Source organism: Mytilus trossulus, chromosome 10 (genome assembly GCF_036588685.1).
Source record: "Mytilus trossulus isolate FHL-02 chromosome 10, PNRI_Mtr1.1.1.hap1, whole genome shotgun sequence".
Taxonomy (NCBI): Eukaryota; Metazoa; Mollusca; class Bivalvia; order Mytilida; family Mytilidae; genus Mytilus; species Mytilus trossulus.
The window spans coordinates 46,515,641-46,587,729 of NC_086382.1; the positions used below are offsets into that span (position 1 = coordinate 46,515,641).

At 32.2% G+C, this 72,089-nt stretch overlaps 1 protein-coding gene and 1 long non-coding RNA gene across 2 annotated transcripts; both read right to left on the reverse strand.

The window, feature by feature from the left end:
• Window positions 1-37,967: 37,967 nt before the first annotated feature.
• Window positions 37,968-52,592, reverse strand: LOC134687476 (organic cation transporter protein-like). The gene is made up of 9 exons (XM_063547807.1): window positions 52,105-52,592; window positions 48,768-48,871; window positions 47,462-47,616; window positions 45,276-45,444; window positions 43,058-43,285; window positions 41,733-41,941; window positions 40,790-40,898; window positions 39,515-39,727; window positions 37,968-39,004 (listed from the first exon to the last, which is right to left on the reverse strand). Exons 1-9 carry the CDS (start codon window positions 52,492-52,494, stop codon window positions 38,923-38,925), a joined length of 1,659 nt encoding a protein of 552 aa, XP_063403877.1. The 5' UTR covers window positions 52,495-52,592; the 3' UTR covers window positions 37,968-38,922.
• Window positions 52,593-55,002: 2,410 nt separating this feature from the next.
• Window positions 55,003-56,176, reverse strand: LOC134686285 (uncharacterized). The gene is made up of 3 exons (XR_010101587.1): window positions 56,021-56,176; window positions 55,437-55,529; window positions 55,003-55,205 (listed from the first exon to the last, which is right to left on the reverse strand). It is a non-coding gene; the product is annotated as an uncharacterized LOC134686285 (long non-coding RNA).
• Between the last annotated feature and the right edge of the window lie 15,913 nt (window positions 56,177-72,089).

Sequence of the window (72,089 nt, forward strand, 5' to 3'; positions counted from 1 at the left end):
ATTGGTACGCGTCGTAAATACAATGAGGTTGTTATAATAATTTAAAACCGATTAACAAGTGGTGCTTATATAAAGATAATTTCAAACAGTTCCTCTTCTTTTGTTTAACTTTTAGACTCGTGCTGTCATGACGGAAAGTATCATTTTGGCTATTTAACTCTTATAGCGAAAATAAAACTGTATTTAAAAAGTATTAAAATCACAAAAATACTACACTTAGAGGAAAATCATTTCGGTAAGTCCATAATCACATGGCAAAATCAAATAACAAAACGCATCAAAAACGAATGGACAAGAACTGTCATATTTCTGATATTTCTGGTACAGGCAATCCATTTTTACGGTTACCTTTAAAAACCATCATTTGACAGATATAATTTTAAGTACACCGGCCTTGATACTAGTAGCATAGATCAAACATACAGATAGATAAAAATAGAATGAGTTAATACTATTTATAAACATAAATGACTATTTATAAACATAATTGACTATTTATAAACTGTACGAATGGTCAAGGACACATAACTAAAAAAATAGTTTAATGATCATCGTAAAAGATGACATCAATACAATTGCTCTCTGCAAAAGTAAAGACAATATAAAAATACAAAGAGGTGGGTTGATTGTCAATAAAACAACTCTCAACCAGAGTTTGTTTGTTATCAACCATGTACTTAACCATGTTAACAACTTTTACATGTACAAAAAAGCCTTCTAAATGACGGTTAACAATTTTATGGCTATTCATTCGTAATGTCTGATTACATTCGGGAGAATCGAAACGCAGTCCTGACAGACTCGGTCGAATTTTACCAGGCGAAAGATACAAATTGAATTAGAAGCGGATTGAAAACGGGATTATCGGGATAAATTCGCTTGGAAACGGTTGAATATCGACGCTTCCTGAACAATATCGGATTGTTGTCGTGATTAAATTATTCGTTTTACAAATTTTAATAAAAGTTTGAATTTCCATTCAAGATTCACAGGATCTTGATCAGACTTTTGACAAATAATCGGGAATGGTCTTATGTTCTTATGTCGTACTGTTATACCACTGTCCCAGGTTAGGGGGAGGGTTGGGATCCCGCTAACATGTTTAACCCCGCCACATTATTTATGTATGTGCCTGTCCATAGTCAGGGGCATGTAAATTCAGTGGTTGTCGTATGTTTATGTGTTACATATTTGTTTTTCGTTAATTTTTTTTACATAAATAAGGCCGTTAGTTCTCGTTCGAGCCTTCGTCGTGAGCCTCTTCCCACTAAAATTATTCGGTTATGACGTTAAATAAAGACAGTCATTACGCATATAATACAATTCCAGTGGTGCCATAATATTTTCTACTTATCCATTAAAATATGCATAAACACGTTTGTAGATTTTAGATTACTAGTAAAAATCACATATTTTCCTTTACCATTACAGAGAGAATCTAAATCTATTCGGTGTTATTAAACCGATATAAGGTAATAACAATCAAAACCAAGGAGTAATCAAAGACTCGTAAAACAAAAAAACATTTACATTAACAGTTATAACTGATAAATAAGAAATAACACGAACTCCACTAAAAACCGAGAGTGAAATCGGGTGCTCCGGAAGGGTAAGCATTTCTTGCACCGTAAACGGCGCCCGTCGTATTATTTCTTTGCTCAGTTCTGTAATGATGGAACACAGATAGTCGAGTCCCAATTAGAACAAATTTGAATAGTTGATGATGTTCCTCGTTTCAGAAATATAACCTCATTGGTTCAAAACAACAAATACACTTTATAGGGATGAAACATCAAAAAGCTGAATCCTTTTTCTATAAAATATTAGTTGTATGTGGTTGATTACTATTTTAATAGAAAATCGGTATTCTAATTAAACTCAATTGTATAATTTAAGCCCACTTGTGCATGTATTCATATGGATAAAAATCTTTTCAAAGAACAAAACAGCATTTTGAAATATTCTACAACTTCACCTTTAGATATATTGAGGATGGACGTTAACTCAATAACCTGTGTTGTTACTGCTTACATTTCTATCGTGAGATTGACGTTACTACCGAAATATCTACTTCATGTCTTCTTCGTGCCCTCGACATCGACACAGATGAATTATTCATTATGTTATCTATGACAACTTAGATGCTTATTTATTTTATGAAACTATTCTCATATTCTATACTTTCCCCATTTGATAACCGCCTGTGGCTGACCATTGGCTATAAACACTCATAATGAAGAAAGAGTTATACAGTGCGTGGACATTAAATAGTATATAAATGTTAAGAACCATTGCTTGGATCAGTGAAATTTAAACGTCTTTCGTACGACTGATTCCAAGATTATTACCTTTTTATCCATTGTACAAAATAAGTGAATAGCTATTTTTGTGTATAAAATAAATGCAACAATAGAATACCGCTGTTTGAAAAAAAATCGATTGAGAGCAAAACAAATCCGGGTTATAAACTAAAACTGAGGCAAACACATCAACTATTATAAGAAAAAAACAACGAAACAACAGAAACACTGAAGTGCAATAAAAAAAAAACAATAATGCAACACATACAGAAACGAACAATAAAATAACAACTGCCATTTTCCTGACTTGGTAAGGGACATTTTAAGAAAAAAAACATATCTTCTTATAACCTTTTCAAAAGTTAAACAATGCGCCGGCAGATGTTTTTTTTTGTCTAGTTAATCAGGAACGATTAAACTTTAATATTTTAAATTTCTTGTATACTTTAGGAGCAACACTATAAGTAAAAGCTGCAGGGAGATCAAATAACGTGAAATAATGACCTTATCAAATTGGATGTTGATTTCGGTTTTTTTTTTTATTTCTTTAAAAGCGAAATGATTTACTAAAATATTGGGAAACTTATCTTAATACAAACTCCAATACAATAAAACAATAAATATTGCCAAGAAATCTTTCATTTTCAAAGGCATTTATTAATTTCACGCCTAAAAGAAAGCAATATATCCAAAGGTATTAAACATTTTGGAGCTACATATATCTTATACTTAACAAATGTTAAAGCGTTTTTTTTTTAAATATACTTCATATGTTTGAATCTGATCATTTCTAAAGGTTCAACTCCCTCATTTAAATATGACCTTTGATGGATTTAGCTATGCTATTTATGTTCATATATGTCTTACATTTCCCAAATTTCACACGATCTCGTTTCTTGTTGAAATGATAGGATGCCCTAGTTTTGTTTTTATCTTATTATGGTTGTTTTTAGGAAAGCAACACTTGTAAAGTACATTAATCTGGCCATCATTATCATTCACCAATTTACTGAATGCATTGACTCCAATCTAATATATGATTCATTTAATCGGTATTATCTTCATTAGGATTTTTGCCGTAAATATACCGATTATGTTCTTTGTCTCTGACGAATATTTTTTGTATTGGAAACGAGTGGTTTGCTAAAAACTTCCGCAATTTTGTCGTACAACGAATGTTTTCGATCATATATTTTAAATCCCATTCCACGTCGATACAGAGCTTTTGTTTTCATACCTTGAAATGCTTCGTTTTCACTCTTGTCGAAATTAATAACAAGTATTTTGCAAAGTTTCTTGTCTGTAAGCATGTCCCATGCTTGTTTATATTCCATCCGTTTTGTAAATGATTTACTTTTATCTAAATCATACATGTCAGAAGATTGCAGAATAAGGCAGTATTTGCAATTTTGCAAATTATTGATTATGTTTTGCTCCTTTGTTCTACCAGGCAAAGAATCTCTACCAGGTATATAAGTGCTTATTTTCTTCCTCCGAAAGAAGGATTCTAATATTTGTAACACAAACCATCTGACATCATCGTTGTCTTCGTCAAATGAAATATATACATCCGTTTTCCATCTTCTTTGTATATTTTCGTCAATTGGCTGGAACTGACTTCTAATAATTTCAACGTCGTAACGACGATGTCGGAGTTTCCACATCAGAATAAGAGAAAGAATCAGGGGTATTAATGAATACAAAGGCAACAGAGAAACTTGTTTTGAATCACAGTCCGTTTTTAGACTAATAAAATCTTCTATGGAAACATTCTTATCATTCGAGCAATATAGGGGATACCGTGCCTTTTTGAATTTTCTCCAATCACCGATCCATCGATTATCACAATTACAAGGTATACCTTTCTGACCAAACACGAATACATTAGGATCGAGAGATTGAACTGATCTAGGAAGTGAATCAAGTAAGTGGTCTGTAAGTTTTATTTCTACAGCATTTGTAAAATTTCCGATACTTTCGTCAAAACTCTGTACAGGATTTCCGGCTAAATTTAAAATTTTCACAGCATTAAAATAGTATTTTGAACTTACACTCTGTATGTGATTACCTTGCATTGATAAAACAATTTTATGTTCTGTCGCTGGCACAACATGTGGAAGATCTGTGCAATTTTGGTTAGAACACTCTATTATGAGACTATCTGTGCTTGGTTGGGATGTACAAACGCATTTACATCGTCCAATGTTTGGACATCCATCCTGAACATCACATACCATTAGATGATGCAGACTTTCGTTATAAAAAAGTTCTGTAATTGATATTCCTCGTAAAGGCTTTGGATTCTGACAGGTACTTTTAAATAATAAAGCTCCGAACAATCGGTTGAAGTCATTATATTTCAAAGGGAGAAATTCGGCAAATGTACAATCGCAGTCATAAGTCGCTCCATGGTACTCAAGTTTGCCGCATTTTACAAACTTATACAGATCTACCGGGTTGGTAACTATTGTCATAAAAGGATGAATATTTAACCTTACGTTGGAGAAATCAATGTTTCCACATAAATAAGAGTTTGATTCTGCAAGATTAAAATTTTTACTATTGGTAATCTTAATCGGATGTTTGTTATCTTTGTAGCTTAACATGCAAAAAGTATTATTCGGAACAATAATATTTCCAATATCTAGCGTATGTAAATTATTTTGATCAAGATAGATATAAAGAATATTAGTTCTTGGATAATTCAGTATATTAAAGTCAAGTTTTGTAATCTTATTACCAGACAGATCAACATATCTAAGCTTTGGCATTTCTGCAAATGTCTTATTGGAAACAAAAGTGAGTCTATTCTTATTCAATTTCAGTGTATCTAAAATTCGTAAACAGGAAATACTTCCGATTTCTTCAAATAGATTATAACTTACATCAATAAATACAACATGAAACTCGCATATATTCCTGGGTAGTTTTGTAAGGTATCCATGTGCATATTCAAATCTGAAATAAGTTGAATTGTTGAATGCTTGATCAGTCATTAACAGACTTTCTGTTCCAAATACGTTTTCCAATTCAACGTCTAAAGGAAGATATGTGACATTAGGCAGTGGAACTGCCCATTCCGGAGTCGCTTCACATGCTAGACACTGGTTTATAAAGTAAAATCCGAACTTTGAATGGTAATTGGTGTAACAGTTACTAGTGTTTTTACACCACACATTTTTCATTCCATCGGGACTGCAATATGTGTATGATCCGATTACATAAGGGAACAAAACATATAGCACAATTGCGGCATACAAATATATATCCATTTTATTTTTATATAAACATATTTGAAACATTATGAAATGTATTCCACTTTTATATTGGTCAGGATCTACTCTTTTTTTCAATATGTAAAGGGAAAATTCAGTTTGACATATTTGTGATTGTACATTTTTTGTTCACTAGAAACATAGATTGAATTTTAGATAACAGTAAAGGAATATTAAAGTAAACTCTATATTTAAATCTGTATTTTCGTATGATTTATAAGTTCAAATTGGTAATGATACAACACTTCCTTAAGGCGGTTCTAAGTTTGTTTTAAAAGGTTAAGATTAGAAGCAAACTTTGGGTACCTTTAACCAAAACGCCAGACTTAAGAAATAACCAAAAACATTTATTACAATGACATCATTAGTCTCAACATAAGTCAAGTTTCTGTACAATAAAACGACGAAATCGTATAAAATGTACAAATGTTGTGAAGGAATTTTGAAAAAACCAGAAATTAACAATGATACATCTTTCTAAATCTATTATCAACAACCAAATACTCACGATACCTATCATATTGCCGAAACACACAAAACTGTGTTGATATAGTGACGAAACAAAGTCTGTGACCCCCAAATTTTTACTTTTTCCCGAAATTCATGAAATACCTTCAGTCAAAATTTTAAGAAAAAAATCACTGGTAGTATAGACAATAAGAAGCTGTTTGGTTTTTAACAGTTTAGAAATAATTGAATAGTCCGTGATATCATATGTTGTATACATCTTATAAATAAATCATCTCAATTAGACATTACGTTAAGTTATTATTTTACCAGAGATTTTTTTCTACAGCACGTTAGGTTTCTACGGTTGACATAGATTCTTATAATATTATACATGTAAGCCACATACCTTCGCAATCTTAGATCTTTGGATGGAAAAATGTTCGTTTTTACCGATTGTGACATTTTGATTGAGCGTGTATATGTTCTGGACCATATGAGTATATACTCGTTTTGTAAGTAACGTGCCTGACCATATGAGTATTTGGACCATACGCGTATGGTCATGACCATTTGCGTATACTCATAGGGTCCGACCAAATACGTTTGGTCTGACCGTATTGGTATGGTCGGACCATATGAGTATATACTTGTTTGGTTATAAACGGGCCGGACCATATGAGTTTTTGAACCATACAGGTATTTTTTTTAATATGCTTTAGAAACGTTTCAATAATAAAATAAGTTTTATCTTAAAAAAAAAGATGATGGTTACAAAGAAATGTATTAATTTTAATATCTAAAGGTTACTTCAACATTAGATGGAGATGCCACAGTCAGTTGATATAAGCTTTAGTCGCTTCTTTCACTATCATTGCATAGTTACTTTTATTTCCACAGGGTACGATAGCTTTTCTGCATTTGCATTTCTTGGTTGTGCACGATCCTTTTCAGTTACACATTTTGCTTGCGAAAGAAAAACCAGCCTTCTTTTCAGCTGCGTGCAGTGATACCGAGGTCTCGGGCCATTCCGATTTGTCTATGGTGTTTTGAAGAATCTCCAGATCTCCAATATCGTAACATGACTGCATAACACCATATTCACAGGACAACAGAAATAAAACATGGTCCTTGCCGGTGATGTCATCTACTTTACACAACAAACGTGGTAAATCACCAGACGCCCTGTCAACCACCGGTTTACGTTATGTAAGAAAACTTCCTTTTTTCAATATATGTATTTGATTTGACACCTTCCTATTCGTACAAATAGTGATTAAAATTAACTGTGTGAAACTGCTTATTTGTATTCATTTAATCTTTTTTTTTATCAAAATGTAATAAATTACGTTTAATGACGTGACAACTAGAATGGTCATACCTTATGAAGAGTTCAAAAGTATTTATAGTAAACGTGTTATTTATCCCGACCACATCAGTATTTACCCATATTGTCATGACCATACGCGTATGGTCCAAACACTTATATGGCCTGGAATATATATGAGGTGGGTAACAAATGTATAGCAGTAGACACCAAACACTTCCATTTTATCCAATCCGTCAACAGATAAAATTATAAATTCCGGTTTGCCATTTTTAAAAATATTTAACAAAATTATCATGATTGAATTCTTTCAATTTACTTTCAAGTAAGTAGTTTGGCAGGTCAATTACTTGAACTTTTTTTCTCACTAGTTACTTTGGCTTTTTTGTATAAAGTTGCAGTTTTCTGTTTATTTAAAAACAATATGTCTATATAGTTATTAAATCTGTTTCATTTTCAACTTTAAATCTGGAGATGTGTGTTTGGATATCGATTAAATCTTCACAAAAAAAACCTGATACCATTACGATGTTGCCTTACGTGAACTTATTGTTTACATATATATTTATAATATAAATTACACCAGCCTTGACACTTTTATTGGATATCATATAAAGTGTACAGCAGTGTTGTACTTGTATTTAATTTTGGTATTTTTGTGTTTCGCTTTTTTCTAGTTACATTACTTTTATTTGCTTCCTGTTAAATTATTCATTCCTTTTCTCTATCGATTTCAATCCTCAATGTGTGTTCGGATACCAATAAAATCTGCACAAACCTGATACCACTTCGTCGTTACCTTATATGAACTAACTCTTGGCACATATACCGGTATTTGGCACATTAAGTGTACTGGCCTTGACTCTTTTATCGAACATCAAACATAGTGATGTCCTTGTATTAATGTATGGTACGATTTATGTTTATTTTCAAATTGAAAATGTTCAAGTTAAAACATTCACGGTCAGACATAATTTGATATGGTGCTTATTTTAGTTAGTGTATGTGACAGGCTCAATTTGACATGTTCACAAGAGAGAGAAAAAAGACATGAAAGCGACATGTCGGATAACCTTTTTTTTCCTAGTATTGCAGTTAACTTATATGGATAACACATCGAACGAGCAGATATTATTATGATCCCATGTTTACTGTAAAATAAATAAGGAAAAGGCCGCTAATACTAAATAAAGATTTAAGAAATAATTCCTTCGTGTCATGATCTGTGCTCATTTTAACATGGGTAGGCATTATATTTGTCGATATTTTACACTGAGCGTTAGCGAGGTGTAAAATGTGGTCAAATATAATGCCTTTTTTTATTCTAATAGATCATAAATGATAGCGAATAGTTCATTATGTCGTAAATACATTCCAGCTCCCTTTTCCTAAATGTGACCTAGCGCATTAGACGTTTACCGGATTGTACTAAAATTAACAACTCTGCGGGTTTCACATGCAGTAGGATCTGTTCTTTATGGAGCACTTTAATTTTCTATTTTGTGGGTTTTTTTTACTTTTGTTTGTGTTTTGTTTTCTTTTTTAGCCATGCCTTTGTCAAAGTTTTTCTACTTATGAATTTGAATGTCCCCAGTGGCGGATCCAGAAATTTTTGTAAGGAGTGCCCTCTGACTGACCCAAGAGGGGGCCGCTCCAGTCACGCTTCGGTGATTCCCTATACCAACCATTTTTTCCCACGAAAGAGGGGCCCTGGATCCGCCTATAGTCCTTTTGGTATCTTTCGCTCTCTTTTTTTTTTTTTTTTACCTAAGATCATTAAAAAATGGTAACACTATCATTGTCGGGCATTATTTAGTTTTTAATTATTTGTTTTAAATAAAGGCAACAGTAGTATACCGCTGTTCAAAACTCATAAATCCATGGACAAAAAACAAAATCGGGGTAACAAACCAAAACCGAGCGAAATGCTTTAAATATAAGAGGAGAACAACGACACAACACCGAAACGGACCAAGCATCAGACAAAACACCACGAGAATAACAAATATAACATGAAAACCAAATACATGAATTTGGGATAGACAAGTACCGTGCCACGTCTTATCTCAATATCTCCAAAATAAGAGAAAACACAAACGACTCAACGTTAAAATGCAACACACAGAGAAACGAACAATAATATAACAATGACCATCTTCCTGACTTGGTACAGGACACTTTTAAAGGGGAATAAAAGTGGTGGGTTGAACCTGGTTTTATGGCATGCCAAAAATGAAGATAAAATAGTTCGAAAGCTGCATGAATACTTGGTTTTCTAGCATTGACATGCAAAATTGGCTAATACATAGCTCAGATCCCTTTAAGTCTATATTGCCGATGCTTGTTCGTTTGCTTGTAACTAACAGGAAGTGCTAAAAGTATTGATATATTTGTTGATCGTTTTTAAAAATTAATTGTCTTTATTAGATACAGGTAGCTGTTACCTGAATTGTAAAACATCATGGTTCTACATTGACCGTCCCTCTTCGTTTTGTTCTTATTCCTTTGGTTTATAATTTTTTTTATGAGATAAAGTATGTACTTTAAATTTGTTGAAGAGCAACTAAAATTGAGAAAGGCAATGGTGAATGTGTCAAAGCGACAACAACCCGACCATAGAGTAGACAACAGCCGAAGGCCAGCAATGGGTCTTCAATGTAGCGAGAAACTCCCGCACACTTAAGTGTCCTTCAGCTGGCCTACATATATGTATCCTTTATACTTCTAGAAGATCAGTGGATTAAAATGTTGTTAGAAAAGGTAGAATTCAATTGAATGCTAATGAAATTTGATAATGGAGTTTTAATAATGTCTCATTGCAATACATATTTCCACTTTGATGATGTCAAAACTTTACATGGTCACCGACTTTGTCTTGCTGTCTATATTATTAAGGTCTGAGTGATGTATGACAACATGAAAAATAAAATTGGCAGTAGGACGCCAGTCGTCTCGCCGTTATACTTATTCTATTAAGCTGACACTTTTCACAATGCATATAGAGACTAATCTGCTGACCCCATATAAACTCTCTGTAGCTAAACGATTTTTTTCATAGCAATTATAATTGTGGCAGATCAAATATATATGCACCAGCTACGTATTTTGACAGTAAGTGTCTTCTACAATGAAAGTCGATGCAAAATAATAGAATACCAAAAACGTAACAAGATTCATAACCAATTATGACAATAAGTTTAGCCAAAGCCTGACGAGGAATCCGAGATTTGTATGAGGGAGATATATAATTCCTTAATTTAGAAATATTTAAAAAATTATAAAACAGAAAGCTTAAATAATATAATATACGTATTCCCATGCTAGAACGAAGAACTACCGGCTAGTTGGCTGGTGAAACATTCTATCACTTAGCAGTTCACTAGCAGAGGTATAGACCCAGTAAAAACAACCATGGTCCCAATTTGTCTGCACCAGAAACGCATTTTCATGAGTGCAGCTTCGGGTAGAGATTAATTGTAAATAAAAAAATAACTTAAAACATAACGAGCATATCACTTAAAAATTATTAATTGAACTGTTCTTCATTTTTTTTTTTTTTTTTTTTAAACTTTTGATAGGTGCAATAACAGATTTATGTTCGAAATTTATAATTTCAAGAACGATATAGTACAAAGTGCTGCATGTATAAAAAAAAATCTCTATATTTATAGGCATCTCAACGATTTCTAAATAAAATTCCTTACCACTTCATAGAAGTACTAACTTAAATATCGAGAAACCGTCGGAAATAAATTTGTGTCCCCGGATTATTAAAAATGCTCTTTTATACTTTTGTAACAATTGATGTAAACCAGAAAAATCTGACAAAAATTCAATCGATTCCTATTTGAATAATCATTTGAATACTAATGATATTCGAATATCACATTTCGTAAATATTTTATAAATTAATAAAAGAATACATACATTTCTAGGATTTTAAGTGCTATCAAAGTGTTTTGGTTTGAACCGGCAGACAACGAAGCAAACATTGTGGTGGTGATATGAGTATTGCCGTTAATACTACACGGAATTCCTCAAGAATGAAATTATACATTCAACTACTTCCAGGCCATATGCTCTACATATATTCATTTATTAAATAATAAAGTCACAACAACAACCCAGCGTAAGGCCTCCTCGGAATATTTGAAGGTACCCACTATGTGTTTGTTACATAAACTACAAAAAAATAGTAAACAAATTGCCTTACGGCCTTAGGTAAAAAGTAAAAACACAAAAATACTGAACTTAGAGCAAAATTCAAAAAGGAAAGTCCAAAATGTAAATTCTTAATTATTTGTATTTTAGTCCTGTCATTTAATATTGTCATTCATTTTAATGATATATTTAACATTTCCATAAATCAAGGCAACAGTAGTATATCGCTGATCGAAATTCATAAATCGATTGAGAAAAAAAACCAGTTACTACTGTTGCCTTTATTTACTGAAGTCTCGGATTTCGTTACCACAAACAACTTTTAAAAAACATTTACTTAATTCTTCCATAGATGTAACGTTTTGGCATTGAAGTTTGGTCGTACCTGAATAAAACTTATTTCGAACAGGATAGCGTATCTTCATTTTGCGTATATATTGTTAACGATCTTGGTTAACATATCGATTCTTGAAATTAACTTATTTTAAAAGGTTACCAATTCCACACTGTTATTGAGTCTTTGAATATTGTTTTTATTGTTGTAAATATTGATTTTGTTATCAGATAAATTAAAACTATACTATATGTTACTCATATGTACTTTCACAGTAATAAAATATGTCGATACTTGTAGTTTGGCATTGCACACTATCATGTTTTTCTTTGACTATTAATGATGTCTTTCCACTATATCCATTGTATGTTGGGTGTAAACGGATTTATATGTAAGTTTAAGATACATGATTTTTTTCATAAGTTGTAATTGGCTTTGAACAAGCGGTCAGGAATTGCAAGTACTCTTATATCTGTATTTTGCGTCTTTTTGTTTTTGGGATGTACACGTACCAGTCGACATCCACTTTTGGTTTGTGTTAGATGTATTTCTAGTTGCATCAATCTGGTGAGTTGAGCCTTTTCCAACTGATTTTTATAGAGAGTTCTTATGTTGTATCGTTACAGCAATGTCCCAGGTTACGACAATGAGCGCTCACAAACAAGTTAGCCCATCACATTCTTTATATGCCTGTCCCAAGTTAGGAGCCTGTATTTCATCGTTTGTCGTTGGTTCATGTTTGTAATATTGTGTACATTATGTGTTATTGTAAACTGTGTTGTTATAAATTTAGCCGTTAGTTTTCTCAATTGAATTGTTTCATATTTTTCATGTTGGGCCTTAAAACACAGCCAACCACACGGTGTTGTTTTTTTTCTTTCTCATTGTTGAAAGCCGTATGGTTTCCTATAAACGCTAACATCCACTTCAATTAATCTAAGAACTAACCAATAAAGAACACTAAGAGAATCAACTTTCCAAAGAGTAATAATGTGGTATATGTTAAAACCACATATAGTAGCATTATTGCATTGAATTGATCAGCGAACTACTCCCAACTTCATCGACTTAAAAAGGGCGTTTAACACAATCTATCGATAAACTTTTTAACATGTGAAGCATCAAACACCAGGAGTTGGAGTTGGATAGGTCACATCTTGAGTGTGGATCCATAGAATGAGTGTCGAACTGCATTGACGTGGACACCACCGAGACAGTGAAATGTAGAAAGACAAAAGACAACATGGGGATGACTGGTTGACAAAGAATTAACATAATTTTGATGACGGACATGGGGAGAAGCAAAACAACAAGCAGCAGACATACTAAGATGGAAGGCTTCCATTCGCGCCCTATGCGACACATGGCGCTAACGGGAGTTAATGTTAATAATACCTGATTTAAATGATTGCATAAAATGATGTTTTTTTTCCTTAAATATGTAATCACAATTATATAACAAAACAAATATATCAAAATGTGTTTCCATAATGAATACCAGATTCGAGCCTCGTTATTATCGATTATCATACGTGTTGATAGTGAACTCATCATAAATATCAGGACAAAATTGTGTAAGCCAGACTTATCAGTGACTCTTCAATCAAAAATGGTAAAAAGTTATCATCAAAGAATACTTGCAGTTACATGTACAAGACTTGGTGCTTGATCTAAAGTATGTACATTATACTAATTTGTTTTCTAAGAACTGATCAAGCATGTCAATGGATGTATATGTTTGAAAGAAATATCAACTATTTGTTTACTTTTTAGTTAATCTTGACATATATTACTTTGTTGGTTCGCATTCGAAATGGTTTTTTTTCAAATTGTAGTGTCTTTTTCGAGTAAAGGCATTTATGTAGTTAAATTGTTATCGAGCAGGTTTTTAGCACTTGTAAAAAGGTCTACCTTTTTAATTTTAAAATGACGATTCCGAGGACGTTTCGTACATCAAATATACTCTAACAACATACGATTCACTTTGACAGTGATAATGGACAAGAGAGCCGGGGTCATTGACCAGCATTAATACTGGACACATCAAACTAGTGTTAGTGTACCCATTTTATTGAAACAATAATCTATTTATATATATATTTAAATAACACCAGTAACTTGAAAGAGCTTTTGTGCAAAAGAAACAAGCCGCCGACCAACTATGAAAAATGATGCCATTGGACAAAACCGTGATAAGTGTTACAAAATAGAGAAAATGGGTTCACAAATTATAGAACAGGGAATAATTGGTTGTTAAAAATCACCCACACCATAAAGACTAGGAGATTGAGTTGGATGTACCATATCCCGATGATGGAACTATTGTCGAATCGACGTGGACACCACCAGGAAAAAGAAATGTAGGAAGACCAAAGTAAACTTGTAGACAAATGGTAGACACAAAATTCGGATGGAGGAACAACAACAAGCAGCAGACAGACTCAAATGGAAGACTTCCATTTGAAACCTACGCGACACATGGCACAAAAGGGTGTTGTAAGTTGTAAAGTTTATATTAATAATAAATGAAGTGGTTTGTTTGCGTCAACTGATTTTTTTTAATGTGTAATTACAATTATATGACAAAAAACTTCATCAAAATGTATGTCCTTAGTAAATACCTGAGTCCAGGCTCGTAGTTATCGATTATCATACGTTTTGATAGTTAACTCATTAAAATAATCAGGTCTAAAATTGTATGCCAGGCTTATCAGTCACTCTCGAATCAAAAAAATAAAAGTTAAACATAAGAGCAGCAAAAAATACTTGCAGTTTTAGGTACAAGACTTAAGGGCATACGATACAGTTACAGGAAAGGTTATGACGTTGCTAACGTAAATTGTTATTTTCGCGACGTCAAACTATGACTTATCGGGAAAAGATGCAGTTTTTGACTGATTTTTATCATTCAAACTTATAAACATTGAAAACGAGTTCATGGACCCCTATTTTTTAAAATGCCATTTGGTTTGATTACGGGAGAAGATTATGTGTGCCAATTTTCATGGAAACGTAAACAGTGCAATTTTTTTTAAATTTGATAAATATACAGCAAACAATGATTTTTTTTCTATATTCATGAACATTTGATAAATATCAGTTATTTCTGAATAAAAAATGTATAATTTTTTGAGTAAAATAGAGAAATAACAAATTATTTAACAAAAAACAATATGTGTTTATCTTTTAAAAAACAAAAGTTATGCCTTTTTTTTTAAAGGACAATACGACTACAAATCCGAATTTTGAGCAAGTATACCAAATGTCGACTTCATTTTAATCAAAAAGTAGAACATGAAGGTATATTTTTTATTACATATTTGATTTAATCAGGTAAAAAAATAGCCAATATGCAAATTTGCATCGTCTTGTAAATACAGGATCAAAACTGTATCGTATGCCCTTAATGCTTGATCTATCTATCTGAACATTTTACAAGAATTTTTTTCTAAAAACCGATAAATTGCTGTAAATGTTTGAAAGAAATATAAACGATATGTTTTCTTTTTAATGAATCTTGATATATACTCCCTTGTTTGTTTGCATTAGAAGTCTTCTTCTCCAAAGTTGTAGTGTCGTTTTGGAGTAAAGGCATGGTAGAATATAATTATTTTGTGAACGTGCAAGGTTTTTTTTTGTACTAGTAATAGACCTACCTTATCAAATTTTGATGACCACTCTAAGTACGTTTCGTATATCTAATATACTCTAAAATCATACGATACACTTTGACTGTGATAATGGACAAGAGAGGGTCATTGATCAGCATTAATACAGGACAAATAAAACAAGTGTAATTGTCCGTATATTGTCCGTATATTATTGAAACAATAATCTATAAATGTGAAACAATAACTCCGGTTACTGTAAAGAGTTTTCGCGCAAAAGAAACAACCCGACCGACTATGAAACACGATGCCAAAACAATGAGGAAAGGGTCGTGTAAAGGTTACAAAATAAGAGAAAATGGGTCCATAAAATACATAATAGGCAAATTTGGTTGGTAAAATATAAACAATAGCAAAATATAGCCAAAAGGAAAAGGTGGCTTACAAATTAGAGACGAAGACCCCCCTATACAAAAACTAACATACCAATAAAAGACCAGTTGCAAATTACGATTATAAACCTAATCTATAACATGCCTTCAATGACGATGACAGTAGAGTTACCAGTTCCTGTCCCAGTTTATCTCCTTTTCATATCACAAATATATTGAGTATTGTTAATTTGTTAATATTTACCACGAGCGAAGCAGCTTCCTTCAATCAATAAACGGAAATAGAATAAAGGTAGTAAGTTTGACCCCAAAGCATCCGAGTTCACTTTTTTTATGGATATTTCGTGTTCTTCAATTTTCAGTTTTCTGTGTTTTGGTAGTTAGTCATTTTTTAGGGGCGGGGTATAATGATAAGACCAGGAACAAACACAACGGCAGATCCATGGGGTGTTCCGGGTGTTTGAACCCACATTTTTGCAAATTCTTTAAAAAAAATATATGAAGGTTTTATGATGTTTGGGGTAGGAATCTTTCTTTTTAAAATTACTTTATCCGCAACAGTAATAGCCGATACTTTTTCTATAATTAGATGAAAGATCATATGTGAGACAGATTTCTGTAAAGATTCACTTAAAATGATTGCTATTGTAAATGAATGACATAAAATATATTTCGTTAACGTTCGTAATGCTATCTATTTTCACTTTACATATACCATTAGGAACAACATTTCCCTGTTAACAGTGGAAATCCTGATAAGAGCGCACACTCTGAAATATTTATTAATTTATAAAACATTTTTAAGATTCTTAAACTATCCTGGATTTTTACAAAACTTAGACAGAAGCCTCTGACAATCAAGAGATAGTATCGAGAGGAACATTTTTATTGATTTCTTTCATCATTTTTGTTTTGTGATTAACAGCAAAAGTATGCGAGACACTGGGTTCCGCGGAACCCTTACAAAGTTTTACCTATTATGCCTGTCTAAATTGTTCATACATTGCTGGTTGTATAGCTAGCTAAACCTGTCACTTGTATGACAGTCGCATAAAAATAGTTTTCAACAAGGTTTGAACAAAACAAACTGACATAATAAATATAGATATGTAAAAAAAGAGGTACTGACTCAAATAAAAAAAATAAAAAAAGTTGCAAAGATTACTTGCAGTTACACGTACAAGACTTAGTGCTTGCTCTAATAATTTGTATATCGAACTAGTTTGTAAGAACTGTTAAATGGGTGTATATGTTTGAAAGACATATACACGATTTGTTTAAATTTTAGTAATTCTTGATATATGTATATATCCCCTTTTTGGTTTGCATTAGACATGTTCTACAAATTGTAATGCCTTTTTCGATTAAGTCATGATAGCATGTAATTATAAGTAATAGTTTAGTTGGGTTTTTTTTTTGCAAATAGGTGTTCCTTTTCAAATTTTAAATGACCATTCCAAAGACAATTCGTACATCAAGTATACTTTAACATCATACGATATACTTTGTGAAGGTCATTGAACAGCAAAAATACCGGACAAATCAAACAAGTGTTCCCAATTTTATTGAAACAATAATCTATAAATATATAACAAGAACTCTACAAATGACCGAGCTTAAGCACAAAAGAAACCCAACAAAATATACAAAAAGATGCAACAATATGCAAAAAAGGAAATAAGGAAAAGGTGGCCTTAAATATCAACAGAGACAAAGAAACATCTCTCCAGCAGACCAATAGGTGACCAGTTGCAAATTAAAAATTATAATTCCAATCTATAACATGCCTTCTATAAAAAAAAAAGTTCCAATCCATCTCCCTGTTAATCTACTTATCATATCACAAATTCATTGGAATATTGTTAATTATTTTCACTTCTTTTATATATGTATAATATTTACCATAAGAAAATCAGCATCCTTCAATTAATAATCGAAAATAGAGTGAAGGTAGTAAGTTTGACCCGAAAGCATCCGAGTTATACTTTTTTTATGGATATCTCGTGTTCTTCAAATAGTTGTCTGTGTTTTGGCTGTTGATCTTCTTTTTTCTTTGGTAGTGATGGGGGGGGGGCATGTCCTTTTATTTTTTACTTCGACCTATGATGGACAGCAAAAGCAGATCTTTTTCTACAATTTGTAGGGACGAAAGAAAAGAACAGATTATAAAGGATCATCTTTGAGGCAAATTTCCATAAAGATTCGCTTAATAATGATGCTATCGTTAATTAATAAACTGTCATAACTCTATCTTATTTGACTTTACTACTTTCCATTAGAAACAACATTTCCCTAGAAACAGTGACACTTTGGTAAAATCCTGTTAAGAGCTAACTCTTGAATAACTATTTACTGAGACAAATAGACAAGTCAGGAATCTGATGTACAGTAGTTGTCGTTTTTTATGTAATATACACGTGTTTCTCGTTTCTCGTTTTTTTTTATATAGATTAGACCGTTGGTTTTCCCGTTTGAATGTTTTTACACTAGTAATTTTGGGTCCCTTTATAGCTTGTTGTTCGGCGTGAGCCAAGGCTCCCTGTTGAAGATCTATAATGGTTTCCTTTTTTTTTTCGTTTTCAATGGAATGTTATTTGAATGGAGAGTTGTCTCATTGGCACTCACACCACATCTTCCTATATCTAAGTATTTGCATCATAACTGCAATTGTCATTATTTTGGTCGTAAAATTAGACCTAGTCAGTACTTAATTATTTAAACAAATGGACTATTTTTATGGTAAAATTGAAAGACATGCATGAGTTTCTAGTGGAAGTGACTTAAAATTTGATATCTACAAACAAGATCCATATGTATCTCATAGGACTTTTTACTAATGCCAGATTGTTGTCCACAAAATGATTTAAATGTATTTATATAAATAAAGGCAACAATAGTATACCGCTGTTCAAAAGTCATAAGTCGATTGAGAGCAAACAAATTCAACCTAAAACCGAGGGAAACATATCAACAATATTAAGAGGAAACAATGAAACAACAGAAACACTGAAGTGCAACAAAAAACCAAAAAAGCAATACACTACAAACTGAAACAAAAAATAAGATAACAACTGTCTTTTTTCCAAACTAGGTACAAGTGACAATTGCCCTGATATAAGCTATGGATCAGAGCTATGTTTAAGTATTTAGTATAAAGTATGTAGTCGTGAAAATAGTGTGCTTGTTTCGTCCAATTATGTGAAGAAATTCACAAAAAAATAATACTTGTACAAAAGTTCTGTACACATTATCATTTGTTCAACATAACCATTTGTATGATCAAAATGTATATCTTTGACTTTATATTTATAAGCTCGCCTAGATCAACAGTACACATTTCATTATAATAGGAACAACATTAACCACCATAATATTTGAATCGTTTTGAATGATCTTATTAAAGTTGAATAAACTCAATATTTTGTATTTGTTTACGGAAAATTAAGTATTATTATGATATTATAAAGGGCAAGGTTTAATCAATGAGATATGTAACTTTCCTATGAATTTAATATCCTAGAACATTTCCATTTCATTGTTAATACGAACGTCGTTCTTACACTTATATAAGATAATCCAGTAAATACAATATCGCAATACTAAATAAAACTTGATGGCTAATATAAATCAGCTGCATAAGAAAATGTCTGTAAGTGTACCAAGTCAGTAATGTGACAGGTGATATCCATTGGTGTGTTTGAGCTTTTGCGTTTGCTATTTGATTCGGGACTTTCCTTTTTGAAGTTTCCTCGGAGTTCAGTATTTTTGTGATTTTACTTTCTATCACGTTTTATAAATGTGTAATCACAATTATATATCAAAACACTTCATCAAAATGTGCTTCCATAGTGAACACCAGATTCCAGATGACCAATTATCATACGTGTTGATATTAAACTCATTATAATTATTCGGACTAAAATTGTGTACGCAAGACTTATCAGTGACACTCGATTCAAAAAAGATTAAAAGATATACATAAAGCACCAGGGAATGCATGCAATTACATATAAAAGACTTGGTACTTGATCTAATAAATTCCGTACCTTGTACTAATGTTTTTTTTGAAAACAGTATATGGGTGTATATGTTTGAAAGACATATAAACAATTTGTTTACTTTTTAGTAGTGTTGTCAAATCGTACACTATTGCCTTATCGGTTACTCGGATAATCGTTCGACCGATTAACCGGTTAACCGATAGTTTGAGTTGACGCTTGCAATCCTTGTCAATAGTACCCTACACATAGATATAAGATGTGGTATGAGTGTCATTTGACAACCTTTCATCTAAGTCATAAATTTACGATTTTAGAATTGAATTTTGTCCTCTGGCATTACCAGGCTTGTCTGTGAGAATTCATGGCGAAGTTTTACTTTTAATAATCAACTACATCGTATCAACTATAGCATTTGTACCAACTTCAGATTGAAAAATAAAATTAAAAAAAAATTCTTGATCTCGTAAAATTGAATATGTCTGAAACTGATTATTCTTTCCTATTTACTTGTTGTCTCCAAAAATGATGTGGAGTGTTTCATTTTGAGTGATTAATTATAAAAAAAGAAGATGTGGTATGATTGACAATGAGACAATTCTCCACAAGAAATCAAAATGTCACAGAAATTAACGACTATCAGCCACCGTAGGGCCTGTTTCTTTACTTTGTTTGCATGTTACTCGTACTATTACGTATACATTGAGTACATTCTAACTGGTTTGCATTTCACAATTTTTGAATTAGCATTTCGTTTAAAGTAAGACTAAGCCTTGCACGACGGAGGTTGAACATATAGATGTAGGTTTACACTATATTAGGTCAGAAACGAAATAATGAAGTAAATCGTAAAATTTAATCGCATTACTGATTTAGAGTTACTGCTAAATAAACATGCATACTAATTATGTTTCTTTAAGATTTCGAGCTGAGAGACAAGTTCTAATTAATGTTATGTTTATAGGATTAATAATAGCAATCAATTCACTGGACAACTGATTTGTCAAATTTATTACCACGACGACATTTTTTTTAAATGAAACCTACCTTTTTAATGATTTCAATACAAATTTATATCAAATCTATCAAAATTGAAAAAAAGTCCGGTTAACCGATTAGCGTTTTTGGTATTCGATATTCGGTCGTTCGACCGGTTAACCGGTTAACCGTTGACAATACTACTTTTTAGTAAATCTTCATTCATATTTCCTTCTTGGGTCGCGTTAGAAATGTTCTCCAAATTGAAGAGCCTTTTTTAATTAAGGCATAATTTTGTTTATATAGATTAGACCGTTGGTTTTCCCGTTTGAATGGTTTTACACTAGTAATTTTGGGGCCCTTTATAGCTTGTTGTTCGGTGTGAGCCAAGGCTCCGTGTTGAAGGCCGTACTTTAACCTATAATGGTTTAATTTTTAAATTGTTATTTGGATGGAGAGTTGTCTCATTGGCACTCACACCACATCTTCCTATATCTATATAATAATGTTATTATTTTGTTTACGTGCTAGTTTGTTTTTTGCACTTGTACCATGTAAACATGCCTACCTTTTCAAATTTTCAAATGACCATTCCAAGGACGTTTCGTACATCAAATTTACTACATCATACGATACACTTTGACTGTGATAATGGACAAGAGAGGGTCATTGGCCAGCATTAATACCGAACAAATACAACAAGTGAAATTGTCCCCATATTATTGAAACAATAATCTATAAATATATAACAATAACTCCTGTTACAAATGAAAGAGCTTCGAACAGCTGTAAATTACTGTTACCTTTTATTATGTACAAAATAAACAACCGGACAATATAGGAAAACGATGCCATAGGATAGGGTCGTGATAAAAAGTCCAAATTAGCGAAAAATGGGTTCAAAAAATAGAAAAGTTTTTTTTGTTGAAAAAACAAAAGCAAACTATGGAAAAAAAACGGTGGCCTTTAAAAAAAATAGAGATGTATCCCCCCCCCCCCCCACTTACCAAAGCAGACCTATAGGTGACCAGTTTTACTTCAAAGCATACCAGTTCAATCTTTTTTATAGATATTTCGTGTTCTTCTACATGTATCTTCAGTTTTCTGAGTTTTGCCTGTTGGTACTTTTTTGGAGAGGACCAGGGGGCATAGTGTTGTATGTTTTACATCGACCTTGTACATCGTGTTGATACCTTTGCACTTTTACAAAAAAGGGTTAAATGAATGCCCCCCCTTCATCTTTTTTACTTATGATAAGACCAGGAACAAACATGATTCGTTGTTAAAAACCTGATGAGATTAGAGTAGGGCCATTAAGGCTAGTTATTGGCCAAAGAAAATAAAATGTGTGATAGCCATTTCAAATTGGCACATAATGTTAAGAAATGCATAGGGTCAAGAAATATAATTGAAAAAACATAAAGATTTTTTTTCTGATGACGTCACAATTACGTCATTATATGTGCTGTTTTCACCAAAACAATCAAAATACAGAATTTATGCAGTTTTCTATCTTTAATTCCGTTCTGGAAACATCCTGCGCAGCCGAGAAACAACAAAATAATTTAACAGAAGCTTTATTATAACTATTGGCATATTCTGACTAAATATAAAGTTGTTTCTTGGGTGCGCACATACTTTTTCAATCCAAAATATATTTAAATTTGATGAAAAAACAAGGAAAATCACGATATTTAAAAAAATATGCAAATTAGGTTATGATTTGGTGCCATGGTAACTTGTTCGAAGTCAAATTTGTTTTGTTTTTCTTAGTACCTTATACTTATGTCAGGTTTTTAGTAATTTAAGAATATATATGATAACTTTTAAATTTGCAGTAAATTTTGGGCCAAAAAAGGGCCTTATGCCCCTACTCCTTTAGTAATAAAGACAAATAGGCAAGTAATTGTATCATAACTACAATTGTCATTATTTTGGTCGTAAAATCAAACCTAGTCAGTACTTTAGAATCGAATCAAATATATTTTCTTATGGCAAAATAAAAAGACATGAGTTGCTAGTGGAAGTACACTTTAAATATATACATATACATACAAGACCCATATGTATTTCATAGGAATGGTGAGGTTTTTTTCTCATGTCAGATTCTTGTCCACAAAATACTTTAAATGTAATTATCTAAGCTATGGGTCAGTGCTATGTTTCAGACAGATTGTATGTAGTCGAAAAAATATTGAATCAATAAGAGAAACCAAAGACAATGTGCTTGGTTCATTCAATTATGTTAAGAGGTTCACCGAGGATTGATAACATGTACACAAGTTCTGTACAAATTATAATTTGTTCAACATAACAATTTGTATGAACAACATATATATATCAGTGACTTTATAGTTGTTAGCTCGTCTAGATCAACAGTACAAATTCCATTCAGAGAAACAACAGTAAATACTATAATATTTGTAGCATTTTGGATGATCTTATTTCAGTTTAATGAACTTAGTAAGTTGTATTTGTTTACGGAAAATAAAGTATTATTTTTAAAGTATATAAAAATAGGTCAAGGTTTAATCAATAAGATATGTAATTTTCCTCTGAATTTATTGTCCAAGAACATTTCCATTTCATTTTCTATACGTACGTCGTTCTTATACCTATATAGCCACAAAACCAGGTTCAACCCACAATTTTCTTTCTTAAAATGTACCAAGTCAGGAAAATGGCAATTGTTATCTCATAGCTCGTTTCTGTGTGTGCTGTCGTTTGTCTTTTGTTGCACTTCAGTGTTTCTGTTTTTTGTTGTTTCCCCTTATATTTGATGTTTTCCCTCGGTTTTAGTTTGTAACTCGGTTTTTTTTCTTCTCTCAAATGATTTATGACTTTCGAACAGTGGCCTACTACTGTTGCCTTTATTTGCTACTGTGATATAAAGGAGATAAGATATGAAATCAAAAGGATGTCTAAATATCTGAAGATTTTTTTATGAAGAAAAAATATACTTAATATGTGATTTGTCCGTATCAAATTTTTGCGCTTGATTTCTTTGTTGTTTTATTTTCGACAAATCGTCGTTCTTGAGTTTTCTTTACGTCAGTTATTGTATAGGTTGATCAACTATGTGCGATTGATTTATGAGTTGTTTACAACATTTGCATGTTTACCACTCGTCTCAACTCGGCCGATTCCGTACCCTCAGCGGATTCTACCGAGGATTGCCGAATGGCATGTTTACGTGCAATGTTTGATGTTTGTACTTGTACAAATAGACCTACCTTTTTCAAAATTTTAAAGGACCATTCCAATGACGTTTCGTACATAAAGTTTACTCTAACATCACACGATTCACTTTGACTGTGATAATGGATAATAAAGGGTCATTGAACAGCAACAAAACCGGCCAAAAAAACAAAGATTTAGTGTCAACATATTATTAAATTAGCTATCTAAAAAGGATAAAATAAATATTGAGCAACCATTTAACATCGAAGAGTCTTATGGTTTTTGTCAAAGTTAGCCGGAATATTTTATTTCTAGACGCTAACAATAAAATAATATATATCAAAATTTAATATATAAGGTATGTGGAAAATCTGGATTCATAACATCTCCTTGACTTCAATTTATTTATTTGTTTTCATGAACTTGTGGATCAGAATACATTTATTTTAGGAATAAACCATAACCCCTCCCCCTCTTTGGAGTTAAAGGGTTGATCTTGTACTCCGGTTACCAATGTAAAAAAAAATGAATATATGTATTAAACAACCCGACCAACTATGACAAAGGTTATACGGGGCGTATGACATTTGCGCCGATTTTGAAAATTTACATTCTTTCATTTGCGCCGATTTCATTTTTTCATTTGCGCCGATTTTATGTTTTTTCCTAATTGGATTTACAGGTAAGTTACATGTAAGTTCATACTTTTACATTGGCCGAGCACAGAGTATAAAGACAAATCAAGTGACATTGCAATTGGTAAATGGCAATCCCAATGTTTCGAGTTACCATTCCTTTCCCTAAATGAAATCGATGACTGCTTCACGTTTGACATTGTCTGACGCTCCGCTCCTTCTGATGACAAATTTCATACATTCGTAGACAACGTACAAGTACACATTCCATAACGGTCAACCAATTCGTGATGGCGTTCATAAAATTAACGAAGGGATGATTTCAACTTCACCATGTGGAACTCTTGGTTTAATAGCTCCCTTGTGAGAAAATGCGAACTCTAAATGGCCCCCACCAGTACGTATGCCAGACAAAGAAAAGATGGCCTTCTTTATCGACAATTACGCCAAATATAGAAGAGACGAAATCATAAGAAAGGAATATATTAGATGTGTTGCCTACTATACATACTCGGCTAAAACAGATTTATGATTTGAATGTATTTCGTTTTTATGGATTTGAATGCTGTACATATATTTTTAATTCGTCATTATGATTAACAATTCATAACATATGTAAAACTGGCTAACGGAAGAGGTCTTTAATGATAAATGAAAATAACATTACTGGGATAGAGAGTTGTCTCATTGGCACTCATACCACATCTTCTTATATCATTTCACCTGTAATTTACCTGTTTTTTACCTGTAAAAAAATCGGCGCAAATGAAATGCAGATCGGCGCAAATGCAAAACGCCGGTTATACGATCACATAAAGGCGCAAATATTGATGGGGTTATCATGTTTACTAAATGAAACACAAAACAGAAAGTTTAGATGTTAAAATACAATCAAATATAACAAAGAAAAAGATTGGAAAATAAATAATAAAATCGAACACCTGTTCGAAATGGTACCTAGAAGCAAAGTAAAATTATAAACCCATACAATGCCTTCTACAACGATTGTCTATCGACTCCTTCCTAAAACTATTGTATTGCATGGTTCTCTATTTGTATATGTGTAATATTTACCACGAGAGACTAAGTCAACGAAAAAATCTAATTTTCACCTGGAACCATTTAAATTATGCCTGATGAAAGTGCGCAATCAATTTTTATATTTCTAATATGTATCCATTTAATCAAAACGTAAAAGCTGCGGTCAAAGCCAAGTTGTTATTTTTACTGACAGTGCACAACTTTTCAGAAAGGACTGATAAACATGTTGACGTTTAAACCATTATGTCAGCGCATGTTTAGTGTATGTATAGTTCGTGATACCACAAAAACAAAATTTAAGACGTGTTTTAGATAACATAGCATTCAGAAGTATCTCGTTATTGTACGTGCTTTCAGTCAGTTAGAAGTTAACACTCCAATGCAAATAAATTATACTCGGATTCTATTCAAGAGAACATACAGTACAATTTAATACTTCAAACTAAAAATACTCTACATGAACCTCTTATTTTATAAACGTAATACTAGAGGGTTTAAAGCATCATCCTTATATGACGACATGTGTGTGTGTTTTAATATGAAAGCATGCAAGGGAAAATATACTAATAACAATCAAACCGAATATTTCACATGAATATATGTCAACCAACAAATCTAAAACAAAATAAAACTGGCATTACATATTTAATGGGTTTCACTGTGCTTGGCATTGCAATAAACGACCCACCATCTTTAAAACTAAATAGTAATTTTGATACACTTAAAAAAATAAAGAATATATAATTCAAAAGGTAATAGCTTTCCAGTCCAATCTAATCCAGTTTAAACCTCCAGTTCACTCAAGATAAAACTCTTTGCTGGTTTATTCTGGATATTTCACCATATCTTATTTTCTGTCGGTTAGATATCAAGAAAATTAGATGTATGTTGAAGTTCCCACAATTATTGAGTAAACAAATGAAATTAGGTTGGATTATGTTGTAACAACACATGACTAATTTTAAAACAAATGTAAACCCAGGGGAAAACTATGGATATTATGGAGATACATGTAGGTGTGAGAGTAAAATGTGATTCATTTGTAAGACGTTAATCTTTATACAGAAATTTGTGTTTTTTCATATTTGTTACGTCTGCATTTCACAAAAACAGGATATTTTTGTTTGATCAAGGATGATGTTACGATATAAATCCTTGTTTGGTTCATGTATTTTTAAAACTTTGCCATATATGGAGGGATAAATCACACAAAGTGACTTTGTTTATAAAATGAATGTTTTATGCATTACCTATTTTATCATGTAGTGAGACAACGGTTTCGCAGACACAATTTTTTTCTGAAAGCATATCATAAAAACTACCTTGTCATATCTTATAATTAAAGGTATCTGTAAATTCTATACATTTGTTTCCTTCTTGACACACGAATTTTGGTTTCCAATGAATTATAATCTATACAAAATCTGACACTCATTTTGGACAAACTCATATTAGGCGTGAACAATCCACACCAATTCTTTTTAATACATTTTTCAAAAAAGCATGATATAAACTACATTTTGTTAAATCAATAATCGATAATATCGATTTTGATTTAAGCCCCATTTTCCTAATTACTAAATTTTCATATAAATTTAAATGTGTAAATGTACTTTTTTATTCAAAGGGTATGTAACAGTCAGTTATACAGCTGCGGATTTAGAGGGGGCCATGACACTAATAACAAGTATCTACGCGCTCAGTTACATGTTCTTCTTCATGTTCTTGTTATATGCATTGCATACGTGCGTCTAAAAGATATATAACGAACTCAAAGTACTTTTAAAACAATATATTCGTACTTCCAAAGTGCAGAAAAAAACAGGTATTCCCAATAATAGCTCGTTTTATATGTCCGTATTTCCATGTAACATGTAAAAAAGTAGTTTTCTCACCAGGGTCAAGTTACAGGAAATGGGCGATATTGCGGGTTTTATGGAATTTAACATGCAACAGGATTGATTTGATTGTTGTTTATTGCATGAACGGCTATCTTGGTGGCATAAATTTTATACAGGTTCCAGAAGAGAGAAAAAAAAAACTAATAATAATAACAATGTGTAGGTTCTCAATGGTTCTGTAAGAGGCCGTCGAATAAACTTATACTGCAAATAGAACACAAGGCTTATATTTGATAGGAACAGAAGTTTTTTCTTGAAACAGTCCACCTTAACAGACTCCTCAAAGAGATTGTTGCATTGGATCTTAACTCTTCGACATCGAACTTATTTTGCCCTTTTGATCTTTTCTATTCGAATGTCACTGGTGAGTCTCTGTAGAAGAAACGCGGCTCTGAAGTACAAAATTTCAATCCTGGTATCTATGATGAGTGCTGAGAATGTAACACTCTCTCGTTACATGAGACATCGGATTTGACGTGGACCGTCCCCACTTAGAAACAGGGTTATACTGCCGGTAAGAAAACCTATGAGACTAAAGTCATTCTCTTCACCATCTCCATTGGGCTACTCGAGAATATAGAACAGCGTACTACTACTGAGAATATGCTTATATATACTGAAACTACTATAACAGTAAATGTATATAGTAGTTTCAGACGAACGAACGAACGAACGAACGAACGAACGAAAGGACGGACGGACGGACGGACTGACGTATGGACGCAAAAACCAGAAAACATAATGGCCCTCTACTATCGTAGGTGGGGCATTTACATATATGTTATTACAAATAAAATTTTCGTTTTATTGATAAACATTGTCACCGAATTTGATTTGGCTATATAAAACATTGAAGACTTTTGAAATAAAACGTAGGAAAATAAGATTGCAATTCCAATATTGCAGTCAAGTCTATTTTACTTTTGCTATTTTCTTTTTCATTTCTTTTTTGCACTCGACCAGTGGCAAAAAGGATTTATATAGTAAAATCTTACTATACAAATCCTTGGTACCAAGAAGATTCAAATTTTCAGGCGAAACCAAAACCGAAATCGGCGGCGGACACCCTCTTTAAATCAGTGGCGGATCCAAGGTGTGTGTGGTCGGGGGTTGTACCTTTTTTGAACCGATCAATGCATTTGAATGGGGAAATATAGTTGGATACCCCACCCCCCGCCCCCCTAACTCTTTATCCTGTGTTAGGAACCACACCTTTTTTTTTAAATGCTAGATCCGCCCCTGTTAAATTGTATATCAATAAATCAGAAATCCAGTAGCGATCATATATAAAAATAACTTAAGAATTGATAGACGAAATTTTCGAAAAAACGATTAATAATGGATAGTTTTTTGTCCCAATATTTATTTAATTATGTCTTATTATATTAATTTGTATTTATATTTTTTGATAATTATTTTGCAATATGTTGAAATTATTAAAGTAAGAAGATTATATTTTTCGATAGTGAGGTCGACAATTTGTTTATCTGTTACATTTAAAATTATATGTCTTTAAATTTTTTCAAGTGAGTGACTTTATTTTGAACCCCTTTGCATTATTGAAAAATAAAATATATTATATTAAAGATCTTTCAAAGATTAAATTTTAATTAACCGCCTTTACACTTAATTTCACTGGTAATCAGCGTTGCTCAAATTACGATAACAATCTTAGTTACACGAACTTTAATCTATAATTATGTCACAATGAATAATAAGGGATTTACAATGTTAGCTATCTATACATTTATATTTGTTTGTTAATCTATGATAGGTAAACAAATATGTCTGCCGCTAGCCGACTTGTTGGAAAATCCCCATTCTTTATATATTATATCAAACCGTAAATATGAACCAATCAAATAACAGGGTTTACTAGTTTCTTTTTCGAGGACTTTGGACTTATCACTTATCACGCATGCATGTTGTGGGATTTGTGTTCATGAATGAAAACATGATGAAATCACTCATTTTACAACTGTGTTCACTGCAGTTCAAGGGTTATTGTTATCATTATCAAAAACAAGATCGGTTCTGCAAGTTTGTTTATTATTGAAAAGACATTTGACGTGTGATGCTACCAATGCAGATGAACTAATTATTGGAATTGATATTAGAGCAAAATTACCAGGTAATTTATCTAAATAATTAAGAACTTAAAAGTTTGCAAAAAATGTATATATTGATAAATGTACGCATGATTTAGATTTGCATTTTGAGATTACAAGAAATAATTTTTATTATGACTTATATTTTAAAAATTGCTGTGTTTTTTGCAGTGCACAAGACAAGATTTCCCATTTATTTTTTATGGCATAATTTCTCAAAACAAATCAAAATCATTGAAATATTCATAGATACGCATACAACTTTTTGATTGCTTTAATTAATTTAACTATATTTTTTTTCAATCCACAAAAATGTAAATTAACGAGGAAAATCGGAAACAATGGATTACAATGTATACACACACGTGTCGATATTTATATATAAATTCATTATGATTTCATCATCCCAAATTCTGTATATTATAGTTGGGCAATTAACGAAAATAAATTCATTTACAGCTGATATGAGACATAGAACAACATCTTTTTGAAACATCATATATATATTTTATTGTTTACCATATCTTTATCATGCATTTACTTGTTAAATGTTCACGTGAACAGAAATGACCTTCCCCCTGTAGATATTTACTTATATTTACCGGTATAATAAGATCATGAATATGCATTTCTGTTCTAAAAATAGTTTCAAGTTCAAGTTCAATATTTTATCGTCAACAAAAACCGTCATGCGCAGACAGAATCACTTTTACTGCACCGCTTGAATACAAAAAACTGAGGAGAAAGAGAGAATTATCAATATATATTTAGGAATATATAATTTGTAATTGACATTGAGACGGCTAAAATTATAAATAAACATTTTCGATCATGAATGGCCAACAGTATTCATATGATTTGTCTTCTTTCCGGCTATTTTCTCAGGCTATTTTTGCTATTTTTGCTATTCATGTATTTCATATAAAAATGAACGATTTATCAAAAAAAATCATTATCATAGTTTTGTCATCAATTATTTTGAATATGTAATAAACTATTTTTTTAATATTTAATTTGGTTGAAATATAAAACAAATGTAAAAATATAAAATTATACTGTTCCACAATATATAAAAATATATATATATATTTAAAACAAACGTCGTTTTATGTAAAATCCATAGTGCAAAATCACAAGTGACGAATACTTTTGGCCATTTATTTTACTTTTAAATAAACCACAATTAAATTATTTGTAACTTTAAAAAATCAAATCAATGTTATAAATGCACCTTTGCCAACTGTGTCTTATAATTGGTACAATAAAAAAAACGTTTCTAAAATCTATTTTTCTAACTAAGCATGTGTTTAGATTAGATAATATTTTTCAAAAATGCTAACCTCAACCCTGACCTCAAGCTTACATTACACAATAGAAACAGACGGTATTAATCATATAATATGAATCGTCTACGTTACAAAGGACATCTAGATAAGAACTAGTTTGCAGTTACAAATATAGAATTATCAATGTACTTTAATGGTAATTTGTGTTTTATTACAATGTTGATATCAGTGTCCAAGGCCGTAAAATGACAGTTATATATGCATTGCCTTGAACGCAAATACAACCAGTATAAGGCTGTATTTGCGTTCAAGGCCATGCAAATATAACTGCCGGTATCAGTATTCAAGGTCAATTTAAAGTGCAAGTGATTACGGTTATAAATATATTGAAATGCCTGATATTTGTCATTTCAGAAATGACTTCCCAGCAAAGAAGACCTGATATGGTTAGTGAGTCTGAAATGGATGGTTGCATGAAGGGCGTAGTAATGCTGGTCATATGTGCATTTTATGCTATAGTGTTGTTCGTAACTGCTGCAGTGTGCTCGTTGGTATACAGAGGAATTAAATCAGGATGTAAGTATAGCATTATTATTTATAGTGGATATTCAAGTACTGTTTTAAATGGAATTTGAAAGCACATGAACAATGATTTTTTTTTTTAGAAAACTAATTATTTTGAAACTTTAATACTAGTAGTTGGAAACCGAAGGTGTTCAATTTATGTCCCAATACTAGATTAAAAGACAATTGATTAGTATAGGTTAAATACCGGTCGCAATGTATGCTGTGCCTATTCGTGTAGCTCACGGAGAAATGAACGATAATAATTTACTAATTATGATATTACTGATACATTGGTTGTTTGATGAAAGCTTAACGTCCGGTGACAAACATTTCATGCATGCATGATCAGGACGATTTTCACGTATATAGAAAATTAAAAAAAAACATACTCATACATTAGTCTGTGCAGTGTATTTGTTCTTTTCGATATTATACTTTCTTTTTTTTATTGATGTAATGATTTGTTTTTTACTTTAATATACTTTGCTAAATAAAAATTAATTGCAACAATCATTTATATATATTTCAGTCTCCGAATTGTTGACACATACACAGATAGTTGAGGTGAAGAAAGAAGAAAAATATGATTACAACCATAATAGTGTGCGGCCATTAAAACATTTAAACATTGGGTCCAAGTGAGACTGTTGAATACTCATAACGTTGAATCTCAGGGACCAACTTAGATGGTTGTTAAGTAATGGAAACATACTAAATCACTTTGACGGACCAGACATCAGAACTGCGTGTGTATACAGATTGGATTGGACCAACATCCGGAAAGATTGCAGAATACACTGCACGCACGTGTTTAGCATGTATCACCCAGAGAGGTCGAGCCATGCATGTAAATCTTCATATGTTTTCATTACATGTCCGGTAAATGACGCACAGTAGTTCCAGTTAATACATTGAAGTATTTATACTTATAGGAGAATACATGCATCGTTATTTGTATGGTTATTCATGTGAATTATGTGCGCTTAACTGAACTGTCAGAACATAATGCATTTGTGCCATACTCACCAAAATTTCTGTTTAATGAATTTGACGGATAGGGCGATGCTTACATGGACTTCAATTTATACAATAGCATGGACAGTTTGAATAGCCAATCGGATTTCAATGGCATGAATAAGAAAGATCGGAATAGTATAAGATTGAATTTTATTTTACATAGAAGGGAGCCTGTTTGTTTCTTGCTATGCAAGGTTTATACTCTGCCTAACTTGTATAGATTGTGGCTTTTAGAGGTTAACACTGACACAATTGTTTAGATTGTGGCTATGTGAGGCTAGCATTGCCACACTTGTATAGATTGAAAACATTGTAATGACATTTATTGTTATATTTTTTGTAATTGTTATCATTTTTTCTCGAAAAGCGAGTATTGTTATTTAATTAAAAGTAAAACATATTTCTATTTTTATTTTTGTTATACATGTAAAAACGTGAAAATATGAGGTGCACATCAATAATCATCATTCTATCAAGTTATAACAAAAACGAGTCTCTATAAATGATCACAATATAATAGATATAAGAAGATGTGGTATGAGTGCCCATGTGACAATAAACCACGTCACAATTTGTAAAAGTCTACCTTTATATTAGGTCAAAGTTTGTCCCTCAACACTAATCTATATAAAATATAAAGAGAGACAAGAAACATTTATGAACCAAATCAACTAACGACAACCACTGAACAATATAAAGCCTCATTTGATTGTCAGCACAGTTGGAAACAAGAATGTGTCCATAGTACACGGATGTCCCACTCGCACTATCATTTTCTATGTTTAGTGGACTATGAAATTGGGGTCAAAACTACCAAAACTCTAATTTGGCAAGGAAATTAGACAGATCATATAATAGAGAACATGTGTAGTAAGTTTCAAGGGGATTGGACTTTAACTTCATCAAAAACTACCTTGACCGAAACTTTAACCTGAAACTTGCACTATCATTTTTTATGGCCAGTGGACTATTAAATTGGGGTAAAAACTCTAATTTGGCATTACAAGTAGAAAGATCATATCATAGGGAACATGTGTACCAAGTTTCAAGTTGATCATGTTGGACTTCAAGTTCATCAATAACTACCTTGACCAAAAACTTTAACCTAAAGCGGGACGAACGAACGGACGCACAGACCAGAAAACATAACGCCTCTCTACTATCGTAGGTGGGGCATAAAACACTGAGTAATCTACTATATCGAAGAAAGGGGGATCAAGGTAGTCAATTTGTCTTGGTAGACATAATAACCGATCTTCTCGGCAGGAAAACGAGTCAACAAATAATGTTGTCGAACGCAACTGACCATGAGGGGTTGGGAAATTGTTGTAGACTAGTTAGCACTGCAGATGAACTACAAAAAATTTACTTTGACATAGCCCAAACACAGTGCACGTGGCCCGTTCACCACTACAGAATTTTAGAATCAAAATCAAATACCGGTACAGTGGCGGATCTGGAAATGTTCATTAAGGGACACTGCCTGCCTAAGAGAGGCCGCTTTATAATCCATAAAAAATAGCCTATATGCAAATGTTCATGAACTTGTAAATACAGGATCAAAACTGTATCGTATGCCCTTAAATACCGGTACAGTGGTGGATCCAAAATTTCACATAAAGGGGGCAGGCACTGACTGCTAAAGAGGCCCGCGCAAGTAATGCCTCAGTGGTTCCCTATAAAACCAATCATTTTTTTCCAACAAAAGCGGTGGCTAGGGCAACCTGACCCCCCTTGCAAATCTGTCTCTGTGATATTTGAGAAATCCTTAACATTGTTACGTAGAAAGACTAGGATCAATAAGTTTCAAATTTGGTAACTAGTGATATGAAAATATCTTAATTAAGAACACAATAGCATAACTAATAAAGGGCTGCGCTTAGGCGCATGATACGCCCGTTGCTCTTTCAACTTGTCTTTTATGCTTTAAATGAATTTATATGATCAACTAGAAATAGTGTGAGCCCTGTCAACCCCCCCCCCCCCCCCCAAATAATAAATAAAAATGCACAAAAAAATTGGCACTATTAAGGCTACCTCAAATTTAACTAAGTTTGTTTTTTTAATTTTTCATCCATACATAAAATTTTGTGAAAGTGTTAGTTATTGTCCCAAAATTGGAAAAATCCCCCCTTTTTAAGCATAAAAATTCATAACCCGGAAATGTAAAATCTGAAATTTATAAAAATTGAAAGGGAGCTTACATTAATAGATATAAACAATTCACTAAAGTTTCGTGGACATTGGTGAAAGCCTTTTTGAGTTATTGTCCGAAGTGTTAAAAATCTCCCTTTATTTATGAATAAAGCCCCATAAATCCAAAACTTAAAATCTGAAATTAAAAAAAAAACGAAAGGGAGCTTACATCAATAGATATAAACAATTCACCAAAGTTTCATGGACATTGGTGAAAGCCTTTTTGAGTTATTGTCCGAAGTGTTGAAAATCCCCCCTTTTTTATGAATAAAGCCCCATAAATCCAAAACTTAAAATCTGAAATTAAAAAAAAAACGAAAGGGAGCTTACGTCAATAGATATAAACAATTCACTTAAGTTTCATGGATCTTGGTGAAGGTGTTTTTGAGTTATTGTCCGAAGTGTGGACAGACGGACGGACAGACGGACGGACGGACGGACAACGGTATACCAAAATACGTCCCGTCCCGGACGTATAAAAACCCAAATAATCTTATAAATGCTAGTCTTTCAATCAGCCGGGTCATAATCAATTGGATATGTCAAGTATAATATGTCATACTGGATCCGCCACTATAATGCAAGTTGGATGGGAATCTACATTAGACTCCGTTTGAAACGAATTTCTTTATAATGGTCAATTAACCGGTAAAAGGGTGACAACTCTTAGTTTTATTTAACTTACATTCGACATCAAACCAACATATATATGTAGAGAACATATAACATCGTTATCCATATATATATATAGAGAGAGCCCAGGTGGTTGTGTGGTAGAAATGGAAGCCATTGTAGGGATGACGCGCTGATAATTTTGCTCTTGAAAACCGATAAATTTATCCACATAGCACCATTACGATCCTTATATGTCAGTTGTACATTAAAAGACAAATGTATCTACTAACTAATGAGCATCAGTTAATGATCTTGTCTGCATTGATTCAACTTAAAACTATCGTCTGGTCGGTTGTCAGGTGGAATTTTCGGAAATTCATTTAAGAATTGAATGCTTCTTTTTGTAAATATTGGGTGGTAAAAGCGTTGACCGAAGTACATTTTGTATGAAGCGCGGAAGCGCTTCATTCTAAAAATGTACGCACGGTCAACGCTTTTACAACCCTATAAAGTTTCAAAAAGAAGTATTCAATACTTATAATTACATTTTTTTAGCTAAAATCATGAAAACACGATTTTTATCCAGTTTTATTTAATTCACCTGTGCACTTTTTTGTCGGACCTCGTGTCATCATGCATGATAAATGTTATTGTCTGATGCAATTGTTTACGGAATAACATGTTAGCCAATCAGAATAACGTATTATAATGAAACTTACATCTAATGTAATTATAAGTATTTACAATTCTAATTAGATATTTCGTGGAAGGGCAGACTAGATTTTTTTTAGTGGTTGAAGACTATTAACCCTAGTTATCACTAGAGATATGTTCTCCGTCCGTGGTAAAAAAAATTAAATCAGTGGTTATGCATTTTTCTCATCCAACTTGATAGACACCCATGTCGTCGACTTGATAACTTATTGTTCTGTTTAACTATGTAATAGATAAATCGAAAACTTATACAACTGGTGTTTTTAGAACAAAACACTCCGTCATTTAGAAGAAAAATGTCATTTTATTTGTTACTATAGTAAACATTACAGTAAGCAATTTGTCACCTTCTCTAACAAAGAGCTTCGATTGTTTTGTTCTATTTCAACCGGGTTTCTACCTGACGTGTGCCCTTTATTCTTCGAAATTTATACTGTTTGTTGGTTCTATGATTCATAAATACGATACTATATCATTCATATTTTTTTTCTCATCGTGTTGATCGCATTTGTTTACTTTATACTTTGTCCACTGTTAAAGAGATCTGATACAGTTACATAAGACTATACTTGTACTTAACAAGGTATTTGAAATGTAAGTTTAACAAGAAATTATTTTGAATCAGGAGTTCCTTAACGAAAACCTTGGGACTCGTCAAATTCACAGGTATTTGGGGAATGGACCCCCCTTTTTTTGGACCTCACTAAAATAAAATTTTGGCGTTTTTTTATTCATTTACAATTTTCTACAATGTATAAACATATATCAAGTCTCAACAATCCATTGCTAGTCGATTACAATATTTTTTTTACTATCCATACGAGCCCCAAGTGAAAAAAGAAGAAGGTAATTACCTTCGATGAATGACCTACTTTCACTTTGGAGGATCAGGTCAGGAAATCGATAAAAAAATCATATAAAAACTCACTTACTTTTCATATTGTCGTCCGAGGTTCAAACGGACGACAATTGTAGAACAAACTCAGAAAACAAGACACAAACCCTCCGCAGATCACCATGTGACCTATTTAAAGAAAAATGTCTCAGGAATCTAGGGATGTAATTTATATGAAAAGTAAGTGAGTTTTTATATGATTTTTTTTATCGATTTCCTGACCTGATCCTCCAAAGTGAAAGTAGGTCATTCATCGAAGGTAATTACCTTCTTCTTTTTTCACTTGGGGCTCGTATGGATAGTAAAAAAAATATTGTAATCGACTAGCAATGGATTGTTGAGACTTGATATATGTTTATACATTGTAGAAAATTGTAAATGAATAAAAAAAACGCCAAAATTTTATTTTAGTGAGGTCCAAAAAAAAGGGGGGTCCATTCCCCAAATACCTGTGGTCAAATTAAGTAATCTCGATGGGTTAAGATTTTTTTTTTTTTTTTAAAGTTTTTCTGTTGTGAATTTTCCCTTTGGTTTTCAATGTTAAGTAAACAGAACACTATGGTCGCTCTTTTATGCACATGTTAGTGAAAGGTGGATGATAAGGACGTTTATCGATTTAACCAGCGACATTAAAATAAATATATGTCACTGAACTGCCATCATTCAAAATAAAACAGAGTTATCTTTCTTTGGTTGTTTACCTTTCGAAAAACACCAGCGACAGCGAAGGATGGGAATATTCTTAATTTTTGTCTTCTTTTGACCAGTCCAAACCAGCTCGACTAGATTAGTATACAAATTTTCCAATAAATGTTATAATTATTCTATAGAATCTCCCCCGTTTTTCAATTTTGATACAATCACTTTTTTAAATCTTTTTAATATTTTGTAATTCCACAAATACATGAGTTATTAAATGTATGAGTTAAATCTGTTTTTTTAACTGCCAAAATTACTTAATAAACTTGCTAAATTTGAAGATCTGTCAAATGAATGTATATTTATACATGTAATATAAGAAATATAATTAAGAAACGACTTTATATCAAGAATATTAAACAACAAAATATGCATTATTAATTTACTTTTTTTGATGGAGTTGAGCCTTTCTTTGTTGTGATGTTATGCTATTGTTTTGGAAAAAGGGAGAAGGTTTGGTACCATTAAAACGTTTAATCCCGCTGCAAATGTTTGCATTTGTCCTAAGTCAGGAATCTGATGTACAGTAGTTGTCGTTTGTTTATGTAATTTATACGTGTTTCTCGTTTTGTATATATAGATTAGACCGTTGGTTTTCCCGTTTGAATGGTTTTACACTAGTAAATTTTGGGCCCTTTATAGCTTGTTGCTAGGTGTGAGCCAAGGCTCCGTGTTCAGGCCGTACAATTGACCTATAATGGTTTACTTTTTTAAATTGTTATTTGGATGGAGAGTTATCTCATTGGCACTCACGCCACATCTTCCTATATCTATTATGATAACTTCCAGTGTGTACTTATGCCTAAAATTGTATTCGGCAAAAAGATGAATAATCATTATCAGATTTCAGAAAAATTTCAGCCAATAACTTAATGCCTAGGCGTTAGCTGATTGCCTAGGATTAAAGCTTAATTCATAATTTCACTTATTGTCGCTATCATATATATAATATATGACATATATTCTGGTTTGCATAATTATATGTGTAGATATGGTTAGTAATAAACACGACTTCTTGAAAAAAAAATTTATCATTGGCTACCAATAAATTAAATGAGAACGCAAATTGCATAATATATGCAATACATATGATACAATAGAACTAATATATGAAGTGCCATTTTGAGGTTTTAATTGCTTCTACTTCTAGAGGGTGTTTAACGACATTGGCTTCACATGACGGTCTAGCACGGTTGGCAACTGAACACATTGAAACAGCTTCTGAGGAAAGTTTGACTTCATTCGAAATCAGATTTTTCCGTTAGCATATTTCGGGTCCCCTTCATGTTTAAGAAAAATATCCATCTCCGTGCCCTTTTTGCGATACTTCCTATTAAATAAAAATACACAGATTTTAACATTGGTTGTAACAAGATATTATTCATAAAATTATATTAAGTATTTTTTTTTCAAGAGTGGCAGTAATAATTTTTATCTGTCTAATTTCATATTAATACCAATACTGTTGTTATTTTGGTTTTTTTTTTCATCTTAACCTTGATATCTCACATCAACTCCTCCTTTGAAACTCTATTTTTATCGTTTGAGTGTTTTGTGGTACGAAAAATAATATCAGAAAATGCATATGGTGACTAACATAGAGTTTCATAACTTTTTTCATACAAATGTACTTCGGTCAACCCTTAAGCTTTTACAACCCAATGAAGTTACAAAAAGAAGCATTCAATACTTATAATTACATTTTTTTTTAGCTAGGACCATGAAAACACCAATTTTCAAATTTTTAACACGTGATGTGCAGTTAGCCAATCAGAATAACGTATTATAATGTAACATTCATCTAATGTAATTATAACTATATAAAACACGTTTCTCGTACTTTCTGTTTCCATCTGTTGCATCTTCTATAGTTTGAGGTAGAGGTTTACCGGCTGTTTCTGGTAAAAACAACGCCAAACCTCCAGCTAAAATCGATAATCCACCAAAAAGAACTAAAGGCAGTGGTCCCCAAATAAAGCTGAGTTCTAATATTTGGGGAGATAACATGCCACCTATTCGTGCACACATTGATGACACGCCCATACCAATATTTCTACAAGAAAAAAAGAAATCCTAAAATAGCGATTACGACATCAAATAAATATGACATTCTCCATTTCATAACAAGTAAGTACATAGCTTGAATCCTTCAAATGTATTTCAACGATATGATATATCATTGTTTTGTATCGCAGCAATCGATAGAAGGGACCAAATTGAAAACATTAGCTTTTCGGCATGAAAAAATCAATCGATAGTAAATATTATGCGTGTATATGTTTATAATTGAAAACCTTCCAGACAGTCAGCATGAAAAAACGCAATAAAAGAATCGTTCATATGATGCATTATCACCTAATAGTTCGGCATGCATTAAATGGAAGTGATTTAAGATTATGTAAAATCAGTTTATGCAAATGTTGTGTCTACGCAGGTCTGGCTCCAAATAAATCAAATAATTATAAATGGCTTTCCTCTTTGTACATCCTCTACTTCAAATGTACAGCGTAAAAATGGACGCAACGATAATAATGTGAGGTAAAACATTATCAAGACAGCAACCTAAAACACAAATCTATCAGATGCAATATTATTGTCGTAAGGATTTTTTTGAAAAGAGCCTCTGGTGCTTAAATAGAGCTTGGGGTTGAATTCGGATATTTTTTCTTTAGTGCATGTCGAACTATTAGGTGATAACGCATCATATGAAAAGTTCTTATATTGCTGTTTTTCATGCTGACTGTCTGGAAGGTTTTTCAATTTTGATAATATCGGGAGTTTCTCGCTGCATTGAAGACCTATTGGTGACCTTCTGCTGTTGTCTGTTCTATGGTTGGGCATGGGTTGTTGTCTCTTTGACACATTCACCATTTCCATTCTCAATTTTAAAGAATACTTAATGGCAATCTGTCCGTACAAGTTTCTCTTTGTGTGTTTCATTTTTTCACATGGTATGTCATATATATATTATATTTCCTATTTTGCAAATTGAAAATTTCAAAATATATCTTTACATGATATATTAACAAATTTCAAATTTACAAAATAGGAAATATAATATATATATTATGTTATGGTACGACATTTTTCTTATAATAATTTGAACAATTCATACCTGACAACTGTAGGGAATACTTCCGCTGCCATCAGATATATTATGGCGTATGATGCTGTAATACAAAACTTTCCTACCATAGCCAGTATTATTTTCGGGGTTACTGAATCTGAAACAAAATAAATTGTAACATTGATGAATACAAGGGAATAAGACATTTAATAATATATGAGAATCAAATTAAATAAATAAAAGTGAGAATGGAAATGGGGAATGTGTCAAAATGACAACAACCCGACCATAGAAAAAACAACAGCAGAAGGTCACCAACAGGTCTTCAATGCAGCGAGAAATTCCCGCACCCAGAGGTGTCCCTCAGCTGGCCCCTAAAAAAATATATATACTAGTTCAGTGATAATGAACGCAATACTAAACTCCAAATTGTGCACAAGAGACTAAACTCAAAAATAATACAAGACTAACAAAGACCAGAGGCTCCTGACTTGGGACAGGCGCAAAAATGCGGCGGTGTTAAACATGTTTATGAGATTTATGAAAGACTGTTTTCGTAACGGCGGCCATTTCTAATAATGACTATGTTTTGTATCTGATCAAATGTAGCCGAATTAGATACATGGTTCTGGCTTTTTTATTGAGGATTTTAACTAACTTGACAATTTTGATAGATGTAAGCTAAGAAAAAAATCAACCCCACAGTATATTTACGCACCAGAGGCTTCTTTTTCTTGACAAAAATTGTTACGAAAATAAAGACAATAAATGCGTGTATAGATAACATGTATACTGAAATCTTGATCATGATTTTACCCGTAAGAATTGTTTGGGAAATGAGTTGCTGTCCTAATGCAGAACATTTGATCATGTAAATCACCGGGGTCACATGTTACAGTATTTTATGTAAAAGCTAATAAAAGGCACACTCAGCACATATCTTTCATAAATTAACAATTAATCAATTCAAACAAGTTGCAGTTTAACTCACCTACAAAACCCGATGCTATACAAGCTCCTCCCCCTATGACCATTGATACAAACAAAGGTTTCTTTCTGCCTAGTCGGTTTAGAAGTAACATACAAAGAATATATGAAGGTATTTCTACAGCACCAGCGATACAAAAGTTAATGTACGGATCACCACCTAGATTGTCCGTTCCCAGTGTCAACCCATAATACACCATTGCGTTAATGAGCCTGCAAAGAACACATAAAATAATAAATAAATGATCGTACAAAGAACACATACATTCAGTAATGAGCTATCGCGTACGTAGGTTTGAACGGGGAGGGGGGAGATGTTAAATGATCGATTGATTGTTTAATCTTAACATTCAGTGGCAAATAGCTCATACATTTTCACTTAGCGCTAACACTTCATTTCGAAAAAAACACATATTTTTCAGTTAACATGCGTTTAATTATTGAATTTGTATGATATTTGATATTAAGCAGAGATTTTAAGGCCAATAAGGCGCATACATTAAGGAGATGCGGTATTTACTCGCAATGCATTAAGAAGTTGCGAGATGTATACTTCAATTCATTGAATGCGGTATGTACTTCAATGCATTAAGGGATGCGGTATGTACTTCCATGTACTAGGGAGATACGGGATAAACAGTAAAGTATTACATGTAAGGAGATGCGGTATGTGCTTCAATGTATCAAGGAGATGCGGTATGTACTTCAATGTATTAAGGAAATGCGGTATGTACTTCAATGTATTAAGGAAATGCGGTATGTACTTCAATGTATTAAGGAGATGCGGTATGTACTTCAATGACAAAACAGATCAGTGACACATACAATACATTAAGATGTCTAAACAGGCCTGAGGGTCTTAAAACAATTAAAATGTACGGAAGTATCTACAAAATAAAACATTTCAAAATATTAATAGTTAATTTACACGAGTCGATATTGTCATAAGTCCGGTTTTTTTTGGTTTTTTTTTATATCTGGGGCTCCCTCGAACGGGTTTGATTTATCTTAACATACGCCATAATTAGATAAGAAAATAGAATATAAAAAAAAACACTTTTCAATAGTTTTGAATTAACTGAATGTTTTGTCATTTATAGAAGGAAATAAAATCTTTATAAGTCTACAAATGTCAGCCTCAATAGTAACTTTTGTAGTAAGGGGCAGCAGCTTAAAAAAAGAAATCTTACTAATTAAACCATACGTTTAAAGAGAGACGTCTGACCAATTAAACCTAACGTTTAAAGAATGACATTTACCAATTAAACCATACGTTTAGAGAAAGAAATATTACCAATTTAACCATACGTTTAGAGAGAGACATCTTACCAATTAAACCATACGTTTAAAGACAGCAACAACATCTTAGGTCGACACAAATCTAATATTGTATGTTTCTTATCAGTCTGTATCGTGTTATTTTGTTCTGATGTCATTTCCTCCAACATCTCCTCTTTTATCTCAACTTTGTTAATTTTTGCAACTTTTCTTATAATTTCTTGAGCTTTTTCTTTTTGATTCTTTGATAACAACCATCTGATTGATTCTGGTAAAAGCCTATAAAACAAAAACAAAAATTACCAACATTTTCAGCTCGTTATGATGCACAACTCAAGTGTACTGTAAGAGACATATATTTGACCCGTGAAATGGTCGAAATAATAGTAATCTTCAACTCTCTCAATTTTTTTTTGTACATATATTTGTGGTATAGATGTGATATCCAAACATGCACTAGTAAAGCCTTCAACGATGAACAGAACTTATACCGTGTAGTAAGGGGGTCTACAGATTACAACTTTATTAACATAATGACATTTAGTTTAAAATTTAAGTTTCTATGTCTTTGTGACATTGTGACACATAACATGTTTCAAATGACGGCATTGACCGGAAATTACCGTTTTACACCCAGATCATGGTAGTCAAGATTATGAGTCAAAGCCTGATAAATAATTTACTCGAATTAACCACTCTGTCCTGGTAAATGATATCTTGAAAACAAATGTCTTTTTAGACGTTCCAACATGTTCAAATATATTTTTTTTAAACATTAAGTTTGAATGTAGATTTGGGTTTTTCGCCTTTCTTTCAATGGCAAAATTTTAAAATGAGACTATTTAGAAAGTTTTGCATTGATGGTATTTTATAGTTTGACGCCCTTATACAAATATGGAAGACACAGATCAAAAAATTAAAAAGGAATATTTGACAGACCAAAATTAATGTCTTCTGAACAATTGAAAGGTCACAGGTACAATTAAACGCTATCCGATTATCTTACAGATCATGTCAAAGCAGTGCTTACAATGCAATTGAAAGTTCAACAACGGATCTGATTAAGCTAACAATAAATGTATTTTGGTTAAAAATTTTAACAGTGTCGTATTACTCCACTGATTGAAGATATATTACCCAATTTGAATTGCCGATTACAGAAAATGTTTGAATGATCACCGACCAAAACAAAGCTAATTATTTTTAAACCAAGAAGTCGTACAGCTTATTTCATTTTCCCCTACATAAGTACCGGCATAAATTGTGCCTTTAAAGGTAAAAATCAAATTTTGAGAGAACAAAGCAATTTTAACTATTATCTATATGACCCTTCTCTCGTGTCCTCCACTGGGACATCTCGAGTTACATTTGACTTATTTTTTGTTAACATTTGGAGTGGGTTAAATTGTGGCTTCAGTTGCTTTATACTAAACTTTTGATGGTTCAATTCCTCTAAAATGTTAAGCGTTATATATAATGACTTGATCTTGTGTTGTGGTTAAGGCGTTAGCTCATTTTCATATTTTTTTCCAAACAAGATATAGGCAATCTTGATGGTAATGTAAGGCTCTAGCTTCAACATTTTAAAAATAATAAATGCTCCATCGTGGATAAAGCATGTGGCGGTGAAATAGTCATTTTTAAATCCATATTTGCAAATCAATATAAAAACAAAGTTATTATTAATTATTCATAAATGTGATGTAACATTTAAAAAGATACTATAGCGCTTTTCTAGATTTAGGAACTTGATCGGCAACTTTTCGGATTTGCCATATCTGTTTCTAAATAAAAACAATTTTGTTAGTTTGTCAAGAGAGAATTGTTATCTAATATGTTGTTTTATCAATGTTGAATAGTTAAGTTACTATAATGCATTAAACAGATGCTATTAGTCCATTCTCAAATGTTATTTTTAAGCATACTACTGTTGTTTCTAAATTGTTTATATATAATTATATTTTGAAGTAAATTCCATAAAAAGCTCTAAGCAATGCAAATTGTGCATATGCGTTTGTGACAGGCTGATACACTTGATGATTGCGTCATTATGAGATTTTTTTTTTTTTTTTGAATCCAACTTACTGTTTGTTTTGCATTCTAACCATAATCATACATGCTAAATGTAATATAAGTATGCAAACTAAAAGAGTAGAAAGCGAGAACAAAACAAACCCGGACACTTGAGAGCTCCATTTTAATAATAGGAGATTCAAGACTACGTTGTTACTTTTATGATATATATTTCGTAACAATTCAAACTACCTACCAATAATATGGAAGAAACAAAATAACAGGCAATGTTATGGCAAGTTCGATATATCTCCAATCTCGTATGAGATAGGCAATAATTGATAATGTCATGAAACCAACACTGTAGGCAGACTGCACCAAAAACCCTGCATGTAAACGATATGATGGCCCAACTAATTCTGTACCTAAAACATATACATCATATTTATACATATGCATGTACTTACTGGATTTATATATAAACTTTTTGGACTAAATAGTGAGTATAGGACAATTAGTATACGTCATCGAATTTAAGTGATACACAGGTGCTTCAACATAATGCAAGGATACAAAACGACAAACTGTGACAAAACCTGTAGAAAAACTTTATTTCAAAGGAAAATTTGCACTTTTGCACAAAATTATACTTTTAAAATGAATTAAACCATACTATAACTTATTGTTTTTTCTCCAGAAGATGCAGGTTAAAATCCAATGCATAACATATGTTCACTACCGATATTGTTAATTTAAGCGCTATATCTGGGCCAATTCTATCTGTTCGCTTTTCTATCAGAATTTCTCTGAGTGAGATTTCCTCGTTTCAAACACATCTAGTTTAATCTTCGACTTTTTAATTTTCAAGACTTCCAAGAAAGATCGTCATCAGTTGTCCAAAATTTGTTCTTTAAAATGATATTGATAGTGTATCTTTGAAATTAACTGTTAAAGGTCTATACTATTTTAAAGCTTAGCGAGTATAGTATAGCTATTTTTGAAAGCACGGAAATACAAAGTTTAACATGTTTTTGTCAAAGAAATACGACAACATTTCAAGAGGGAAAATGGAAGTAAACTCCATATGACGTCTTAACTTTAATTAATTGGATGTTAATTTGGATGAATACTCATCATTAAGTGTGAGATGCATATATTTTTTATAAGTTGTTATTGGCCTTGAAATAGCTGACAGTAAATTCGAGAACTCTCAGATTGTACATAGTATTTTTTGTTGTGTGGATGTATACGTACCTTGTCACGTCCACTCTGTTTTATTGTTTAACAGATGCATTTTTATTTGTATCTATCTGATGAGTAAATTTGTTTTTATAGTTTTTTACTTATGTTGTACTGTTACACCACTGTCCCAGTTTAGGAAGAGGGTTTGCGACAGCAAACTAGTTTAACCCCGCCACATTCTATATATGCCTGTCCCGAATCAGGAGCCAGTAATTTAGTGGTTGTCGTTTTTTGTGGTTTTTTATTAGAATAATTTGTTCTGTTTCCCCGCTAAACCACTGTCCAAGGTAAGAGGAGGGTTTGGCGCCTACAAACTAGTTTAGGGGTCGTTTTGGCACCAACAAACTGTTATAACCCCGTCACGTTTTGCATGTTCCTGAATCGTTTGATATTGGCCATTTCGGGGCCATTTATAGCTGACTACGCAGTATGGATTTTACTCATCGTTGAAGGCCATATAATGACTTCTTTTTGTTTTCTGTGTCATTTGGTAAAGATGTGATGAGTTTCATTAGCAAGCATATCACATCTTTATAGTTTTGTAATTACTCTTTCGATAGGAACTGCAGGACAGAAATATAATTTCGGTCACTACATATAACAACAATTTTAAATAATTATGATTGAAGAGTACCTCGAAGACTTAAAACTAAACATGAGACGAATATAGTTTCCATTTATAATCTACTAATAGTATTAAGTTGCTTATTTTAGGGCTAAATCTCTTGACTTTGGTTAACATTACAGGTAAACTTTCATAATATATATGTAAAACACCAATGAGCGGTCAATTTGGTTCATATGTATTAAACTTTAACGTGCAACTGTCCGTATTGTTGTGCACGTGTTCTTTTATGTTACAGATTAAAAAAAATGTCCTGCTCCAAAAAAAATGTATGTATAAAAGAGAAAATACGAATTAAGAAAAATATCGAACAGTCCCACAGGTCAAACTTGCCATTTGAGGCATATTGGATTAATAGTGATGTGTTATATATTTTAGAATAAGTAACGCACTTAACCAGAAGCATATTCAGCTTTCTCGACAATAACCGGTCAAAGTCATGAATACGTTGGTGATTTTCAGATTGTTCTACAAATCTGTATAGGGAAAAAAGAACAATATGTTCTTCTTTGTTCTTTGTGTCCTTAAATTTGGTTCATATAGCTAATCAAAATCAAATATCTAGTTATATTTACCCATTGTATAGGCTACCAAGAACAGTCCTGTCTGAGAAGCACCTTGTAGGATATAGAATGGTATAAATACGAAGAAGCTTGGCGATGCTGATGCAACACATCCAGCAACCAACAACAGGAACAAATTAACGAACAACATAGGCTTTCTGCCGAATCTGTAGAGAACAAATAAAACAGTAAAGTTGAAGCTATTTTTCAGAAAGTTTATTATTCAATTTCGCAACCCATATTATATTTTCGCTATCTAGAAAAATAGATCTATTGTTTCACCTTCATTCCTTCTATCCATTTAAGTTCTATGTTTGTGGTAGATTGCTTTTTCTTTATAATATAATTATAAATTACTCGTATTCGTATTCATATAAGATTGGTGAAATAATGGAAATTTTCTAGGGTTCATATGTTGTGATGTTGCACTATTTTTTCATGTAAGGGTGAAGGTTGGTAACTATTATAACATTTAAACCCGATGCATTTGTTTGCACCTGCACTTTGTTGATGTGGTTCATAAGTGTTTCTCGTTTCTTATACAGATTGGATTTCACGTTTGATTAGCTTTACACTATAGTCATTTTGGTGGGGACTTTATATCTTGCAGTTTGGTATGAACCAAGGCTCTGTGTTGAAAACCATGCTTTGACTTATATTGGTTTACTTTTAAAATTGTGACTTGGATGGAGAGTTGTTTCATTGCACTCAAACCGCATCTTCTTATCTCTAAATACCAAGTTTTTGGATGATATACTAGTACAGGTCAGCTGTTCGTACTAAATGTGCTTTAAAAAACTTATTTGAACTAAATGAATATAAAAATCTCCGGATAATTTTATGAAATTTGAAAATGATGACAGTACAAGGTGCTTTTTGATTTTAAGTGTTGTCTTGTAGATCTAAATATATTTTATGTACTCCGCTGTTTGTTTGCAGTGTCAGTATAAGACATACCCAAACATTAGATTTTGATATCAGACCTGCATGTCAATCATACAAATTTCCTTAAAAAAGGCCAAGAAAATGCATTACTTTTGACAATGGTATGCCCTAATTTAAAATTGCTTTTCAGATAAAAAATGACACAAGAATTAATGTTTTAAAAAACTTTAACGATTAAAAGAAATTGGTTGAAGTTTTATAGGCTTTATCTATAATCACACATAAAAATATGGGCTTTCTGTAAGATAATAATCTTACTTAATCCGTAGAATTAAACCTAAATACAGTTTCAAAATTTATTTTGAATGAAAGTAAAGTTATTCTTATTAGATGTTTTATCCGTTATATCCTTTTTGAAATACGTCTTACTCACATGTCAGAAAGCTGACCAAATATGACAGCTCCCAGTAGACGCCCAAAAAAGTAGAGTGTCTTTGATGTACTTCGTAACCAATCATTATCACAAATAAGATCAAACTGCAAAGGAAATATTAAATACATTATCATTTTGTTTTAATTTATATTTTTGTTTAATAGTATAGGGTTGCACATCAACTTTAATACTCGTCAGTCGCCACAGTCCACGCCATCGTGTAATCTATGACGTTTTTCTACCACCTATATGTTTTTTTTTTTTTTTAAAGCTTTCGATTTAGAAATACGAAACAATGTCAGTCAATAAATGGGGAAAACAATTCGTTTACCTTTACAAAGCTTTAAAACATCACAAACATGTTTAACCAGAAAGGAACCAGGGGCGGATTCAGCCATTTGAAAAGGGGAGGGGGGTCCCAACCAGGACAAAGGGGGTGTCTTGTTGTGAGTGTTGCAGGGCAGCAAAACCTAATAGGGCATTCAAATGTTTATACAAGCCCTTAAGTTGAGATGTGATAAAAAAAAAAGAAAAAAAAGAAAAAGAAGATGTGGTATGATTGCAAATGAGACAACTGTCCACAAGAGACCAAAATGACTTAATGTTTATTACACGGTTTTTAAAATCCTCCGTTTAAGATTTACGTAATACCACAATCGCATTGGTGGTTGCTTTGTCGGTCAGTACGAGCTTAAATTGGTTTGCAAAGTATTTAAACAGTGTCCTTAACTATATATATAGGTTCAACATGTTCAACAGTATCAACTAAGTTCTTAAATACACAAAATTTATAAAGGTTACATATTTAGTATCTCTTTACCAGACGTATAGGAAACAAAAATATTCCGCAGCAACTTTTTCCATCATTTTGATTAGTCAATGGTGGAATGCAAAACTAAAGGCAGAAAAAAGATGACATCAAAATGCATTTTTTTATTTGGAACTTAGTGTACTTTTGATTACTATTTATTATTTGTTAAAACAGTGACAAACCAAAATTTGTGTATAGAAAAATGTTAAAATAACATTTACAAGACATTTTTAAAATTTCGATATAACATTTATTATGTTTTAGAATTATTTTAAGTAGCTCATAGTCCGGGGGGAATCGAGTATATAACTGTGCGAGTTTGATTATGTTATGATCATAAACATAATCTTTTTTACTTTCCTTTAAAGATCAAATGAATTCTTAAGGTGGTACCTAACACTACAGGGAGATAACTCTGTAAAATCAGCTAAACGTTTAATTACGTTGTGTTGTAAAGGGAATAATAAGCTTCTGAAAGATCAAAATTGGTGTTTGTCAAACTGCTATATAACCAGTGTAATTATTCTGACAAAAGCGTTGGTTCAAAATTTTTGAAATTTTTATATTTTTGTTAAAGGGTCAAAGTAAATACTTTGTCAAAATTTTATCAAAATTAAACGAGCCAAATTAATTTAAGTAAAAGTGTTAGGTACCACCTTAAGCTTTTTTCTGTATTTAAACATGTTGAATAGATGAAATATTTTGACTTGTGTTGGCTTGAATTTGCTTAGTGTCTTCTGTTATCTTTTACACGTATATCTGACTCGTATTTCTTTTTAACATGAGTTTTATATACTGACGTTGTTTATCATCTTAACAACGTGTTATTTTGTTCTTTCATTTGTCTTTGTTCTATTATTAAAATTACTTTTACTGTTTGGATTGTTTTCTGTGATATCCATTTGACGTGGCTCGGTACTTATACATCCCGTCAATGTGTTTGTATTATCTTTCATTTTTGCTGGTATGTTTTGTATATGGGACGTTTAGTGGTTCTTATAACGTGACTCTACTGTCTTTATGTTATAACTGTTCAATTGTATGTCATTATGTTAATATAATAATTGTTCTATTATAAATTTTAAAATATTTTGAACGACAAACGACAAAATTATTTTACTCGTGTAATGGTATTAACCATATGTGGATTCATAAACATTATAAAGAACTTCTGCACAATTTTGAATCTCTTTTTAGTTCTGATATTAATTCTAACAGAACTTTTGACTTTTTTTTAAATCTGTATATCGCCATTCCCATTTTTTTTAAAAGAATTTAAAACATGTAACGACAAAGTTTCTTTCTTTGTGATGTTTCTGGTGTCAGAAGCAATGCATGTGGGTTTTTTTAATTTGATAGTTGTCTTTGTGCTGTTTTGTAAAATGTTTGTTTGTTTTGAGGTTGTAACCCAATGCGTCATAGAAGGGAGACGCTAAGCGCTAGAAAACCAGGTTCAATCCACCATTTTCTACCTTTGAAAATGCCTTACCTGTTGTCCATTCGTTTAATGTATTTTTTCATTTGATTTTGCCATTTGATTAGGGACTTTACGATTGAATTTTACTCGGAGTTCAGTATTTTTGTTTTATTCTAAATATCCTAGAGGTATATGGGGTAGGTGGAAATCTCACAAAACATGCTTAATATGTTAGCCGCATATTTGCACCTGTCCAAGTCAGGAGTATGTGGCCGTTGTTAGTCTTTTAGTCTTGTATGTTTTTTTTCTTAATTGTAGTTTATTTATATGTTTTAGAGTATTATATGACGAGCGTCACTGTTATGTCTTTCGTTATAAAATATTTTTTTCAATCATTATTGGTCATAAAAATGAAATTGTGAAAATAAATAATGATTCGCTTTTTGAATTACTGAAAGTTAACTTAACACCTTCTTGTGTTCTTTGACCGTTATGGTCATGATCTATGGTGTTTAAAAAAGGAATTACACATTCGATCTTTAAACTCAAGAACAGCAGAACAAGTTAATGTTTGAAATATTTAAGAGATATTTAAATAAATTTTGCTTTTTTACGCTAGAACTATGTTTTTAAACCGGTGGTTATTAAATAACTGTGCTATTTTAAATTCTCTACTTTCCAATGACCCTCAATCACTTACAATGCAAGCTTGCCTTTTCGGAGTGTTTGTTCTCGTTATTAGCCTTTAACAAAAATCAATGTCACTTATTGTTAGAAAAGGCTTGTCTTTTGAAATGATTGCTCTCATTAATGACCTTAGATACGGCATTTGTTTGCATGTATTGACATTAGAAACACGAGCGTGTATTTTTATCATTGATATTTTAATTGTATTAAAAGTGACAAAGCATTATCTCACCAGTTATTCAGAAAATATTTTTTTTTTTAAAGCAGCTATTTTACTATTTCTGCTTAATTGAGGTATTTTGCTTTTTAAGCACAAATAAAAACAAAAAATAAAAAGGCAGCTTATTTCATTTGTATTTGGGTCCTAATAGACATGTTGTGCATATACAATTGCAATGACAAATACCACAATATTTACAAACCTGTGTTACTATAGTTGGTCCATACACCTCTCGAGAGTAAATCCAGTTATCACATTTTTCTGTAGATATAGATATATTGTTTGATCTAATTTGTTCCAGAGTATAATTACCAGAACTCAAAAGTTTAATAGTATCATCTGAACTGTAAATTTCACAGCTCCCTTGCTCTAAGATAAAAGTGTGAATTTCTTTCTCCGTTATATTTCCGTACACAGAATCTGATAAATTTAAATTTGACACTGAACACTTAAATTCCGGTTTAGCACCAACAAATACCATATTCATTGCATGAAAAGCACAAACAGCACCAAAGAGACATATCAAGAAAAGACGAATTTTCTGAAAGCGTCCAAATTCACCAACAATATTTAGTAGTTCATCAAAATGCATGTCGAATGCTGATTGCAGATGCGTCGTTTTTGTTCTGCAAATACGGTTTCCAGTTAATCACACGTGTCCGTTAAATCTTCTTTTGATTGTTGATTTAAATGAGTGGGAGATTTTACAGTAATCGACTATAACTTAAATATTAAAGGTCCAACCATTAACTTATTTATTTCAAAGTTCTAAAAATAACAGTTAACTTTGATAGGATATCATATAATTTATGTTAAATCTTTTCGCGCTCTTTCATGCATTAGTGTTTGGAATTTCATTGAACGTAGTGACTAAAAACATTTAGTGACATACATATAAATATAAGAAGACTGTGGTATGATGATTGTCAAGAGTCGTGTTAGAATAGTCAATACTACTGCTGGCGCTCGTGTTGGAGGGAAGATGGATACAATATGATATGCAGACCATCTAAAAAAGTACAATGAGTAAACTAAGAGGAAAAAAGACAAAACCCTACACAAACAAAAGACAATAAAACACTACACAAAAGCTAAAGATTGAGCACCAAAACTCAAATAGAATCAGACGATGAACTCATGTCCTCTAAAAGGTTTAATAGTTCATGTTCCTTTAGTAACACCCATCGCGTTACTCATGTTAAAATAAGGTGTTGAGTCCATGTCATATCCTAATACATCACTTAACTCATAAATCATTGGTCATGAATATGTACTTCCCCTCAAACCTGACCAAAAATAAGAATATAAAATCAGGGGCGGATCCAGGATTTTGGAAAGGGGGGGCGAAGATTTTAATTTTCGGCGAGCGGAGCGATGCGAAAAAATTTTGGGAGCTTTTTTGGGCTAAAAAACATAAAATAAGTGTAATATGCACTATTTAAACGGTTCCTGGCTTGGGGCATGTATATTTTATAGTTGCTGTAAAGTGTAAGGGTTGGACATTTCAAAGTTTATGCTGTATTCTCCTTACTAATTGTCTATCATAAAATAATAGTATTGATCCAAAGCTATGTACTAATAAATTTGATGTATACTTGTCAGTAAAAAATAGACATGGAAATTCGATGAAATGTACAATACGACCGACACGAGTTAAAAAAGACAAACAAGCAGCTATTATCAAAATATGTGATTGATATGTTTCACTCAACATAACTTATGGAACCGAAGTGAGGGGTTCCAAATCCATCAAAGACTACGAAAGTGTCTGAAATGACAACGAAGTTGTGAATGACGGTCGACAAATAGAGACATAAAGGTCACACCAAGCAGGCAGGTAACAATCTTGTCTTGAAAAAAGTATTCAATATGTATAAGACCGGCGAAACAGACATTCCAGTCAGACATGCAAACCCCGGTCACAAAACATACGCCCGTTTGTATTCATTATGTTCATTTCATGTTAAATATTTTTTTTGGAAATTTTTGTTTTTAATAGCAAAAACGTGGACAAGACTATTGTTTTCAGAACAGATACGGCCAGAATTTTTGTTTAAGGCAAGAACCAGAGTCAATTTTTTTTCTGTCAAATATTTCAGACTGCCTCCTCAAACCAAATGGTTCGTAAATGAGACTTAAATTCTGGAGCTTATACTGACTGAGGATCATTATTCAACGTTGTCACTTATAAAATAGGCTGGGGCATTTGGGGTTAAACATGTTTTCGTAGGTAAATAATATTGTGGTCTTTTTTTTCATGAGAGTGTAATAGTCTATAGAGTATTTACTATTACTTTCTGTTTGGTGGAATAATGACATAGAAGTCAATACTTTCTTGCTCAATCCTGTGTCGCTTTGAAGGTTTCCTGAATGTCATGACATTCTCAGCCTAAGCAATGTGTATTACTGCACTGTAAATCTAAGTGTTAATAAATAGAAAACTGGTTGAACGATTTTTTGTAACACTTTTTGAACGTGTAATGGTGTTCCAAATGTTTACACTAGTGTTCATCAATTGAATGTGTGGTGTTCAGTTGTTAATGCCTTTGTGTTTCATTTTTGAACACTTGATGTTAAAGACCTTAACATTAGTGTTCAACGATTTAACGTGTCCGAATGTTCAAAATCTGAATACGTTGACGCGTTCAACAGCCATGTAACACTTTTTGAACACACCGAACATGTTCAAAACCCAAAATGTTAAGATTCAGAACACCAGACGTTAACATTCAGAACAGTTGACATAGGTGTTCAAATTGATGGTGTTCAAATGTGGAACATGTTCTATTGTTAAGCGTACAAAATTTTCTATAATTAGTAAACTTAATTAAACTGTTATAAAAACTATATTGAATCAGGCAAAATACAACAATAAAACATATTTTAACAAGTAATTCTTTATATAATCAAATGAGCATATATATATGTAAGAAAAGTGCACAAGAATACCTTATGATATCACAAGTAACAGTCAATGAAATCACATAAATAATGTTTTTAAACCGACTTAAATATATCACAAATAATTAGTTTCTTCTACATGTCAAGATATAGTAGCTACATCATGTGTATCCTAACCAAAAAACATGTCAATGTAGATAGTTTATGATATAGATATTTGTCACAATGAAAGTTTAAAAGTTTGCAAATTCCAACAGTTCTTGTACGATCACACACAATGTACGCTCAACTTTTCAGTGCATCTTCACTTAAAGCTATCAACTGGGTGGAATTTTATGTGTTATCATCAACTTCCAATATCAAAATTCTCCACAACAAGTTATGTCTATGAGCCTATATATCCTGCAAAATAAAAGTTAAAATTAATAGAAGAGAGTTTTTCATAAAGCATCAAATTATGCAATAGTTGTTGTGCTTTAATTTCGATATATACTAGAGTACAAATTGATATTCTGTGGCAGCGAATTGCAAGTTTTGACATTATAAATTACATAAGTCGATTTCTTGACCTAAGGTATACAGATATAGAAATGATACCCTACATAAGCTATTAATATTCATATATTGTCATACCTTTATGACATCTTTCTTTTTTCCAACACTTTATAGCATGCAGAAATGACCTTCGTGGGCTTATTGGCTACCGGTTTCTAATTCAAACGATTCCTGCAAATAAAAAAAAAATGCATTTTCTAAGTCAAAAATGGTGTTCCATATGTTTACGCTAGTGTTCATCAATCGAATATGTGGTGTTCAGTTTTTAATGCCTTTGTGTTTCATTTTTGAACGCTTGATGTTAGAGTTCTTAACACTTAGTGTTCATCAATTGAATGTGTGGTGTTCATTTTTTAATGCCTTTGGGTTTCATTTTTGAACACTTGATGTTAGAGTTCTTAACACTTAGTGTTCAGCTAATATACGTGTCAATCTATTCTGTATTTTTAAACAGACTGATTATTCATCAGTTTAGAAAATCACCAGAACAAAGCTTACAGTTATTTACGTGAAATACAACATTCTTTAATTCGTCTTTCATGTTGAATATTGAAAATTTGGATATAACAGTTATGAATATTTGAAAAATATATATCTGACATGAGAAAATGACAAGGAAGACATCGAACTACCTATGAAGATTATCCTAACTTGTTACTCACTTCTTTCGTGTTCATGTGAGATAGAAGTCCCTTCTCCAGTGTTCTTCCTTATATCTATCCATTTTTCGTTTAACCGCCTAAATCACCAGCCGATATCTGTTTCCGGTATTTGGTACCCCGGTATATTTTTTTTAACGCGAGGTGTTCAAAATTTCGAGCGATTCGAACACCGATTGAACATGTAATGTTAATAAACTGAACGGATCATGAAATAAGATAAACATCGACATAGTTTTATTACAATATTATCATAACAGGCCTCATTGATATGCATAATTATGTCACTTATAAGTAAAACTAGTAATAATAATAAAATAAGTTCATAAATATACATATATGCCAGCTTGGAAGTTTAATATTTCACAATTACAAAATTATTTGTCAAAAATTCACAAGATCATCATCCTGCATGTACATTCAAATTTTTAAAGAATTTCTTTGTAAATTTGCCAATTAAAAGGATAGAAAACCGGACAAACATCTATCCTCTTTTTCAGATCAGAATTTGAACACCGGTGTACACTGTGTCTAAACACACATGTTAATATTTTTAACACAAACGTTAAAACTTTGGACACGTCTCTAAGCATGAACATATGACGTTAAAATATTGAACAATCGGTGTACAAATTTTGAACGCGTCCGGACGCGTCAGGCGTCAGGTAGATTTACAGTGTGTAATTTGAATTTCAAAATGACCGAGTGCCGTTTTTTCAACGCACTGGTCAACTCCACCATAGCAAATCACATGACTTTGACAATCAGTAAATACTAGCGAAATATATCTTTATAAGTAAAGAATTATCGTATAAAAATTAAATAATCGGAAAATGGGAAAGTTCACGAAGTCTAGTCTGATTAATCATTTTTACAAAAAAAAAAAAAAAAAAAAAAGTCCGAGCAAAGGGGGGGCGTACGCCCTCTACGCCCCCCTCTGAATCCACCACTGAAAATGCTTTTTTACTATACATATGCTTGTGTTACTATAAATGCTTTTGTTAACGTTACTATAAGATTTACATCGGAGAGTTAACTAGACGGTGTGGAATTTTTATATTGAAGGGCCTAAACAATACGTTAAATAGGGGGCACTAGCTGTCAAATTGATGTTCACCGATATGACGACATAAATTCTCAAATTTGACTTATAACATACTAAAATGTGCATACCAACAATAACAAATAAAAGAAACCATTTACGATGTATCAACTCGAAATTATGTATTAGCAATTCGGTGTATTTTAGTCTAGAATGTATTAGTATTTTGATGAACAAATCACGAAATCGACAAAGATTGGAATTCACTAGTTAAAAATTAAATAAACTGTATCAAAAATATAGTTGTAGGGTTGTATATTCATTTAAGAATTGAATGCTTCTTTTTGTAAATTTATTGGGGTGTAAAAGCGTTGACCGAAGTACATTTTGTATGAAGCGCGGAAGCGCTTCATACTTAAAATGTGCGCACGGTCAACGCTTTTACAACCCTATAAAGTTACAAAAAGAAGCATTCAATACTTATAATTACATTTTTTAGCATCTGATCATGAAAACACGAATTTTACAATTTTTGTATTTTATTTACCTGTGCACTTTATTGTGGGACCACGTGTTATCATGAATGAAAAGTTTTATTGAGTGATGCAATTGCTTACGGAATAATAATGGATGTGCAATTAGCCAATCAAAATAAAGTATTATAATGAAACATACATCTAATGTAATTATTTGTTTAAACATTTATAATAATTAGCATTTATAAAGTAATATGATTGATACAATGTATCATGGCATATTGTTGATATGTGTACAATATCATAATGTAAGCTACATGTATGACAACAATGATGTTATGATGAATCAAGGATTCGCACATGTAACAACAAAGCAACATCTTTGTCCGAAAGAAAAAGCGTATTTTCACCCTTTTAATTTTCTTTCGGAGAATACTTGTCTAGGGTTATACCAAAAATTAGTTGCTTCATCAACATCTCCAATCGATTCAAACGAGATGAAAATGAGTATTTGTTAAATTTTCTAAAATGTATTTTTATCAAAATGTTAGAATTATCTATATTCTATGGACAGATGCTCCATTTTTGATATTTTTAGGTTAAGTTTTCTTGTTTGGCAAACGGGATAATGATCCTTGACAACATAACTAGCCACATTTACTTCTATAATATTGTCTACATCGGTAGTATATTATATATATGGTCTATGGTAGTTGCAAACTTATCTGTTACTCTTGTTAGTTTTTACAATATGTTGTAAAGCATACAAATTAATATAGTCCTTCCATTTTTGATTTCCGACAACTGTATCTTTATGATCTTTATGTGAATAGATACATTTGTACTATTGAAATCTCCTAAAAGTATAATTTCTTTAATTTATGCTGTCGCCTTTTCTATTTGTTTTTTCAACTGAATCAATCCAAGATTGCAATTAACTCGGTGGGCGATAAAAAATGCCTATTAAAATTGAGTTTGTGTTTGGAAATTTAATTTCAATCCATAAAGATTCAATACTACCTATTTCTGAATCGATTCTTTTCTGGTGACATACACTATTTCGTATGTACTCAATCACACCTCCGCGATCAATAATAGCATTTCTATCTTTTCTTTCAATTTTGTTATCTTCAATTTGTAATGTTTCAGTACCAATTTCATTATTTAAAAGTGTTTCTACCATACTAAATATATCAATAATTGTTCATATTTTAATTGGGATTTTATTTTGATATTTAAACAACCTAGTTTAAAAACTTTTTTACAGAACTATTTTGACTCTTTCTATTTCTCTTTTGAGATTTTCCCCAATATTCAAAATAGGAAGAGGTAAAGTGATATAAATCAAATATTGATTAGTTCATATTCGGATGAAACCATTACAATGCAATATCATTTAAAATATTATTTCGTACCATTGGTTCCCGACTGCTATACATGTAAGTGGGAAAAATATGATTTATATAAATGGTGTAGAGTTTTAAAGTATTTTGATCGTACTTTTCTCCTTGTAACCTGATATAAAAATGAGGTGATGTGATTAATTTGACCTATTGGTATATACATGTGACCTTTTACCTACTAAAGCAAAGAAGTCTTGTGTTAAAAAATATTGCAATTTTATTTATATCTGTTCTTGTTATAGATATAGGAAGATGTGGTGTGAGTACCAATGAGACAACTCTCCATCCAAACAACGATTTGTAAAAGTGAACCATTATAGGTCCATTTACGGCCTTCAACACAGAGCCTTGTCTCACACCGAACAACAAGCTATAAAGGGCCCATAACTTACTAGTGTAAAACCATTCAAACAGGAAAACCAACGGTCTAATCTTTATAATAAACGAGAATCGAGAAACACGTATAAATTACATAAACAAACGACAACTACTGTATATCAGATTCCTGACTTAGGATAGGTGCAAACATTTAGGATGTGAAATACCAAGTTTTCTACAGGTACAGCTAAATTTACTAAATAATAAATCAAATATTTGTATCTATTAATGAATTTAGTAAAAGTTTTAAGTAATTTATGGTATCGAACATAATAATTTCCCAGTGATGCATTGATTACGTTCGTTAAAATCTATGATATCAGAACACAAAGTTGGAATTTATGAACACCGTATGATAGAGCCAAAGGCACATTGCCGTCTAAAAAAGGAAAATTAATAATATGAAATGAAAAATCGTCTCTTTTGTCGTTAATTTTAGTATTTAGTTTCCCTTTAGAAATTGAAATGTCTAAATCTAGAATAGGGCAACTGCTGCCGTTTATGTTAGATTTAGTTTAAGTAAGTTCTTTTGGGTAAATTTCGAAAGTATATTTAGAGAACTCTTGATTATTTAACGAAAACATATCATCCAGATGACGGTCAATATTGTTGAATGTATCAACCAAATTTCAAAATGGTGGGTCTTTACTGAGTTTTGTCATAAACTGAGATCCATAGCAATATAGAATTTAATCTGCTATTAAAGGGGCACAGTTAGTGCCCATAGGAATACCTAATACCTGACGATACACTTTATCACCGAAACGTATATAAATGCTATCTAGCAGAAAATTTCAAGCATCAATCATATATGTCCTTTTAGGAATAATGTCTAAAATGCACAGGCTTGGTAGTCTTTGTTAATTTGGTTTTATGATCTGGATAAGGTGATATTAAGATCAAGACTTCCATTTGAACTTAGTTGTAGTTTATATATAAATGTCTGCTTTACCTCCCGGAGCACCTGCGATCACCCATAGTTTTGATGGGGTTCGTGTTGCTTATTCTTTTGTTTTCTATGTTGTGTCATGTGTACTATTGTGTGTCTGTTTGTTTTTTTCATTTTTAGCCATGGCGTTGTCAGTTTATTTTCGATTTATGTGTTTGACTGTCCCTCTGGTATTTTTCGTCCATCTTTTTTTTTAAAAACCCACATAACTGAGATGGTGAAAGATTGTTACCTCGAGAAAAATATGTCAACTGGGGTGAATTCCGGGTTGACCATGTCTTTACGAATGTTAATAATCTGCTCTACCTGTGCTCGGCTTTTCTCCTGTTTATTTTAATATGTTTCCCACAATGTACATATATTACTGTTATCCCTTGTATCAAATTTGAAGACCTGGAAACCTCATTTCTAGGATTATCTTCTGCAGTATCCGTCTGAGTATGTCATATGTTCGTTGTCCTTTATTTTCATTTAATTGTTCAGCGACTGCTTAAAATTTACACGTAAATAATCTATATGTTAAATGCTTTCAGATCTTTTGAGTAATTAGTCCCAATAAGGTGTTTATACCAAAACTTCTTTTTTTTAACATGAAGCTTTGATAATGCTAGCAGTGCATGTTGTCCTATGGATACAAATTCTCGGTTTGCCCTAACTTCAGGATAAGATTTGTATATATCGTATAGGAAAATCTCTCAGAACACCCGACTAAAAGAAAAAAAATCTATGTTAACAACTTATACATTTGACAAAGGAAACATTGACCCGGCCTTTTAATATGAAATTAAATGTTATTGATATACAAACTGTAGTGAAAACAAATATTCCTATTAATTGCTCTGTCCATTTAATGATTAGTGATTGAAGGTTTATGTGACACACACGGTTGACTAGTATTAAAGTCAGCAAATGTTATCGTTTTTCATAAAGTCTATTCGTTGTATTATGCAAACGGTATCGTTTATTTCATATTGACTATATGCGTGTACATGTACATGGCAACATTTTAGAAAGGCATTTCACTGTAAGGAACATATCACAATAGGTTTTAGACTTAGTGTAATTTAGCTAATGTGCTTTTTCTATATAGATATAAGATGTGCTATGAGTGCTAATGAGACAACTCTCCATCCAAGTAATAAATTGTAAAAAATAAACCATTATAGGTCGAAGTACAGTCTTCAACACGGAGCCTTGGCTCACACCAAACAGCAAGTTATGAAAGGGCCCCAAAATGACTAGTGTAAAACCATTTAAACGGGAAGTCAACGGTCTAATCTATTTAAAATAAACGAGAAACATTTATGAACCACATCAACCATGCACTGAACATCAGGTTCCTGACTTAGGAGCGTTTTAATATGTTCCAACCTTCATCCTTACATTGAACAATAGTGTAACATCACAACATAGAAAGTATATGCATTTTTTGTGCTTCTTTGTTACATATTTGTTTGTTCTTAATAGTGATTAACAATTAAAGCACAATGTTGACTGCTGTGCCCCTTTTTTTTACATTTTTATCTATTATGTCTGTACATGTTATTCACACATCGTCGTCAATATAAAGGAATTCGATGCGACCGTCATACAAGTGAGAGATTTAGCTAACTATAAAACCAGGATTTATTAACCATTTTCTTCATAAGAAAATGCCTGTACCAAGTCAGAAATAGGATAGATGTTATCCATTTGTTTGGTGTGTTTGAGCTTATGATTTTGCCATTTGATTACGGAATTTCCGTTTTGAATTTTTCTCGGAGTTCGGTATTATTGTTATTTATTTTTTACCACTGTTTACTGCTGTTAACAGTTTGTGGTCTTTTTTTTGTTTCAGTCCTCTGGAATCGTGAATCTGGTGAAAAGAAAGTAACTTCTTTAAATCCTTTCTCTGTTAAATCGTGCACATCCAATTTATCCTTCAGAAAAAACCCGCATGTTCTATAAACACAATTTAGTCAGGAAACTTACTTTGAAAGTTGCAGATGTGATGACTAGAACTTATATAGTGAACTTCCTCGATCTTGATATCTATATCACTAACGGAAAGCTGAATACTAAAATTTATGATAAAAGGGTTGATTTTTCATTTCCTATCGTTAATTATCCGTTTTTAGATGGTGACGTTCCCTTGTCACCATCTTACGGTGTTTATATATCTCAACTTGTACGATTCGCTCGTGTATGTAACAATGTTTTAGATTTAAACGAGAGAAATCTATGTATTACTGAAAAATTATTACACCAGGGTTTTCGATATCACAAACTAGTCAAAACATTTACTAAATTTTATCATCGGTATAAAGACATCATTCGTAAATATAGGTCAACATGCAGACTTCTTATACGTTCAGGTATTTCACATCCAATTTTTTATGGAAATATTCTTTATAAAGCACAAAGGTGTCAGTATACACCTCAGAAACTTACAAAACCTTTAAATAGACTTATTAAGAAGGGATATAATTACGATACTGTTGTCAAGTCATTAAAGATTGCACATTTTGGCGTTAATATTAAGTCACTGATAATGTCTTTGCGTCGGAACTAAACACATCTATTCTAAAAACAGTTCTTGTCATGACACGGGTTATGTTCTTCTCATATGTGTTATGATCGTATGATACTAAACCCCTAACGGGAAGGATTGTGTCTGATGTTCATATGATGAAATCATAATCTTTCAGTCAGTTTAATTGAAGTCTGGAGCTGGCATGCCAGTTAACTGCTAGTAGTCTGTTGTTATTTATGTATTATTGTCATTTTGTTTATTTTCTTTGGTTACATCTTCTGACATCAGACTCGGACTTCTCCTGAACTGAATTTTCATGTGCATATTGTTATGTGTTTACTTTTCTACATTGGTTAGAGGTATAGGGGGAGGGTTGAGATCTCACATACATGTTTAACCCCGCCGCATTTTTGCGCCTGTCCCAAGTCAGGAGCCTCTGGCCTTTGTTAGTCTTGTATTATTTTAATTTTAGTTTCTTGTGTACAATTTGGAAATTAGTATGGCGTTCATTATCACTGAACTAGTATATATTTGTTTAGGGGCCAGCTGAAGGACTCCTCCGGGTGCGGGAATTTTTCGCTACATTGAAGACCTGTTGTTGACCTTCTGCTGTTGTTTTTTTTATTTGGTCGGGTTGTTGTCTCTTTGACACATTCCCCATTTCCCTTCTCAATTTTATTACGTATCTCCATTGAGGGGAAGAAGAGATGCCTTATATAAAAGAAAAAGTTGTAAAGAGAAACTAGTGAGTACAGTCTTAATATCGCTTAACAGAAAAAATGGAACCAAAAATCGAACAAAATAGGATGCAACCAAAAGTGCTACAGAGGGGCAAGCAGTTCCTGTCCCGCTATAACTATCCAAAAAAGTATAAAGTGTTGAAATATTATGACTATATATATCAAAATCTTCCATCAAAATCTAAAATATTTAAACGGTGAACAAAAAACCATAGACAACCATCGTTAAGTTTCCTGACTTTAAACAGACACTTTAAGTCATGGTAGAATACAAAATCTTCTCTGTGTTCATCTCGATCACTTAAATAGTAATGGTTTCAGAGATGTAAATTCTCGTCAAATCAACAGAATCTACAAAGACAAGTTTCAGTAATACCTATTTTTTATTTTATTTTTAGGAACGCATTGAACATATCCATTACACCGGCAATTTTGGGAGATCAAGATCTTACATTGATTGTCTCTACACCCCCTTCCTTCGTACAAAGTAAAAGTATGAACATAACTGTCTTTCGTTAATTGATATCGTTCGGTCGTTGTGTCATTTGAGTATATCATAATTCTCTCAGATTAGAATCTCAAACCAAACTTAAAACTGATCTATTAAGATTGGATATTTCTTGTCTTAAAGCTTAGCATACATTATAAGAGACAGAACCATTAGTTATATAACACTTCGTCTCTAAGATTAAAGGTGTAAATGTTGATTTAAAAAAACATAAAGAGAAAACATATCCCTTCACTATATAAATATGGTTAACTATTTGCTATGTTCATTTAAAGATTAGTTTCTATTATAGTATTAAATGGCGACATCTCTATGTTTACTGTTATTTGAAATCTATCCTTTAGCAAATATTGAAAGTAGAATATGGAATTGTTTTTATGTGCTATAACATTTTTTTTTATTTTTGTCCCAATTACAAGGTTAATGTGTATGTGCGAATTTAGTGTAGCAACTGTGATTCCTGATACCCGCGGATTGCTACTTATACATACTAGGTGTCGACTATATTTAATAGCAGAATTCAAAACTGACCACACTAGTCAACAATTCTTTGTTATAAAGATGCTAGCTTGTTAAAATTACATTTAATTTTGTCATTATTGATATAAGGGTTTCAGTGAATACCGACTTTGATGTAAAATGGTACTTCTTACTCCATTCTTGTTTGCAACTTTTATAACCTGGTATTTAGTTAAACCATTAGATAAATGATGTAATCGGCATATGTAGTTATAAATAAATGATCTGAGCAGCCGCATGGCGCAATTTTTGCATTACAATGTCAAGAAGAAGCAGTATGGCAACAACAGGCAATCGTCTAGATACTGCCAAAGCATCATTGAAGGCCCCGTCTTGTGCAGTAAGGGTAATTTCTAGCCCATTGCCAGAGGCATGTTCAGTCGCCAACGGTAACACAGCATGGTCCAGAAAAGGCTATGGCCAAAATGTTAAAAGATCTACAGTCAAAATATGATTCCCTTGAATACGAAATTGAACGTCTTTGATTGGAAAAATCAAATAGTAAACGTACAATTACCTTGCCATCTTCTGATGTGGTAGATCAAGTTACAATTTATAAATCAGTTACAACTGCAAAACTCGGGTGTAAGAGGTAAGAAAGCCCGTAAGATAACATACTTTGTTTGGCATATCCCGTAGACTTCTTAGAGAACAGGCACGTACTTGACATTGGCAATAGTAACCAAAATTCGTACGGATGGGTTAACAAAGAAATTGACACTTGGTCAGGTCTCCATTGAACAATATAGTTCTGCTAGTATTTAGATCATGAATGACATGCTTCGAAGTGGGAATTTATTACATGGGGAACTGCCAAACTATCTGTGTTCCATACAATCTATTTTTCGCTTAGCAGCTAACAATGTTTGGGCTAGTGTTTTACTTTATGATATGAAGTACAGGGACCGCTAGGCACTTGAAAAAATCAAATGGGGTACTTATATATCTAATCTAAGGGAGTTTAGTGTAAACACATTTTATTAATTATATTCAGGTAAAGTAATGTACACAAATAGGCATTTACATAATAATACAAGTGAAATAATTAATAGGATCCAGAAACAAGCTGTTAGCTTATATTAATCCGTTTCCTAAGGGAGTTTCATCTTGTTCAGAAACCAGATAGTGCTACAGCAAAGCTATTCAAGAGATCCAGAATGTGTCACGTAGTGCAAACAATGCTAATTATAAGGATCAAAATTCAGGCTTTAATAGTTACAACAAAAAGGGGAAAGGACCCTTTCTTCCTGATCGAAAGAACTGAAATTTGGCACATCACTATGCAATATGTTATGCAAAAAATCACAATGCTTCTGAGCACTCAACTTCATTTCAATATCGTCAAGCCAACAGTGTTTCCAAACAAGTCATCTCAACCAGAGTTCAATATGCATGGTTCAAAAAAGGAAGGAACTACGGGTCACTAGACTCACACACATGGACCGAATCACTGCCAACATTAGATTTTGATTACAATTTTATTATTGGTGGTGTAACTAATGGTTTTAATCTGACGAATAATTTGTTTCACTTTAATTTTGTATGTGATTTTAATGAACCTTTTATTTGTAAAAAATACAAGTCAGCATTAGGAAATTCTGATAAGGTTGACCTGAAATTAAGGTACGAATTTAAATTTGGTAATTATATTTTGTGCAATGAGATAGAGTCTCCGAAATTTGTAAGTGCTCTTGGTGCAATACAAAAACCTAACGGTTCAGTAAGATTGATTCATGATGCAAGTTTACCTGAGGTTAGCGGTATAAACTATTATGCAAGTGATACATCATGTAAATATATGGACTTAAAAGATGCATGTAAAATTATTAATCAAGGTGATTTCCTGGCAAAAGTAGATTTGTCAAATGCATATAGAAGTGTGAAAGTTCATTATTCTAGTTACCCTTTTACTGGATTACCCTGGAGATTTCAAGGTGATAATCAGGATACATTTTTCTATGACACTACGTTACCTTTTGGAGCAGCTCAAAGCCCAAGGTTTTTTTTCAGAGACTTAGTAGTGCTGTGTGTAGAATTATGAAATCAAACTATAATTTTTGTGTTATTGCATATTTAAATGATTTTTTAATTATATAGTCTACTTATGATAGATGCTCTGCTGCTCTAACTTGTTTGATTAAGCTATTGCGTAAATTAGGTTTTTACATAAATTGGAATAAAAGAGGGACGAAATATACCAGAGTGACAGTCAAACTCATAAATCGAACATAAACTGACAAGGCCATGGCTACAAATGAAAAAGACAAACAGACCAACAATATTACACATGACACAACATAGAAAACTAAAGAATAAGCAACACGACCCCCACCAAAAACTAGGGGTGATCTCAGGTGCTCCGGAAGGGTAAGCAGATCCTGCTCCATATGTGCCACCCGTCGTGTTGCTTATGTGATAACAAATCCGGTAAATAGTTTAATTCGGTAGGTCACATTCATGAAAGGGAAGGGGATTGTAGTAACGACGTTAGGAACATATCCGATATCATTTGTGAAACGGTTATTCCATAACGGTCAACCATCTCGTGATGGCGTCCGTAAAATTTACGAAGGGATGATTTCAACTTCACCATTTGGAACTCTTGGTTTAATAGCTGCCTTGTGAGCAGCAACCCTCTATCAAGAAAAACATGATAGGAAATGCAAGCACGGGAATATCGTATCAATTGGGAGATATGTACCCCGTATGCAGGTGCTGCTGAAATGTTGCTACTTAGAAATAAAGTTGACGGACCTTCACAGCGTTTAATACATTTATGTATTTTGATAGATACATGTAAGTTAACAATGAGTTTACCACGGCAGGTGATAAGCTAACAGAATTTTTCAATTTGTTATGTGATTTTGAAGGTAAACATAGGGCTAGTTAAAAGCAAATAGAGTCTCTTATTTGGAAGCTTAATTGGAGTTGCCAGGTTATAAAGGGTGGAAGCACTTTTCTTAGGCGTCTGTTAGACCTCAAGCATTTTTTGAAAGGAAGCCAACATAAAGTTATCTTGTCAGATGATTTTCAAAAAGACTTAAATTGGTAGATTCAATTTATACTTGAATTTAATGGAACAGTAAATTTTATAAACAACAAACCAATAACCAACATTCAAATAGATGCGTGCAATTTTGGTGGAGGTGCTTTCTTTAACAGTGATTACTCTTATATTAATTGGAAAATTGACATGCCAGCAGTTGCGGATTTTCATATCAAAATTAAAGAGACAATAACGCTTATTTTGGCCCTTTTTAATTGGCACGGACAGCTCCGAGACAAATATGTCATGGTATTTACGGATAATATAACAGCACGTTCTGTAATAAACAAAGGCACATGCAAATCTACGGAAGCCGATAAGGGCCATTCAAAAAAAATATTTAATGTCGTTATTACGACATAACATGTCGTAATTTCGACATAACATGTCGTTATTACGACATCGCTATGTCGTAATTTCGACATAACATGTCGTTATAACGACATCGCTATGTCGTAATTTCGACATAACATGTCGTTATAACGACATCGCTATGTCGTAATTTCGACATATCATGTCGTAATAACGACATCACTATGTCGTTTTAACGACATAGCTATGTCGTAATAACGACATCGCTATATTTAAAAGAATATGTATTATGATTGGCAAGAGACTAAATGACAAAGAAATTAACAATTATACGTCATCATAATGTCCCCGATAATTATAAAAGCCCCCGCATGGTCAGCTATAAAAGAGGGAAGAAAGCTACCAGAGGGAGAGTCCCCGAAATGCTGTGTGGCAGACAGTGTTATTATTCAATTATTAGCTCCCTTGGTAAAACTCCAAACTTCATATTTAATGTATTCTATTGTTAAATAATTTACATGAAGCTTAATAAGTATATATTTGTTAATTGAATAGCTTTTGCTATTTGAATTCATTGGTTAAAGATATTTATTTATATTGTAAAGTTTAATATTTGCATCGTCGCAAAATCTTTGGCTACCTTCTTTGGATACCTTCAGTGAGAAACTTATATATGTTATAGATACCAATTCAGATTAACCTAGCCCATAGTAATAGAGCTGGTCTAATTCGTGAAGATTAACAAGTTACCGGTCGTAGAATTGTTATGCAGTCACACACGTTGGAAGAATGAAATGTAAAATTATTAGAGTACTGAAATTGTACAACCAAGTCAAGCCAAGCTTTCCATCTCCCTTTAAATAAGCGCAAACTACATGGCTTCTTGGTATAAGGGTATATTGAAGTATTGATAGCTCTATTTCTACTTTCAAACGTTGGGCACGCGCGATGTTCCTACAACCCCTAGGATTTAAAACAGAATCTTCGAAATTTCATCCGCAAAACAAAATAAAAATGTTAGAAAACACGAACCAATATTAAAACAAATTCAATATATGTTTTGAATTATGTTTTTACAGCTCTTGTTCATCTCCTAAGTAATATCTAGTATATTTGAGGATTAAAAAAAGAAAGCTATGTGAAAAAAACGGATGTCCCCATCCAACGTTACATTTATGAAAAACTGTTTTAACTCTTATGTATAGTGATCCTATTTCTTATTCTCTGATCTTCTTGATTCTTGACAGGAACAACGACATGTGTCGGTTCTTTGTGGCGTTAAAGCCGTTATTTTACCAAATTTCATTTGACTCGACTGCATATTATAGTAGAAAATGAATAAAAATAGTAAGACAATAATAATATCTAATAAAAGTACAAGTATTTGCCTCATGTGAGTTCAAATATTGCTGATTCAATAAAATCTGCACTACACAGTCGTTTTTCAAACGGTAGCCATTTTGTCTAAGTTGATATTTCATTTTTCAAAGCAGTTAAGGCGTATTTATTTTTATAATTGATCAAAACAAAAATTAGATATACGAAGAGTAAAAAATGCCAAGATTCTTTCCTTATTAACAACATATTTGGGTCTTAAAAGAATAAAATGCTTCCAAACATTACAAAACGGTAGCCAATTTTTCCAAGTGTCTGAAAACGTCTAAAATCCTAAAGACGCTAATTTCCGACGTTAAATGTGCTTAAAGTTTCAATTAAATGTTTATAATAATTAAAACAAATCGTGTTATGAAATTTGGAGAAAGATGTTAATGATTGCTGCCGAAAAAAAAATAGTGCATGTTGCTAAAGACTCTGCCCGGGGAAATAGGTTCGACACAGGTTAAATTTTGCAATTTTTATTAATTGTATAGCTTTTAACGCTTTATTCAAAAGAATTTGGAAATGTGGGGGAAATCCCATTTTATAAAATAAATTGAAATTTATGTTACGGAAGTACTCCGAAATAGATCATTTAAAGTCGTCACTTCAGTTAGGTGCAATCACCAATATCAAAACACTTAATACCAGTTCACGGAATGTTTTACTTCGCGATTTGTCCTGCTATTTCGTGATGAAAGTAATTCCTGTACTAGCGAAGCCGTAACTTTTCGTCAATATAAACTTGTGCATGAAATGAAGGTAATTGAAAGACGAATCCCAAACAGCAACGAAAACCGTTTCATCGAATTAAAAAAAAACGGGATTATATTTTTATTTGTCGTTTTCGCGGACGACCCAGGAGTAGATTGCTATTTTTTAAAATGTATATATCTGCAGATGACTTGGGAAATAATTCTCAAGCCAAGGTTCAAGTAATTGAAGGGGTGTATTTCGACAACTTATGTGTCAGGGAAAATACAATTCTATTCAAATTTAACCAAGGATAAAAATGTTCGATTTACTTGCAGAGTGTCAGATATATTTGTATTGGGGATGAATTAAGATATAGAAATTTTACAATAACAGATGATATGCAACTTGAAAGTTAAACATCCTATGATAAAAAAAAATATGAAAACCGTATACATGTACTTCCGTCCCATCTTTCCTTCCTACATTACTTGCGACAGTACTGCATTTTAAGTTGAAATAACTTAAAGGGTAAACATTATTATATCGATTTCCACAACTCGAGGTAATTTTTTGATAAAATGACATTACAAAACGAACAGAACCAGAATCAACCAACAATATAAAAAACCGAATAAAACTTGCAAAAATTAATCGAAGTCAAAGACCCTCTTCGACGTCGCATTGTAAGTGTTACGTGTTGTAGGAATATCGTGTCCAACGTTTGAAAGTAGCATTAGAGCCATTGATACTTTAATTTACCCTATTACAAGAAGCCATGTAGTATGCGCCTATTTTAAGGGAGATGCTATTTTGAGGGAGATGGGATGCTTAGCTGGCAAGTAAGGCTTGCATGTAGACTTCGCATTATCAACCTGTTCTGTCTGTTCAACTTTATAACAAACGTTAATTTATTGATCTCAAGTGTTATTTTGAAAAATATATAAGTTTCTCACTGAATGTATTCAAAGAAGGTATCCAAAGATTTTGCGACGGTGGAAATATTAAACTTTACCATATAAATAAATATCTTTAACCAATGAATTCAAATAGCAAAAGCTATGCAATTAACAAATATATACTTATTAAGCTTCATGTAAATTATTTAACAATAAAATGCATTAAATATGAAATTTGGAGTTTTACCAAGGGAGCTAATAATTGAATAATATCACTGTCAGCATTTCGGGGACTCTCCCTCTGGTATCTTTCCTCCCTCTTTTATAGCTGACTATGCGGGGGCTTATCCAGTTATTGGGGGCATTATGATGACGAATAGTTGTTAATATCTGTGTCCTTTAGTCTCTTGGCAATCATAAAACATATTCTTTTATATATAGCGATGTCGTTATTACGACATAGCGATGTCGTTATTACGACATAGCGATGTCGTTATAACGACATAGTGATGTCGTTATTACGACATAGCGATGTCGTTATAACGACATGTTATGTCGAAATTACGACATAGCGATGTCGTAATAACGACATGTTATGTCGAAATTACGACATGCTATGTCGTAATTACGACATAAATTTATTTTTTTGAATGGCCCTTATCGGCTTCCGTACAAATCATCATATGTTATGAATTTATTGCGACAACTTTTTTGGTTACAAGCGACTTTTAATTTCACCGTTCAAGCAATTTTTCTTCCTGGAAAATGTAATGTGTTAGCAGAATGTGTTTCAAGATTGCATGAAAAAGGACAATTATGTAAGTTGTGGAGTTTTCACTATATATACACATCTAATGTTAAGAGTAATCGATGTGTCATTAATTCTACACCTTTCTGTGCATCACCTATAATATAATGGTCTACCTCGAATACAAATCTAGGAATAATTATACAATAATGTATATCTATAATTGAATGCAGCGAAACAGTGCTACCATTTGAGCAGATTAACAACACTGAACATTTATATTCTAGGAGTCAAATTCAGGGTTTATGACATAACTCAAGAAAATTCCTTTTCATTTACTATAATTTATACAAAATTTGTGAAGGAAATAGTTACCAGCTGCCAATTCGTTGTCTTAAACCTACAAATCGAATAATAATTAAAATTTGCATAAGAAAATTTTATCACTTGTATGAACAATAAAGACGTTG

Coding starts and splice junctions, on each gene's coding strand:
- LOC134687476 (XM_063547807.1), bottom strand. CDS start 52,494: ATGCATTTTGATGAACTACTAAATATTGTTGGTGAATTTGGACGCTTT. Junction 47,617..48,767: donor TTTGGTCAGCTTTCTGACAT/GTGAGTAAGACG, acceptor TGTTCTCTACAG/ATTCGGCAGAAAGCCTATGT. Junction 43,286..45,275: donor TTGTTTCTTCCATATTATTG/GTAGGTAGTTTG, acceptor TTTGTTTTATAG/GCTTTTACCAGAATCAATCA.